We start from the raw sequence: 72,089 nt of genomic DNA, 5'->3' as shown, positions 1-72,089 counted from the left end.
TGTGGCAGCGGAACGATCGCAACGATATATCACATATTCATCAGTCAACTCTGTATCCAATATTAGTTCGTTAAGCCAAGTTTCGGTACACACTAAGATGTCGTAGTCGCAAATAGAGAGAGCCATGTGAAGTTCGCTGAGTTTGGTGCAAAGGCCACGCACATTTTGGTAATATAGCGTGAATGAAAATAGAGCGGGTCGATTCGGTGTGCGATTTGGAACGTAAACAGATAGATCGGTACGTGATGACGAATTTCTCATTACACTCTCGTCATCTTTCTTGTTACGTCCACCTTTGTTACGTCCACGATGCCGATGCCGTACAACCACACGGGTTTACGGTTTGGAAGAAAATAAGATATTTTTTGGGGTCCGCGTGTTTTATACTCTAGCGGTACACACTCACAGGATAGAGACAAATCGGCAGACTCAGCCAAAAAGGCGAGTCCAACGAGACGAACGAATGAGCGTTAAAAGGGAGCGATGGCAAAAAAATACATTCATTATGATTTGTTCGCTCGTTGGATTCACATGCAGGCTAAAAAGGGTCCTTTTCAGGATCACAAAATTATCTTCAATCTAAAGAGTTTATTGTTTTGTTATCACTCGATATCCCCATCTTGTTCGGCTAAACCTTCCTGTTTAGCGATTTGTTGCCATTCGCCACAGCTTTCACAGTTGGAAAATTTCTTCCCATCCAGCTTTGTGACATGTTGTACAGTAAATTACATTCAATGCGACGTGCCGAAGCGCCACTCAGTGTCGCATTGGAGGCGATTTTAACCTGTAATTGAACATTTGCGATGACAGTGGTACAGTGTCGACTTTCAATGTGGGGTCATAATTTGGATCTCTAGGTTTACAAAAATGTCCAACTAAATAAGTCGCATTACATGTCCGTCCAATTAGCTAAATGTCGAACTAATTGTAAATTACTGTACTTTCAATCTGGAAACAATTTAAGAATTGGTGAAAATTGAATAATCTGGAAAGTTCCCAACTATCAATAAGCTCAGAGCAACTGCCAAATTCACATACTCATCAGATCCTGGCAAACAAATTATGAAAAAATCAATTTGTGTTTTATTATTATTTTGGATAATGTTTTAGAAAGCATTGAACTGTATTTCCTAAACTCTTTTTTGGAAGGTTTAATGGCCCTGAAAAGCGCCTTGTTTTATGGAATGGTTCCAATTTAGAAAACTTTGTACTCGTGGTTTTGAAAAAAAAACCTATTCGAACGCCCTCGATGCCGCCTTGTTCTGGATTTGCCACCAAAGCAGTTTGTATAAAGAACAAACTTTTTTCTTCTGCTACCTGATGCCGTTTTGCGATTGCGTTTGCCACTCGCCACTCGCTGCAACTGCCTGTTGTCTTGATGTCCACCGAACCGAATGTGTTCTGTTCCGAATGCGGGTTTTCTTATCGTCGCGAGCAGCTTTGCCAGCTAACTCGATCACTTCGGCGGCCGAAACTATATAACGCCGGCTAGGTGGACTGGTGCACTGGTACTAACGCGCTCGGCCTAGCTACGCTTACGGGGAACTCCAGATCAACACGGTTCGAGCGGGATTTTGCCTTTCCCTTCACTTTTCCTCCTTTACCATGTCCAGACATGGCTGCTTGGGTTGGTTTGTTGATGTGTTGTGATGCGAACCGATGTGGTGTACGGTTTGAATGAGAATGATCCTTACGGCAGCGGAGCGGGGATTTTTAAGCTGACTGGCTGGCTCGAGAATTACGCATGTGTGAGACTGCGACCAATGTTTCGTTCATTTTTTTCTTTTTCCTTTCCAATCGTGCTTCATTCTATTTCGCTGCTGCTCTGGTTGCCCGTTTTGGTCGGTACGATTTGAGGAGCACAAAATGGACCAATAAAAAATGGGCACATAGTGCATTTTGACAATGCTTGATATTTCACAATTATTCAATTATTTATCTCAAGAAAAATGAAATGTTATTCGTTATGATAGATGCGTAGATATATTTCCTATCAATTGATGCAAAAACTTTTGCGATCTATTGAGAAATGCTCGAGTTATAAGCGTTCCAAATCTTGCATTTTTTCCTACTTGTTCAGTGCCTAGATTTCCATTTCACCCCCTATATCTTCCGGTTAGACGTAGTCCTACGTCAATATCCGCAAAAGTGCGTTTCGAGCGTTCCTTCAAAGAGCGCTTCTGTTTCTCCCAGCGACTCTTGTAAGTTTCACAAACTGAGAGCTCGTGTGGGGATCCCCCGCAATATGGACATTTATGCTCAGTCGCACTGCAGGATTTCCCCTCATGTTGCTCTCCGCAAGTGGCACAGCGCTCCTTGTTGGCACAATAATCTGAAGTGTGAAGAGTCGCACAAGCAATCTCAATTTGCCCACCATGACGTAGTCAGGTAGAGCGGAACCAGCAAAAGTTACTCGAAACGAGTCTGACGGCGTGAATTTAGTTTTTCCCTCTTCTTGGGATACTTTTCCTAGTTGGCGGCTGTCCAAAATTTTAACACCCACCAATGGGAGTCTTTTAAATTTACCAACTCCTTCTTTTATCATTTCGCACGTCAGACCAGTTTCAGTTACCACCCCCGAGATTTCTACGTCATGGGAGGGCACGTAGACGCGATACTCTAGGGAGAATCTCTCGTCGATCACAATTGCATTCGCGTGTTTCCGATCACTCACGACAACACGCAGTTTGTTCGGTCTAACCTTAGAGATTTCGACCACGGAGGAATATAATCTTGCCAGATCTTTCGGAACCTGAATGACATTAATTGACTTTCCTTTTGGTTTAGGCCGGAAAAAAACAACCCATGGACCAGCTCTAAGTGCATCGTCTGGATAGACCTTGACAAGAGGAGAGGAAACAACTGAGAGGGAGGACGAGGTCGATTGTTGAACGGGAGCGAGATCAGTAGGGCTGGGAGGCAAGTTCGGTAGTAGAGCGGAAGTGGGAGCGGGAGATTGAGGGGGCGAAGAGGAAAAGTTTGCCAATTTTCTTGAGGGGGGCTTGTTAAGGTAGATTACCTCTTTCTCTGAAGAGACATCTTCTGAGGGGGGAACGCGTTTAAGCGACTTCCCAGCCCCCGTTGTAGCTAGTGAGGAGGAAACAGTAGTTTCAATCTCCATGTCAACATGACCTTCTGCCATTACGGCAGATATAAAATAATATAATTTTTATTTTTTTTTGTATTTCTAAACCTAATATATATTATACCTAAATCGCACACCAATGCGAATGAAATGAAAACGGTGTCCCAATCGAACCGCGTGGCAATCGCTCGGCACAGATGCAACGGTATATCGCACCACAACACGATGATGGAATCGATGATGATGCTAAAGCACACACAGCGATGATACGCCACACGCACCGCGTCCGCCGTGGAGGACTTCTTCATCACGCTGGTAGTGATTGCTGCTCTCCTCACTCGCGCAATAAAGAGAACCCCGTTAGGGCGAAATAACTTCACCAGCCACGAACTGATAACGGTATAATCTCCACTCTATAATAGACGCGAACAAATTTGCGACCGATGTCTTCGGACTGCGCGAGCTGAATGTTTCGTTAAAATGAATCAGAAAAATAAAAGGGAGTCGGTAGTTAGACGCGAAAGAGGACGGTCGTTGTCCCTCGTAATAGAACGAAAAGAAATCCAGTTGCCTAGACCGCTAGGCAACGCCTCTCAGCCCTATGGTGATGGGACTGGAAAATTCTGGTATACAAATAACAGGAGATGTAATCAAAACCAAGTTGCTCCAGGAAACCAGTTTAGCAGAGCCTACTTGTACCGATTCGGCGTTCGTATTAAAGAAAAATTCGAAACACAAGCAAGAGAGGTTTGTCAAAGAAACACAATCGAAAGGTAAAGGTCCACAGTGTCGTCGGTGTGAAAAATATGGCTACTTAGCAAGAAACTGTACTGCAAAGGAACCAGTACAGCGATCAGGCAAAAAAGAGGATGCTTTCTGTACGATGCTGTCTATGCGAAACGGCGTAGAAGATAACGATTGGTATTTTGATTCCGGTTCGGTAAAGCATTTTACTAACAACGTAGCGATGCTAACGAACATGCGTGAGGCGACGGGAAACATTTATACGGCCAATAAGAGTGTCATGAAGATTGTTGCGGAAGGATCAACGGAACTTCAGCCTACGTGTAACCCGAATGTCATTGAAGTGAAGAATGTAGAGTTAATCTCGGAACTGGCAGTAAACTTACTAAAAACAGGACAGGTTGCAAAGTCGTCAATCCAATCGGTAAGGTCATCGCAACAGGAAGTCGTTCGGACGGTTTATTCAAGTTGAACCAAAACCACGTATGGCGCTTGCTTGTACACCTCATGCATCGGCAGAGTTGTGGCACAAGCGCATGGGTCATTTGGCATCACAAAATCTAATAAAACTACGAAATGGCATGGTAGAAGGAGTCAAGTTCAATGGAACTGACACTGGCCAATGCAAAACCTGTGCCATCGGGAAGCAAACACGACTTCCATTCAATCATATTGGGTTCCGCGCTAATGAAGTGCTCCAATTAGTTCATTCGGATATCGTCGGGCCAATGGAAGAAAACTCACTAGGAGGTTGTCGATATTGTTTGACATTTATCGATGACAAGACAAGAAAAAATTTTGTTTACTTTTTGCGCACCAAGTCACAAGAAGAAGTGCTGCAACGATTCAAAGACTTCCAAAACATGGCTGAACGTCAGAGTGGGAATACATTGAAGGTGCTTAGAACGGACAACGGCTGGGAGTTCAAAAATTTCAATTTTGAGAACTATCTCAAGCAACTGGGAATCCGTCATCAGACCACAGTGGAATACACTCCAGAACAGAACGGGCTTGCGGAACGTGTCAACCGTACGATGATAGAACAAGCGAGGTGCATGCTGTATGAAGCGAAACTGTCAAAACCTTTTTGGGCAGAAGCAGTAGCGGCAGCTGTTTACCTAATTAATCGATCACCAAGGAACGGTATCGACACTACGCCAGAGGGAGCATGGACTGGTCGGAAACCAAACCTATCGCACATTCGGATGTTTGGTACGACCGTGATGTCACATGTGCCAAAGCAAAAGCGACGGAAGTGGGATCCGAGAGCTGACGAATGCATACTAACCGGTTACGACGAGGAGACGAAAGCATACCGCTTATACAATTTGCGGACAGGGCGAGTGTTCAAGAGTCGTGACGTGACATTCATCCACGAAGGCCAAATCGACCGTGAAGCAGCAGTCGGAATCATCACATCAAATCAAGAGCGACAATTAGTCAGATTGGACTTCAACGAGAACGTGTTTGACGAGCCGATACCGGTCATCGAGAACAATTCAGATGAGGAAGAGCCAGTAGCAGATGATACCAACACGAGCGATCAATCGTTCGAAGATGCTGAGGATATCAATGCGGCACCTGCGCTCCTACCGCACCACTCTTCAAACCCGACAGAGGCGTTGAGGCGCAGCGGCCGGGAGCGCTTTCTCTCAGGCAAGTATAAAGATTTTAAAATTGTGAACAAAGGATTGCCGTCTCTAACATTTTCAGAAGACAAGCGAGCACAATCCGTACTACCAATTATCGATTCCGAAACCGATGCGTCCCCTTTGTGCTCATATCAAAGACCTGCTAGCGGCAATACGCAACAGTGGTTGATGCTCTGCGAAAGGGGGCGCTTACCCCAAGGCAAGTATACTAATAATCAAAATGAATGTTCCGATACTGGTGCGGACTTCCCACAGACGGTCCTGGATGATCCAATGACGCATCACGAGGCGTTATCACGAGACGATGCTGAGCATTGGAAACAGGCCATGGTGGACGAGTACGATGCCCTCATCTCTAATGGGACGTGGACACTTGCTGACTTGCCTAAGGGACGGAAGGCCATCAAATGTAAATGGGTATACAGGACCAAGCTGGACGAAAATGGCAACATCGACCGGTACAAAGCCAGGCTGGTCATAAAAGGATACTCGCAGAAAAAGGGGGTGGATTACGAGGAGACCTATTCTCCAGTCGTTCGATACAGTTCCCTGCGATACCTTTTCGCAATGGCTGCTCGTTGGAAACTACAGATCGACCAGATGGACGCCATAACAGCTTTCCTGCAAGGAGACCTCTCCGAGGAGATATACATGGAGCAACCTCCTTGCTTCATAGATGGAGGGAACAAAGTTTGTCACCTCAACAAAGCTTTGTATGGACTCAAGCAATCCAGTCGAGTCTGGAACACGAAACTGGATGTTGCTCTCCGGAAATTCGGTCTTCAGTGTACCACATACGATCCTTGTGTGTACTATAGGATCGAAGATAACAAAATACTGTTCGTTGCTGTCTACGTGGATGACGTACTAATCTTCAGTAACTGCAGGCGATGGACGAACGAAATCAAATCAAAGCTAAACCGGGAATTCAAGATGAAGGATATTGGACCTGCCAAATACGCTCTGGGCATCCGGATCACCAGAACCGAAGCAGCGATTACTTTGGACCAGGAGTCCTATATCACAACGATTCTACATCGATTTAAAATGTCCACCTGCAAACCCGTAACTTTTCCTATGAACGTAAGCGATAAATTGACGAACGAAATGTGTCCTTCAACAAAGGAAGAAGTGGAATGCATGAAAAATGTTCCGTACAAGGAAGCTGTTGGCTGCCTTATGTACCTGGCCCAAAGTACGCGACCAGACATTTGTTATGCGGTGAACGTTCTCAGCCGATTCAATGCCAACCCTGGTGAGCGACATTGGAATGCGGTGAAGCACTTGCTACGTTACCTAAATGGAACATCCAATTATCGCTTGGTATACCAGCAGAATAAGAAACCAATTATTGAAGGATTCTCCGATGCCGATTGTGCGTCTGACCACGACGACCGGAAATCAACTACCGGATACGTATTCACCGCTCAAGGAGGAGCTATATCATGGAGTTGCAAACGACAACAAACCGTTGCTCTGTCCACTTGTGAAGCCGAGTACATGGCTTTATCGGCAGCTGTGCAAAAAGCCATATGGTGGAAGCGTTTAAGAGCATTGTTCGAGGAGGATCAAGCCATTGTTATTCATTGTGATAATCAGAGTGCAATCTCCGTGGCGAATAATGGTGGCTATCAACCGAGGACCAAACATATTGATATACGTCATCATTTCATCCGTGATTGCTGCGACAAAGGTGACATCAGGGTGGAGTATATCAACACTGATAAGCAGACTGCAGACGGTTTAACCAAAGCATTAGCTCCTTCGAAGATAAAATTATGCCGCGAATCAATGGGTTTACGAAATTCAATGGGTTGAGGAGGAGTGTTGAAGACCTCCTAGATATAAGCAACCCATGATCTTCTGTCAAATAAATATTCACTTCTTGTTTGTCCGTTACTTACACTGCACGCGTTTTTCTTTCTCTCTGCTCCCATCAATTACTTGTTTCTCTAGGTTCAATCGTGTCTCTTAAAAATTTAAGAGGTTGAGAATACATGTAAGGGGATTTTGAATCGTTTGCTTCCTTGCAAGTACTTTGTGAATGAATCCCTTATATTCTTCCATTTTCTCTGCAGAAAGGTTTCTGAAAAAGAAATTCTTATATACATTATTGTATAAACATTGATGTTTATATATAAATAATGTAGTAATTTCTCAAATTCAATTTCTTTGTTACAGGTACCTCGCCTCAGGATGTTTTTTGGTTGATCTGCACAACAACTTTCGTGTAGGAAAATCTACTGCTAGTGTTATTGTGAGAGATGTATGCAACGCTATTTGGATGTGCCTTCGCGTAATCACTATGCCTCCTTTTTCAACTGAGAGATGGCTCGAAATTTCGAAAGGATTTGAAACATATGCAAGGTTTCCGAATTGTATCGGTGCCATAGATGGCAAGCATATCAGAATAAAACAGCCACCTAATAGCGGATCATTATTTTACAACTATAAAAATTATTTTTCAACTGTTCTATTCGCAATGTGTGATGCAAATTATTGCTTTACTTACATCGAAGTTGGATCTTATGGAAAGTCCAGTGATGCTGGAATATTCAGAAATTTGTTACTGTACAAAAAGATGTGTGACGGTAATTTACAAATACCCACCTCTCGCGCGCTTGAAAATTCAACTGAACAGTTCCCATATGTTATAGTCGGAGATGATGCTTTCCCTTTGTCTGAGAACTTGCTCAAACCTTATGGAGGCACATCATTGAATCTTATTAAACAAAATTTCAACAAACGATTATCCACGGCCAAAAGATATATCGAATGTACATTTGGGATACTGGCGAACAAATGGCGCATATTTCATCGACCCATCGATGTTGATATTAACTTAACTGAAAGTATTGTTAAAGCAGCGTGTATATTACATAATTTTGTACGAATAAGAGATGGAGTCCAATTGCACATTGGGGTTGAAAACGACTACCAATGGCAAACAATTTCTACCGACAGAACAAATCGAGGAAATCCTATGGCACATTCGACTAGAGTTAAATTCGCTAATTTTCTCTATAACAATACTTTGCATAGTATATAAATCAAGACCTTCGATGGCCTTTCGGGGTTTTTAAAAAAAACTACTCGACTACGTTCCTCGACGTTTACTACTATAATGCTCTTTATTCAAATTGTTGAAGCCTTTTTATAACTTCCCTAATCTTGTTTACTAAACTAAGCATACAACGGTCTCGCTGCGCATTCCATCGATAGTTGGGTAGCTGGCGGAATATGACGGAATATCTGATTGTGCGTTATTCGTTGATAGTTGAACGGCTGGCTGGCTGGCTGGCCGCGTTGCTGACGGGATGTTTATTCGTGGGAGGTTTGATGCTGCTGATGAAGCGAGATACACGTTTGGGGCGGTTGGCGTTTGTTTCCAAGTTGGGTTTGCAGTTTCGTCGTTAACTACTCCATCCCCAAGAGAAGCACGTCCCGTGCGTCTTATAAAAAATGTTGCTATCGCGTTGCGTCTTCTGTAGATTGTAACAAGGATGATTATCATGGTTAAGGCAAACATTGCTCCAATCGATGAAAAATTGTGTATTTTCAGCGAATCCAAATGCTTTCTGTTTTCAATGTGCATTTCATGTAAGTATGAAGTGTTGTAGTATTTTTCTAATGAGGTTTCTTCTATTTGATTTATTTCGAGAGGTGAAATAATCGGGTGGTTGAAGTGCAATTCTAGATTTTCGAATAGCCTGTCCTGAATAATTACAGAGCAATTTTGAAATATGATAAGGTAGTTGCCTTTGAGTTCTTTTCGGTTTATACCACAAGTACTGCTCATCACAACGTTTTCTAGCGTAGCTTTGACTACTAATGTTCCATAAGTCAGAAGTTTATATTCTGTTGTGGGTGGTGTTTCTTTGAAGGGGCATTTCCCACTTCGTCCTCGAACTAAAGGTGCAACACACAAGTCGTTGGTAATATTCAACAATTGGTTTCGTTTATAAATATGGATTTTGGCTATTTGTTCAAACTCTGCTAAGACTGCCATTGTTTCGTTGGAATGCACTAGAACTGTTTGGTGATCAATATTGACGGTTTTATTTAAGATTGGGAGTTCTTCGATAATCATTCTTTCGTAAATTATGGGTGATACCCTTGGGATGTCGATGCTAATGATGAGATGGCGTCCATGGTAAAGCACAGTTATCGAGAGGTAGTTGTATGCATCTTCTAAACTGTCTAATTTAACATTTGCTTGTTTTAATTGTTCGGCTACAATTTTAAGTTCATTGATTGTTAATAACTGTCTGGTTACAATATTTAATTTGGCAAGTGCTATCGTATTTTCTATTGTTCTTAGTGTTTGTAATACCATGTCTAACTGAAAAAGTATGGAAATTTTAGTGTTTTCTGTAATTACATATCCTTTTTGTGTATTCAATTTTAATATGACATTTTCATGCTGTTTTATTACATTTGTCAATGTTTGTATACGATTTTTGAATTCTTGGTTCATTACAATCTGTTTATTATTTTGTTCTATTAGTTTGTTTTCAGATCTTTTAATAGCATCTATGTTTGAATTAATGTGTCGTAAATCTTCAGCGTCTAAATTGCCTGTAACAAATTTTAAAACACTGCCTAATGTTTCGATTGATCTTTTGTTTCTTTGAATGTTTGGGAGAAGGGCTTTGTATGTATTATTAATTTCCTTAAACTTGATATAAATAAGCCTAGAAAAATCACCTGTTGAACTATTAACCTTCAGTATTAAATTTTCCAGTATTTCAATTGTGACTCCTAATTCTTGCAAATCTACTGTGTGAAGTAATCTATTGTATCCTTCTTGAATTCTGCCCTCTCCCGCGCTTAAAGTTAGCGCTCCAGGATTATTTGTGATATCGTGTAATTGGATAAATTTATTGTGGGAAAAGGGAAGGAACAGTAGGATAATGATTAATGAAACGTCCATCCTGAAAATAGAAAAAGATATTAGTTCATATTCTTTTAATATTCTCTTTATGAATTTCCCGTCCAGACCTATCGAGAATTACTCTTCCTTTGTCCTCAATAGCTTTGGTCAGGTGATATTTTTCTTTAGTTTTTCCTTTAATTCCTTGAATCAGTTTATAAACTGTTTTATTTTCTTCTATGGGAGGTTGTATTTCTCTACCTTTATTATGGTAGGTTAGATTTTTATTTTGCGTTCTTTCATTCGCCAAAATAACCTCATCATAGAATTTGTTCTTTTCTTCTAGCATTAAATCAATGTCGAGAGGCCGTTCGTGTCCATCTTTCAAACCGTAAAATATTTCTCTAGGTTTCAATCTTGTAGCTGAATGTATTGTATTGTTGTAAAGAGTACAAGCTATTAGGAAAATTTCTTTATTGTTTAGATTTGTGTATTGAGGTTTAATGCATCGAAAGATTTCAGCTATGGTTGAGTGAAACCTTTCGACCAGTCCGTTGCTTTCACTATGATTCGCGGGCACGAAATGCATCTGGACATTCAAATTACTAGCTAATCCTCTAATTTCTGCGGAACGTAAAGCCGGTTCATTATCACTTACTATCAATCCAGGTGTACCATATGTGGAGAATAATTTGAGCTTTCCTTATATCTGTAATTGTTCTTGATTTTATAGGAATTAATGTTCCAAACCTGGAAAATTTGTCAATTGCTGATAAGAATATAAAGGGTTGACTCAAAAAAATGTCAATATGCACTATTTCAAAGGGTTTTTTAGTGTGTGGTGTAGAACCAAGATGAATTTTATATGGATGTCTATCATATTTATTGACATTGCATACTTCACAAACTTTAATGAATTGTTGAATTTTGAATTTCATTTTTGGAAAGAAATAACGTTTCGAAATTTGTGTTTTATTTTCCCAAACACCTCTGTGAGCTGATTCGTGTGTTTGTTCAATCACTAGATTTTGTTCTTCCGGCGTTTTTAAATCGATTAAAAATTTTTGGGTAATAACTATTTTGAATGATTTGCATCTGCTGAAATAATTTTTATATACTATCTGTATACTGTTTATCAAATTTTCTGGACAAAGTATGCAATTAACGCGCCTTAGATCCATGTAATCTTTGAATATCCTAATTAGTATTGGGACTCCAAAACCAACCTTAGTTATTGTTCTTCGGAATACTTTTGGAAAAATTTGTTCATATTTGTCAGGTTCATCTGGACCAATTTTGAGAACAATCTGGTTACTAAATGTGTTCAGTGGTAGTTCTGTACATTTGATAAATTCAGAGTCGTCCGTATCAGCTGAGTGCATGCTTATGTCATCAGAGGAATCATTTTCGTTTACATTCAATTCGTTTCGTATTCGAGAAAGACTGTCAGCAACAGTGTTCTGTTTTCCTGGTCGATACTTAATTTCGTAATCAAATTCACTTAAAGAGAGACGCCAATGAACTAATCTGTTGTTGGTGTCCTTTAAATTCAAACCATAAGTAAGGGGTTTATGATCGGTGTACAAAATGAATTTGCGTCCATAAAGATATGGCCGGAAATATTTACATGCCCATACCACTGCTAGAAGCTCCTTTTCAATTGTGGAGTACTTTTCTTCAGACTTATTCAATGTTCTGGAAGCAAAGGCTACTGGTTTATCGCTTCCAATAGGACCTTGCGATAAAACGGCTCCAATGGCGAAATTAGAAGCGTCTGTTGTCAATATGAATGGTTTTGAAAAATCAGGATATTGTAAAATATCACTTCCAGAGAGAATTGTTTTACATTTCTCAAAAGTAGTAACAAATTCTTTTGAGTGTGTAATCGATTCTCCTTTTCTTAAAGCATTTGTGAGGGGTTTTGCTATTTTAGCGAAATCTCGAATAAATTTTCTGTAGTAACCTAGTATACCTAGGAAACCTCGAAGTTCCTTTTCATTTTTTGGGATAGGCCATTTCCGAATGATATCAATTTTATCCGGATTTGGTTTAACTCCATCGGACGTTACAATATGGCCCAAGAAAGCAACTTCCTTATGAAGGAACTCACTCTTGTCCAATTGTATTTTCAAATTATGTCTCTGAAGAGTTGCAAATATTTTCGCCAAATTGTCAAGATGCTCTGTGAGGCTAGTTGAAAAAACGATGATGTCATCCATGTATACGAGGCAGATGACACCAATATGTTCCCTTGGCACGTTGTCCATTACGCGCTGGAACGTGGAAGGTGCATTTTTCAACCCGAACGGCATTCTCAAAAACTCATAGTGCCCGTTTTCGACACTAAATGCAGTTTTAGGAATATCCTTTTTCTCTACTTCGACTTGATGAAAGCCGGAAGCAAGATCTAAAGTTGAGAAATACATACAACGTCCCAACTTGTCGAGAACATCTGTGATATTGGGTATCGGATAACGGTCATCAACCGTTTTTTCATTCAATTTTCTGTAATCTATTACTAGGCGCCACTTTTTGTGTCCGGAAGCATCCATTTTTTTCGGGACTATCCACACAGGTGACGTCCACGGACTACTGGAATGTTGGATGATGCCCTGCTCAAGCATTTTGCAAATCTGTCGCTGTACCTCTTCCCTATGACAAAATGGGTAACGGTATGATTTAGAATGTATAGGCAAATCATCCTTTGTTTTTATTTCATGCTTAATGGCACTAGTTAAAGTAAGATTCTCGCCTTCAATGAAAAATACATCCTCATTTTTATGAATTATTTTAAAAGTTTGTTTCGCTCCTCATCATTTAAGTGCGAAACTCTAAGTTGCTCAAAAAGGGATTTTTTCATGACTTCGCCTGATGGACATGCACTTCTGTGCCCTGTTTCAAAATTGTTGATCTCTGGTGTCAAAAATGTTTTGTCTAGATTAATCGAGCATGGCTCGTTTGAATAATTTGTAATCACAACACGAGCGTTTTTGTCTGATATACTGTATAATCCGGAATGAATTACTGCTTGTGGTTGAATGAAATAATCACTTTCGAGAAAAAAGTCTCCGTTCTCGGTATCTATTGTGAGATTAATTATTTTAGTTTCATTTGAATTTAGATGGACCTTCTTGATATCTGGATATTTTCGAAACATTTTAATTTTTCCATCGGGAAATTGTAGTTCGTTAGTTTCGGTCAGAATATTTGCTTTTACATTTTTCAAGGTTTCATATCCAATTAGTCCATCGAAAAATGAATGGAACCGAAATACGAAAAATGTTTGTTTTTCTATTCCCTTAATTTGTGGGAAAGGATTAAGTTTGGCATATCGATTTATTTTGTGCGTACCGCTTACATTTCGGATGCGCATTGGTGCTGTGATTTTGCATTTGTCAATATTAACGTACTTGGGATCGATGTAATTTTTGTTGGCTCCCGTATCGATAAGGAACCGTAGGGGACCTTTTGTTGTTTCAAGTACGATATATGGGATGAAATTATTTATGTTGGTGGCCGTGAATATTCGACCGTCTGAAAATTCAAATCATCAGTTTCGTTATCGTCTTGTTGTTCAGCTATCGGCTCGTTCGTCATTCCTGCAGTATCATCAGTTTGATTTTGTTGTGACCCTGGCATATTTTCTTCTTCTGTATGTTCGTAATAATATTGCTTCTGATCATATTCATGATCATTGAACTCGAGTGGATAATTTTTATTTTCAGCGTTTTCTTCTGGAATTTGGTAATTCGGCCTGTTTATATAATTTACTCGTCGCGATCTTATCGATGGATCAACTTCCATAGGTATTGGTCTTGGTTGTGGTATATGTCTTGGAGCAAATGCATTTTTGTTTACAAATTGATTTTGGGGAAATTGAAGTGTGTTCTGGGGTTTTTGAATGTTAAATGGATTGGGTTTGTATTGGAAATTTTGCTGCTGTGGTCGCGGTGTGTATTGTTGGAAGGGGTTATGGTTTTGTCTCGGGGGAAATTGTGGGAACGGTTTTCTGTATTGGATTGGATATGAAGGGAAAGATTTTGCATTATGGTTTGGTGGATATTGTGAATTAGGTTTCGAGGGAATTGGTGGAGGTTGAGGTTTAGGAGTATATTTCCCAAAATGATAATTCTTTTCTTCTAAGCATAGCCGTAAAGCTTCTTTCATATTTTGGGGAGCTTGCGCACGTATAATTGGACCTAATGGATCTTTCAAGCCTGACAAAAAGACTTTCAAACCCATTTGTTGGTAAAATAAATTTTTGGCAGTTTTTACTTGCACGTTCAGTTCGTTTATATTCAGCAAATTTACTAACAATGATACAATGTGAGATATTTTCCCATAAAAATCCTCAACTGATCCAATTTGACTGATTCCAAAGAGATCTCTAGTAAGAGAAATTTCATCTCTTCGGTCGCTGTAATGAGTAATTAAATTCGATTTAATTTCTCTCCATTCTAAATTTGTGCCGTATAGTTCTAAAACGTTATCGGCATCACCGACAATTTTTGATCTAATGGCTTGGGTCCAAATAGTGTGCATATTTGTTCCTCGCACAGAATCAATTATTGGGATGAGATTTTCGATTGATCGTATGAAGGAGTGAAGTTTTACGGGATTGCCGTCAAAAGACGGTAGGTCCCGGAGAATTTGCGGTGTTTGTAGGGATTTGAGGACACTTTCAATTTGTTGTCCTCTAATTACATTGTTTGCTGCTGCTGCCTGGGCGGCGGCGGCTTCGTTCGCGGCTTGCGCTGCTTGTTCAGCTTGTTCTGCTTGCGCTGCGTGTTCGGCTTGTGCTGCTCGAGCTGCGTTAACAGCTTCGGCAGCGCCTTGCGCTTCAACTCTTAATTGATGAATTAATTCATCTCGATTTGCCAACTCTTGTTGCAAATCGGCAACTTGTTGGTGAAGATGGCTCATTTTAATTATTTTTAATTTTTCCTTAGCACTAGAACACAATCAATAATTTTTTTTTTCTCGCTTTGTATAATTTGAATATATATTTTGACACTTGTTAACAACGCTTAATCACTTTTTTCGTTAATTTTTTTTTATTTTTAATATTTTCACAGTTGATTTTGTGTTAGTTTTCTAAAAAAATGGGAAAAGCTTACCTGATTTCCGATGTTCGCTCGGATCCAAGAGCTCCAGTACACTTATATTGCTGTTTCAATGTCCGTTTTGGAAATACACTTCACTTCGGAGTTCACTAAAGTTATCTTTCGGTTCGCGGATTTTTCTCGGTAACGAATTCAAGTCCACGATATTCACTCGCGGGCGCTCGATTGCGATTCGAAAACACGAGATTAATCCTACCGACTGCGCCAATCAAGACCTTCGATGGCCTTTCGGGGTTTTTAAAAAAAACTACTCGACTACGTTCCTCGACGTTTACTACTATAATGCTCTTTATTCAAATTGTTGAAGCCTTTTTATAACTTCCCTAATCTTGTTTACTAAACTAAGCATACAACGGTCTCGCTGCGCATTCCATCGATAGTTGGGTAGCTGGCGGAATATGACACCTTGTTGACGGAATATCTGATTGTGCGTTATTCGTTGATAGTTGAACGGCTGGCTGGCTGGCTGGCCGCGTTGCTGACGGGATGTTTATTCGTGGGAGGTTTGATGCTGCTGATGAAGCGAGATACACGCTTGGGGCGGTTGGCGTTTGTTTCCAAGTTGGGTTTGCAGTTTCGTCGTTAACTTATATACACTGTATTTACAACATTCTGTTAAAAGCCTGGCTGCAACTGTATCTAAATAAATGTTTCTTAATCTGAATAAGTCTGTATAAAGCCAAAACAAGAAACAATCATTAGCACTGTTAGAGCCCCCGCAAACTGCAGACTGATTTTGAGGTTGGTCGGCTTCTTAATCAGTACGGAGAGGTATGCATGTGCGCACATTACGTCGATTCAGTTGGGTCGGTTTTTGCACCGACCAAACTGTTGGTTGACAGAAAGTCTGTAGTATGCGGGAACTCTTATAGTTATAGTGCTCGTGATTTGACCTTATGCGTTTCCACAAATATGTTTCCTCTTTCGCCTCCTGAAAGATTCCGAGTCCGCTACCTAACCTTTCTTGTCGATTGGCATAATAACATTAGACGTCAATAAACCGTGTGTAGAATTTGGAAAGCCCTGGTGGTTTCATATGGTAACCTTCTTGTGCTCTTTCTAGAAAAGAAGAATACATCAGTTCTATATCAAAATAACTACCTACCCAATTCATTCAGATCTATTTATTTATTTATAATGATACTACATCCCATTGAGAGATTAGATCTTCTTCACAATTTTTCGCCAATAGTCCCGATCCATGGCTGCAGTTCTCCAACTCCCGGCTACACCGATTCTTGCCAAGTCCTGCTCCACCTGGTCCAACCACCTCGCTCGCTGGGCTCCTCTCCTTCTTGTTCCTACCGGATTCGATGCGAACACCATCTTTGCAGGGCTGTTGTCCGGCAATCTTGCAACATGCCCTGCCCATCGCACTCATCGCACCCAGCCTTGGCTACTTTCTGAATGCTGGGTTCGCCGTAGAGTTGCGCCAGTTCGTGGTTCATTCTCCTTCTCCATACTCCGCTTTCCTGTACACCACCGTATATTGTTCGTCCATGCTTCGTGCCCATAGAGAACAACCGGTCGAATTAGGGATTTGTACATGGTACACTTCGTACGGGGTCGGAGTTTGTTGGACCTCAAGGATTTGCGGAGCCCATAGTAGGCACGACTTCCATTGACAATGCGTCTTCGAATTTCACGGCTGTTGTTGTTGTCAGTTGTTATCAACGAGCCAAGGTAGACAAATTCCTCTACCACCTCGAGCTCGTCGCCGTCGATCACAACACTACTACCAAGAAAAACTCTGTTGCGATCAGTCCCTCCAGCTAGCATGTATTTAGACTTAGACGCATTGATCCCAAGCCCAATCAGCCCTGCTTCGTGTTTCAGTCGGGTATACAAGTCGGCTACCGTCGCATGTGTTCTTCCGATTATGTCCACGTCGTCGGCGAAGCAGATAAACTGACTAGACTTGTTGAAAATCGTGCCCCGCATGTTGAAGCCCGCTCTCCGCATAACACCTTCCAGCGCCACGTTGAAGAGCAGACAGGAGATTCCATCGCCTTGTCGAAGTCCCCTGTGAGTCTCAAATGATTCCGACAGCTCACCTGAGATCCGCACACTGCACCGCACACCGTTCATCGTTGCCTGAATCAGTCTTGTCAGCTTTCGGGGAAAGCCGTGTTCGTCCATGATCCTCCATAGCTGTCGTCGGTCGATTGTATCATATGCGGCCTTGAAGTCGACGAAGATGTGGTGTGTAGGGACCTGATACTCGCGGCACTTTTGGAGGATCTGCCGCAGTGTAAAAATCTGGTCCGTCGTCGAGCAACCGGGCATGAATCCGGCCTGATAACTTCCCACAAATCTACTTACTATTGGCGATAGGCGGCGGAAGAGGATCTGAGACAAAATTTTGTAGGCACCATTCAGGATTGTGATGGCACAATCCAACTTGTCGCCTTTTTTATAGATGGGGCAGATTACCCCGTCCTTCCACTCCTCCGGTAGCTGTTCTGTGTCCCAGATCCTGACTATCAACCGGTGCATACACTCTACAAGTTTTCTCGGACCTCCCTTGAAGAGCTCCGCTACGAGGCCATCCTTACCAGCTGCTTTGTGGTTCTTGAGCTGATTAATGGCCTCCTTAACTTCACCCATCGTCGGGGGTGGTACGTCGTCGTTGTTCATTGCACCGGTGTAGTCCTCCTCAACGCCGTCTAGGTCTCCTGTCTGCGCGCTGTTCAGGTGTTCATCGTAGTGCTGCCTCCACCTTTCGATCACCTCGCGTTCGTTCGTCAAGATGCCTCCTTCCTTGTTTCTGCACATTTCGGCCCGCGGCACAAATCCTTTGTGCGAGGCGTTTAGTTTCTTGAAGAACTTCCGCGATTCTCGAGAACGATAAAGCAGCTCCATCTCCTCACACTCTTTCTCTTCCAGGCGGCGCTTTTTTTCCCGAAAGAGATGTGTTTGCTGCCTTCGTTTCAGTCTGTATCGTTCCACGTTTTGTCGAGTCGCTCGTTGCAGCATGGCTGCGCGTGCTGCATCCTTCTCGTTCAGGAGCGCTCGGCACTCGTCGTCAAACCATTCGTTCCGTTGTCCTCGTTGTTCATACCCGATGACGGTCTCTGCTGTGCTGCTAATTGCTGATTTTAAGGAGTTCCAGCATTCATCGAGGGGAACAGCATCCAGTTCGTCTACCCCCGGTAACGCAGCTTCAAGACGCTGCGAATATGTTGCAGCAACGTTCGGCTCCTGTAGTCGCCGTAGGTGGTACCGTGGTGAGCGCTGGTGTCTTATGTTATTGACGACTGACAGTTTAGAACGCAGTTTGACCATCACCAGGTAGTGGTCTGAATCGATGTTAGCGCCACGATAGGTTCTGACGTCGATGATATCCGAGAAGTGCCGACCGTCGATCAAAACGTGGTCAATTTGTGTTTCTGTTTGCTGTGGTGATCTCCAGGTGTAACGGTATTGGAGGCTGTGCTGGAAGAAGGTGCTACGTATGGCCATGTTCTTGGAGGCAGCGAAGTCGATAAGTCTTAGGCCGTTTTCGTTGGTTCGCTGATGGGCGCTGAACCTACCAATTACCGGTCTGAATTCCTCCTCCTGGCCGACCTGAGCGTTCAAAACACCGATGACGATTTTGATGTCGTGTTTTGGGCAGCGATCGTATTCACGCTCTAGCTGCGCGTAGAATTCTTCTTTATCGTCATCGGTGCTAGCTAGATGGGGGCTGTGGACGTTGATAATGCTGATATTGAAGAAGTGGCATCTCATCCTCAATCTGCACATTCTTTCATTGATCGGCCACCAACCAATCACCCGTTTTTGCATCTCCCCCATCACGATGAAAGCTGTACCCAGCTCGTGTGTGTTGCCGAAGCTCTGATAGATGGTATATCCACCATGGAACGATCGCACCATCGAACCTTTCCAGCACACCTCCTGCAGCGCTACGATGTTGAAATTGCGGGCTCTCAATATTTCCGAAAGAATTCGGGTACTCGCAAGAAAATTTAGAGACTTGCAGTCCATGTTCCGAGTTTCCAATCTCTAGTCCGTGTTCTTTGCGTAGGTCTAGTCCGATTGTCCTGTCTCGAATTTCTTTGTGAATTTTCCTGTGCGTTTTATTTTTACGGATGGCTTGCAGGGCCTGCACCAACCCCCTGTCTCGCCGGAGGACCGTCGTGCACAGCTCTTTTTAGAGTCCCCGTTGGCACGAAGACAGTGATCAGCCGCCCCTAACATGGGGATCAGACGCTGTTTTGAGCCGCACCTCCATGGTGAACAGACGCTCGGATAGGCCCCCTTCCCTGTCAGCATACGACCAAGATCCCACCGGGGTTGGTTACCCGATCTTCACTATGGTTACTCGTACCCCAGCCGGTACTACGGGGAGGTAGGGATAGGAGTTACTGGACAGGAAGCTAAGGACCACGAATGGGGTCTATGCAGGTACGCGAAGTACCGATGGTACGCTTAGTCCAGTCATTTACCATTCAGATCTGTTGTTGTAATTTTGTCGCCTCCAAAAATAACACTCATTTCCTCCCAGCTCTGCTTCTTACGTATGCGGTTGCTGTAATCCGCAATTTTCGTATCCCACAGAGCGGGACGCTTCTCTATTTCGTAAATCAGTTTCTCAATTTCAATTTTTCCCGCCATTTTATTAAAAATCACAGCACTGCACTTTTGCATTATCCACTCTTGGTACTGTTTAAAAACAACAACAAAGCGTACGTGTGTTAGTTCTGATACAAAAATACACAAATACTCTCACAAAACCGTTGCGGTGCATCATCTCCATCGAGCCACCGCAGCGAATGAGGAACCTTACAACAGTGACTTTGGAACCGTATACACCCGCTCCGCCTAGTGTGTTTCATCTAATTCACATTCCATTATCGAGGCCTCGCGGCGGCCTGTCATTGCAAAATCCGCGCGGGAGAGCCGTCCAGTGTGTTCTTACGCTAACGATGTAATTCTTCAAACATATCAACAGATAGCCTAACGGAATCCTGCGTCAACTATGCGGTCGTGTCTCGGACACAACCTTCCTAACTTTTGACGTAGGACTACGTCTAACCGGAAGATATAGGGGGTGAAATGGAAATCTAGGCACTGAACAAGTAGGAAAAAATGCAAGATTTGGAACGCTTATAACTCGAGCATTTCTCAATAGATCGCGAAGGTTTTTGCATCAATTGATAGAAAATATATCTACGCATCAATCATAACGAATAACATTTCATTTTTCTTGAGATAAATAATTGAATAATTGTGAAATATCAAGCATTGTCAAAATGCACTATGTGCCCATTTTTGATTGGTCCATTTTGTGCTCCTCAAATCGTACCGACCAAAACGGGCAACCAGCGGCAGCAGCGAAATAGAATGAAGCACGATTGGAAAGGAAAAAGAAAAAAATGAACGAAACATTGGTCGCAGTCTCACACATACGTAATTCTCGAGCCAGCCAGTCAGCTTAAAAATCCCTGCTCCGCTGCCGTAACGATCATTCTCCTTCAAACCGTACACCACATCGGTTCGCATCACAACACATCAACAAACCAACCCAAGCAGCCATGTCTGGACATGGTAAAGGAGGAAAAGTGAAGGGAAAGGCAAAATCCCGCTCGAACCGTGTTGATCTGGAGTTCCCCGCAAGGGTAGCTAGGCCGAGCGCGTTAGTACCAGTGCACCAGTCCACCTAGCCGGCGTTATATAGTTTCGGCCGCCGAAGTGATCGAGTTAGCAAAGCTGCTCGTGACGATAAGAAAACCCGCATTCGGAACAGAACACATTCGGTTCGGTGGACATCAAGACAACAGGCAGTTGCAGCGAGTGGCGAGTGGCAAACGCAATCGCAAAACGGCATCAAGTAGCAGAAGAAAAAAGTTTGTTCTTTATACAAACTTATCGAAATGGTTTTTTTCAAAACCACGAGTACTAAGTTTTCTAAATTGGAATCATTCCATAAAACAAGGCGCTTTTCAGGACCTTCCAAAAAAGTGTTTAGGAAATACAGTTCAATGTTTTCTAAAACATTATCCAAAATAATAATTAAACACAAATTGATTTTTTCATAATTTATTTGCCAGGATCTGATGAGTATGTGAATTTGGCAGTTGTTCTGAGCTTATTGATAGTTGGGGACTTTCCTGATTATTCAATTTTCACCAATTCTTAAATTGTTTCCAGATTGAAAGTACAGTAATTTACAATTAGTTCGACATTTAGCTAATTGGACGGACATGTAATGCGACTTATTTAGATGGACATTTTTGTAAACATAGAGTTCGGGGTCCAAATTATGACCTCACATTGAAAGTCGACACTGTTCCACTGTCATCGCAAATGTTCAATTACAGGTTAAAATCGGCTCCAATGCGACACTGAGCGGCGCTTCGGCACGTCGCATTGAATGTAATTTACTGTCACAAAGCTGGATGGGAAGAAATTTTCCAACTGTGAAAGCTGTGGCGAGTGGCAACAAATCGCTAAACAGGAAGGTTCAGCCGAACAAGATGGGGATATCGAGTGAAAACATAACAATAAACTCTTTAGATTGAATATAATTTTGTGATCCTGAAAAGGACCCTTTTTAGCCTGCATGTGAATCCAACGAGCGAACAAATCGTAATGAATGTATTTCTTTGCCATCGCTCCCTTTTAACGCTCATTCGTTCGTCTCGCTGAGTCTGCTGAGTCTGGCTCTATCCTGTGAGTGTGTACCGCTAGAGTATAAAACACGCGGACCCCAAAAATATATCATATTTTCTTTCAAACCGTAAACCCGTGTGGTTGTACGGCATCGGCATCGTGGCTTAACAAAGGAGGACAAGTTGAGGGAAAGGAAAAGTCCCACTCGAACCGTGCAGGTGTGCAGTTCCCCGTAGGTGTATCCGCCAATTTTTCAGCAAGGGTAGCTAGGCCGAGCGCGTTAGTACCAGTGCACCAGTCCACCTAGCCTTCGTTATATAGTTTCGGCCGCCGAAGTGATCGAGTTGGCTGGTAAAGCTGCTCGCGACGATAAGAAAAACCGCATTCAGAACAGAACACATCAAGACAACAACAGGCGGTTGCAGCAAGTGGCGAGTGGCAAACGCAATCGCAAAACGGCATCAGATAGCAGAAGAAAAAAGTTTATTCTTTATACAAACTGCTTTGGTGGCAAATCCAGAACAAGGCGGCATCGAGGGCGTTCGAAATGGCTTTTTTCAAAACCACGAGTACTAAGTTTTCTAAATTGGAATCATTCCATAAAACAAGGCGCTTTTCAGGGCCATTAAACCTTCCAAAAAAGAGTTTAGGAAATACAGTTCAATGCTTTCTAAAACATTATCCAAAATAATAATAAAACACATATTGATTTTTTCATAATTTTTTTGCCAGGATATGATGAGTATGTGAATTTGGCAGTTGTTCTGAGCTTATTGATTTTCACCAATTCTTAAATTGCTTCTAGATTGAAAGTACATTAATTTACAATTATTTCGACATTTAGCTAATTGGACGGACCTGTAATGCGACATATTTAGTTGGACATGTTTGTAAACATAGAGTTCGGGGTCCAAATTATGACCCCACATTGAAAGTCGACACTGTTCCACTGTCATCGCAAATGTTCAATTACAGGTTAAAATCGCCTCCAATGCGACACTGAGTGGCGCTTCGGCACGTCGCATTGAATGTAATTTACTGTACAACATGTCACAAAGCTGCAAAGCAAAGCAAAGAAATTTTCCAACTGTGAAAGCTGTGGCGAGTGGCAAACGCAATAGCAAAACAGGAAGGTTTAACCGAACAAGATAGGAATATCGAGTGATAACAAAATACAACACCAAAGGTTCTTTTCAGAACCATCAACATATTCATAAAGAGTAAACAGTAAACTGATCCGTTTTTTTGACGTAGGACTACGTCTTCCATTTCTATACCGGGGTGTAAAATCAAAGTTTCGAAAACGAAAGCGTTACGCCGGAGACCGAGATTTTGAGCGTTAATAGCTCCTAAACAACTGAATGAAATGGTATGATAAACACTTCATTCGAAAGATAAAATGTCTACGCGTTATATACTTGTTACTTTTTCATCCAAAAACTTGTTTCAATAGCCCTAAAATTGCTTTCAAAATAGGCTATTGAAATCACCAATCGGTATACAGGTCGGACTCGATTATCCGGAGTATTGATTTATTTTTTCACTCCGGATAATCGAATCCTCCGGATAATCGAGTCAAAACAATTTTTTTCTTTATTTGTTTTTTTTTGCATGTATTTTTCATTTTTTGAAAATAAAAGAGGAATTTGATTTTTGATTCATCCCCTTAAAGTCAGAAAACACCTTTCTCACATGACAAAAAATAATTTATCCAGATTCTCTCAGGAGATGATAGACGATCATTTTTGATGAAAAAAATGTTCCTACGCATATGTACGAATTACAACAATGACAGAGTTATAGAACTTTTTTTTTGTTTCAGACTCTGTTGCTTCAAACTGGCTCTACATTAAAAAGTACGGAAGACAATTCTGATGCTTTCATTTGAAAGATGAGAAAATTTAGTACAGGACATAATAGTGGAACTCTAAATTAGTGAATTTTAATAATATTTTGGAAGTGAAACACTTAAAAGTTAATAATTTTCAATGTGTTATTATTAATTTTATCCTAAAAATTTATATTAAACCAGATTGTTTCTATCAATTAAAATGAAGTTCTTTAACCGTTCCACAATTTGTTCGTTGACGCACAACTTCTATCTTTCTTAATTTGGCTGCAATATCGATATAAACAATTCCTGGTGAAAATTCAAGCAAAATCTTCAAAAATCACGGTTTTTATCCCACTGTACGTGTAATAGCCACTTAAACATCACCTTAACGTTGACAGGTTACATTTCTTCATGAAACAAGCCGTTTTTTATGTAATAACAAAATGATAATTGCACTTAAGCCGGGTTCAGACGGTGCGAGTAAGCATACGAGTCGATCTAGTCAGTTACTGCAGTGCAGCTACTCACACCGTGTGAACACATCATGCCAGTTAGTGTCATGTGTGATTCGGCGTGCGAGCTACTTCAAAGTTTTTTGAATTTACTCGCACTCGCATCCCTCAAAACGTCAAAAAACAGAATTTAGCGTTCGAATCAGGGATGCCAAATGTAAACAAATGTCTCTATTTTTAAGATATTTGAAAATATGCGAAGATATTTATAGACTTGAAAAATATTGGAAAAACAAATAAAACCCTAATAGTTTCTAAACGGAATCGTTGTTATTTTGTTTGGCACACTGGCGGGGCACGTTTTCTTATTGAGACAGTTTTATTGGGAATCTAAATATAAAATCATCATCGGGCACAATTTTCATTCAAAATTCACTCACAACTTGCAAAAAAAAGTATTGTTCTAAGAAACAGAATACATATTCGATTTGAAAAAAGTATATTTTCATTCATTATTTTAGTTTTTGAGACGTATTTATTCCTCCGGCGAATCTACTATCATTTTCATTTCACAAATTGGTACACGAAGCTGCTGTCAACGCGAAGTAAATCAAATTTTGAAAAATCTTTTAGACTGCCATTTGTAGCACCACATACTTTCGGAATTAATTAAGCTATGGATGCTTTCGAGGTTCTAAAAAATAGCGACAATAATCTGATATATATTCCATATTCCAGAAGAAAGGCACATCATTTCTAGTTTCACTCATGAGTGTATATTGGCGTTGTATTTGTGGAGCAATTAAATCCAACAGTTTTTTCACTTTTTCAGGTGTTATTTCCAACACTGCTCTGTACTCTCGGGGATCATCATCGTGGAGTTACTCCAGTATTGTATTTGTTACTCCTTTTCTTTGCATCCAATTCCTGGCCCGAATCCTTTTTTCTTTCTGCTTTTTTCGGATAGTACCCTCAGTTCAAAGAAATTCAGCACAAAGTATTTGTAAACACGGCCAGCGTGTGTCTCGCGATAAAATTTAAAATTGTGTAATGATAAATTCAACTGAAAACCTAAGCCGAAAACAGCCAATAAATAAGTTGATTTCGGATCAATCATCTGTCAAATTAGGACCTGATTGCTGTTTCTGACTATTTGATGGACATTTGAAAAATCGTCTGGCATCTCTGGTAAACCCGTACTTAGTATCTAGTTTCTTGTCAGCAGCTCACATTGTGTGAACGGACAAGGCGAGTCAACCATTTGTCAAGCGAGTTCACCGGGTCAGTAGCTGCTCGTTGTGAAGTCAGCTACTAGCAACGTATAAATGGGCCTTTACACATACCATAGAATACCTCCACTAAGTATAACAATTCTCAGAAAAATAAGAAAGTTTAGGATTCTGATCAAAAATAAGTTGCTGTGAACATTTTTCCGGAACAACTCATGGTCACCTATCACCGTATTATGTCACCATTCATTTAGAGTTTTCATCCTAGTTCCATTAGAAAAGATAAAATCATCGAATGAAGTGTAATATCATGGTTTATATTCAGTCGTATAGTTTATTTGTGAAAGAAATAAAGGTCATACAAAAAGGAGTATCAAATTCAATTCTGTTAAAATTCATTGTGGAATATTTTCTCAATACGAAAACCATTCAATTTTGTTGAGTCAGGAATTGCTTATGCACTTTCTGGGACCTAGTTTCTGGGACTAGTCAAGCCATTTCTTTTGATACCCATACATATTAGCTATGCAATATAGAATTAAAGGGTGTGTCACATCAAATTGCATCACGGAAAAAACGCTGTAGAAATTCGCCCAGTAGACCGATCCTTTTGAAAATTTTAGACAGTAAAATAAAAACTATTAAACAACTTTTGGCATTTTCTTTTTATTCATACTTCGAGCCCAAGCTCGTATGCTCGCACCTTCCTCTTTACCCCGTCCATAAGGTTCTGTACAACGTCAGGTTGTAGTTTTTTTTGAACAGAAATCCATTTTCTCTTGAAGTCCGCCTCCGATTTGACAACTTTTGGGTTCTTCCGGAGGGCCTGCTTCATAATCGCCCAATATTTCTCTATTGGGCGAAGCACCGACGCGTTGGGCGGGTTCATTTCCTTTGGCACGAAGGTGACCCCGTTGGCTTCGTACCACTCCAACACGTCCTTTGAATAGTAGCACGAAGCGAGATCCGGCCAGAAGATGGTCGGGCCCTCGTGTTGCTTCAATGGTGGTAGTAAGCGCTTCTGTAGGCACTCCTTAAGGTAAACCTGTCCGTTTACCGTGCCGGTCAACACGAAGGGGGCGCTCCGCTTTCCGCAACAGCAGATCGCTTGCCACATCATGTACTTTTTGGCAAACTTGGATAGTTTCTGCTTGCGAATCTCCTCCGGAACGCTGAATTTGTCCTCTGCGGAGAAGAACAACAGGCCCGGCAGCTGACGAAAGTCCACTTTGACGTAGGTTTCGTCGTCCATTACCAGGCAATGCGGCTTCGTCAGCATTTCGGTGTACAGCTTCCGGGCTCGCGTCTTCCCCACCATGTTTTGCCTTTCGTCGCGGTTAGGAGCCTTCTGAACCTTGTATGTACGCAGGCCCTCCCGCTGCTTGGTCCGCTGGACGAATGAACTTGACAAATTCAGCTTATTGGCGACATCCCGGACCGAACTTCTCGGATCACGTCTAAACTGCTTAACTACGCGCTTGTGATCTTTTTCACTGACGGAGCATCCATTTTTGCCGTTCTTCACCTTCCGGTCGATGGTTAGGTTCTCGAAGTATCGTTTTAGTACTCTGCTAACCGTGGATTGGACGATTCCCAGCATCTTACCGATGTCCCGATGTGACAACTCCGGATTCTCGAAATGAGTGCACAGGATTAATTCACGACGCTTTTTTTCGTTCGACGACATTTTTCCAAATTTACGAAAAATTTACAGTGAAGCATGGCCAACGTGATCTATACACTCTTATCTGATTATAAGCGAAAGCTGAAGATATAATTCCTAAAAATTAAATTTCTACAGCGTTTTTTCCGTGATGCAATTTGATGTGACACACCCTTTATTATACAAATTATTCAAAATTTCCGAAAATCAAAAATAAAATACTCCGGATAATCGAGCCTAAAATTCCGGATAATCGAATCCCGGATAATCGAGTCTCCGGATAATCTAGTCCGACCTGTATAAGCGAGCGCCGCTCGGAAATCCACTCAGTTATAATTGAACAGCGATTGGAGCATGTTGTCGCTGTAGTGGTGAAGCTAACTTCGTTCATCATGAAAGCGCTGATAAACGATGTCACCAAGAGCCTGTTTGTGCACCGTAGGCCAGAAAGGAATCCATCAGGAGGAGAGTGATGCCACAAAAGTTTCCGCTTGAGACATCGGAGCAGCCGCTACACACACATATTCGCGCGGAACTCTTTTCATTCAGTTGCCATCCAGCATCGAGAAGATTCTGGAAAGATGTCATCGTTGCTGAAAAATAATCTGCTAGTTCCCCTTGGAATTGAAAAATACATTCATGCGAAAGAGTTTATTTTAATTTCTATCCATATAAAACTGCAACTAAATACATTTGGTTTTGTGATTTTTCAATCCATTGCAATTAGCAGGAAAGGTTCTGAAGATTATTCTTCTTATTTTCGTATCCAATATTGGATGCGCGCGCAACTGAAAATGTTTCGCATCGAGAAAATCATATAATTTTCAATCGATTATTGCTCAGTCGCTAAAAGTTTCAAACTCAGAAAGTTCATTCGCCTCTAGTTTGCCTTCCAAATTGCCATCGTAAACCACACCTTCTCTCGATTCAATCACGAACAAAAAGCACATTAAGCGATATTCTGGTGGCTAAACGCATTAATTTTTCGTGCGGACATCGACAAGACAACATCGTTACTGAACGAGCTGGACGAGCTGGACGGCGAGGGATCGAGGGATTCATTACCTGGCCTGACCTGACCTGGAACCCATTCAGTTTGTTTGGAACTGTGAGGGAGCGCAGAAAAGCCGATCCATCAGAAGGAGAAGAGTAGGCGACCAAGAGAGTATCAGCATCGAAAAACATCGGAGACATCGGAGCAGCCGCCACACACACACACACATACACGCGCGGAATTCTTCGTTTGATTCCTCATCGAGAAGATTCCGGAAAGATGTTATCTGAAAAATAATCTGCCAAGTTCCCTGGAAATTAAAAAATACATTCAAGCGAAAGATTTTTTTTGAATGTTTTTTATTCATATAACACTGCGATCAATTGCATTTCGTTTTGTGATTTTTCAATCAAGTGCAATTAACAGGAAAGTTTCTGAAGATTATTCTTTCCCATCAGTAGATTGTTATCGTATCCAATATTATATGCATAAAACCTTGTGCCTCTAACGTAACGTTCTCGTTTTCCCCAAAGTCTCCCGAATATTCATTTATTCATTCATTCAGAATGGATTAAGATTAAACTTCATACAAATGATCACTAAATAAACTATAGTCCTACGTCAACCTTGCGGTTATACCACAGATATAACCCACTTCCTGTTTTTCAGGTAGATTTTCAGGTTCACGCAGGAGAAGAAAATAAAACAACATATTTAAAATATATCTTTAACAAAAGCTGTCCCCTTTGTATAGTCCTACGTCACTCCGGTTATGTCCCCGACATTACCCACCCGTCTTTTTTTTTCAAAAATGATCTATGAAATAAACAAGAAATAATGCACTATCCCTCACGTTTATAATTTTTTTTTAGAAATTTTATTTCCCTAAGATAATCATTGCCACACCCCTGCGGAAATAAGGCACTTGTTATATATATATTTTTTCTGTACCCAACCTAATAATTTTGAAATACAATAAATTACTTGTTCATTTATTTGAAATAAAAACAATACACAAAACATAGAGATATTACAGCTTGTATAACGTTCAAGGGAAGTTGAAACGTCTTTTTCCATCGAAACGGTATCCATATGCAGCAGCGTTGCGAACATCTACTAATGCAGGATTCCTGTTTTTGAAGAAGCTACCATGAGAAAAAGGAGCTCTCACATTTCCGTTGGATATTCCATTTAATACACGAGGGTAAAATGCTACAAAGGTACCATTGGGTGGAATAACGCTCTTCAGTTCAATGTCATCTGGATCATATGTGACTATGCCTTTCATGAGCACTAACGCACCAAACATAACTATCAATGAAATTGGTTTGCACTGCAAAGAGAATGTTATAAGTTGAATTTTAACTCAGTATGGTTTACTTACCATATTATGAATTGTTAAAACATGTACCCAATGGTTCTGTTGTGAGTATTGTACTTTACAGTATATATCAGCTTATATTTTAATAATAGCTGTGCTTATTACTTATTACAAAACAAGTTCAGATATGGTATGTTTACATATACATGGCATTTCAAACAATCGTCAAGTAATATTTCATGGATGCATACCAGATTACTAATTATGTGATAATAATTATTATTGAAGGTGAACTCGTAAAATCCGAATTACAAGTTGATGTAAACATTAGCTTCAATTATTTCGTTGCCAATTCCAAGATAGATCTCTGGTTAAAGGTGCGACCATTTGGTCACAAAGGGTGCTCATGCACTGTTTGACCGAAACAAATTATTTGACAGATAAAATTGGACCAACGTGTCATCATTTGCGGTCATTTTTGTAGCCAGCATAGAAATCATAACCTAAAATTAAAAATGGAGTGCCCCGTGCGATTCTGCAGCATCGCCAAATAAAGCGTCCGGATGGATATCCAAACATCGTTTGCCAAAGAAACTATCCAACGTAATCAAATGTTGAACATATATGACTCCAAAAAGTAAACAATACGTGAGCCCCTGCTGCTCAATTTGTGCTGGTTGGGATAGGGTTACCAGAGCCCCGAACGTGTACTGATCAAATATATTCGATACAAAACATGACAAGTAAATAATCAGTTATTGGGTGCCTAGAATATTTTTGCGGTCTGTTCTTCAAACATGTCGGTACATGGTTAGGTTTGCCAGGAGGCTGAAAACCTCTCAAATAAAGAATTAAAAAAAAATGGTTAGGTTACTTTGAATATTATAGTCATTTCATTCCCATTTTCGATGTTTGACATTGTTTGCCATGATAATTGAGGAATGGCAAACAAAATAGTGTTTGTGTAAACTTCAAACCAAACTTTATTTGACAAAAAGTGTCAAATATTTAACCTCCGCACAAACAGTGTACGGTCACCTTATACTTATGACAGACATACAGCTGTACTTGCGTTGTACTTCGAAAATTGTATGTCTGTCACCATGTACAGCGCTAGAACCATGCAAGCAACTCGGTACAATCGCTGTACCTGTACCGACCTGTTTTACCGCTGTACATGGCTACAGTTGTACTTGCGCAGCGCCATAGACGGTTAGTGGTGGGTAGCATGAACAAAACGAATTAAAACATTTGGTATCATTCTTTTCATTGACTTTCTCTTGAGTTAATAACTTAGATTGGAAACATATTTGTTGTGTTCGATAGTTTAGACGCTAAATAAAAACCTTTTTCATTGAAATATTGGTGAAAATACAATGCAATAAATTCAAACTTCTGATTGTCAGTCTGACATGCGGTACAATGTACAACCAAAGTATGTGTGTCATGCTATCGTGGTACCTGTACAACGCTGTACACGTACAGCGCTAGTACAGTTGTATGTCTGCCCATGGTATTAAGAAAAACGATTTCAAGGCCTCCAATTAAAGGTTAACACTGTTGACATTTGTTAAAGTGTTAGAGAACAATGATTGTACAGCGCTAGCATTTGAATATAGTTAAATTATCGATTTTATTACTATATTAACATAAAAAAAATATTATACTTCTTAACCTACACTTTACATTAGTGTCGCTTATGCGATCTGAACTAGAACTAAGCGTAAAGCGGACCTTATGGGCACCTTACACGATCAAAATGATTGACAATAAGTGTCTTCAATATCGTGACAGCTAGGCTTTCAACATCCTCAATCAATATTTCGCCACCTTACACGGTCAATATCGCCCTCAACCCGAGACAACGAAAGTATCCGCGATGGATAGTGGCGACATTCAAGTTTGGGATCCAAACTATTCTCCATCAGATTAAGAGGCTAAAAGGCAATTTTAAATTGGTAAAATTTGAATGAAAATATCTACTTGGTATTATTTAATAAGTTGAAGCGCGTAGTCCTAACTCTAACTTATCCTATTTCCTCTGAATTTTCAGATATTCCTACTAAAATTTATTATTATAATATAACGTCAATTTCTGTATGGGATTTTCTCACCACTTGCAGAAAAAAAGTGATTTGCATTCACATAGAATACTTATTTGATTCGGAAAAGTTAATTTTCATTCATAATTTACACTTTAAAACTCGTTTTTCCTTCTCAAAAACACATCATAATACTCGCTTCACAATTACAGACTGTTCCTTTCAGTTTCAGAGATGCCAGATTATTTTAGTTTGCGAAAATATATGCAAGTTATATTATTGCAAATGTTTTTATTCCATAAATAAGACTATGACAGTAGAACCCCAATTATCTGCGAGCGGGTGATCCGCCGTGCGGATTATTCGCGACTGCGAGTTCCATAGTAAATCAATAGGCCTTTCCGGAATTTGATAGTGAGTGGTAGCCCCATGATTTTTTGTTGTGGTCATGGCTTTTACATTATTTAGCCACGACCTTATAGATGGATAGTTTAATGATTTCTGTATGGATAAAACATAGTTTTTATGTTGAAACATCTTTTTTCGTGTTTGTTATTCTTTTTTGGTCCTTCAATGGTTCATCCGCGATTTTCGTTATTCGCGATGAGTTTACCCGACTATTCCGCGGATAATCGGGATTCTACTGTAACTTGAATTAACACGTGATGTTTTTTCATCTGTGATTTTCCCAGATCTCCTCATTCTCCACATTTTTATAGCGGAGTGTGAATGAACACACAACTTAGACTAAAGTGGCTGCCCCGTTCGCTAGCGCAAAGAATGACCGAGTTCAACGTTAAAACATTTCTAAGACGTTGTTAATTTTCATTCACATTGTCAGTTTTGATTTGATTTGTAAGTCCTGTATTTTTCTATTTAAAGTACCGTAATTAACATTTAATGCGACATTTTTCTAATTGGATAGATCTGTAATGCGACACGTTTAATTGTACATTTTTACCTCTAATTGGACGTTTTTTGTAAACATCGAGTTCGGGGCCCAAATTATGACTCCACATTAAAATTCACCACCAGACGTCAACATTGTACCACTCTCATCGTCAATGTCCAATTACAGGTCAAAATCGCCTCCAATGCGACACTGAGTGGTTCCTTGGCATGTCGCATTAAATGTAAATTATTGTATGAGTTTTCTAAACCAAAAGATTTCCATTATGATTCCTACAATTTCAGAAGTTAATAAATTTTAATTGCAATCGCAAAAAAGACTAACAAAAATTTAATCTCCGCTTGCAAATCTGGAAATCCGGATTTTCTGATTTTCGGGCATCAATATCGTGACATTTCATATGGATGCATGATGATGACGTTTTACCTCACGGACTTCCAGACTGAGTTGCCAGATTTGCAAGCGGACATTTAATGTTTGTTAGTCTTTTGTGCGATTGCAATTAAAATGTATAAACTTCTGAAATTGTAGGCATCATAAATGAAAGCTTTTGGTTTGGAAAACTGATACAGTAATTTACATTCAAAGCGACTAATGTCTAACCAAACGTGTCGCATACAGGTCTGTCCAATTAGAAAAATGTCGCATTAAATGTAAATTACTGTACCTAAAATACCAAAATACAGTACTTTTCGCGATACAAATCAAAACCTCAAAGTAAACTGACAATGTGATGGTGAGAGAGTGAATGAAAATTAACAACGTCTTAGGATTTTTTTAACATTGAGCTCGGTCATTCTTTGCACTAGGGAGCGGGGCAGCCACTTTAGTCTAAGTTGTGTGTTTCTTCACACTCCGCTATAAAATTTGGAGAATGAGAAGATCTGGGAAAATCACAGGTGAAAAAACATCACGTGTTAATTCAAGTTACAGTAGAATCCCGATTATCCGCAAATAGTCGGGATGATGTTTAAACATAGAAACTATGTTTTATCAATACAGAAATAGATACAGATACAGATACATATACAGATAATCGGGGTTCTACTGTCATAGTCTTATTTATTGAATAAAAACATTTACTTGCAGATAATATAATTTGCATATATTTTCGCAATCTAAAATAATCTGGCATCCCTGAAACGGACACTTATTGTCAATCAGTCTGATCGTGTAAGGTGGCCATAAGAACACACTGGACGGCGAAGGGCGCGCCCTCCTGATTCAATACCAAGCAGCGATTCGAAAATATAATTTCATTACACAAAAAACATCTAAAATACCATGAATATTGACAAATATTCGTTCATTATATTTCAATTTTGAAACTACTAACAAAAATACGCAAAATAGTTTAATTACCATTCATAGTATTTAAATTATTGTCAATATTGACAAAATTATTTAAATTACCTTCATTACCAACAAAATGAACAAATAATTACACAAAATATTGCAAAATTTACACACTTATTTAGGGTTAATACGAGGGTAAAAAATATTTACATTGAGTTGAAGTCTGTGAGCGTGTTTAATGTCAAAAACCAAGCCCCGGGCAAGGGGATATGATCCGCGAGTCAAGATGTGCTACAAATTTAGCTGTCATTGCCAAACCTATCAAATTACTCGGCGAACTCAAGGCAAATCTATGGAACAAGGTGCGCCCATTCGCTAACTAAAAAAAGAATTGTTTTTCGTAAAAAAAATTTATGTGAAATGTAATGATCATGATGATCACAAGGGTCTGAATGATAATATAAAACGTAGAACCCTAGGTTGATCACTTGAAATGTAGTATTATGTAAACCAACTTAAGAAATTGAAAGAATTTAAGTGAAATAAAAGGGTTTGAATGAATTCTGCATTATTTCAATAATTTGAATTTTTTCCTGACGCTTACTTAGCCATTTGGTTGTATATTTCCAAATATTTTACAACACAATAATCACAAAAACTCACCATTATAATATAAAATCAGCATCAAACACAATTTCAGTTTCATATTATTTCACAATTTTCGAGGAAACGTATTACTCTATTACATAGAATACATATTGAATACAGAAAAGTAAATTTTCATTCATTATTTTTTGTTCTAGAAGTGTGTTAATTTCGTCCTTAATTTCGTTTTCCAAATGGCGCAAATCATTATGGTGCCTTCAACGCAAAGACAATAAATGAAACGCTTGCAGCGTAAAACGTAATGAATATAATGAATATAGCAATGAGTATTTAATAAAGTATCAGTATATTCCACAAATTGTGCTCAATCGTCTTAATTTACTTTTGTGTATTTTTTAAATGGCTGCAGAAAACCACTTCACGTTTTGACCCACCTGGTAGTATGTTAAGTGCCTTGTTTTACACCAGCTTGAGAGTTTGGCAGTTCTCGCGAGTGACAGTGGTCGCAAATTGCATTTGCGACCCGGACATGTTTGACGCTGTCAAATCCTATGTGCTAGTATACGGATGCCCTCAGGCTGTCAAAAACCATGTTAGGTGATTTTTTCGAGGTTATTTTTTTGTTTTGAAACGATTCTTGAAAAGTGGGTCGAAATCTTGTCAAAAACATTTACTATCGTTGTTTGTTGTTGAAATAATTGGTCCGAATCGGAAAGCCATTGAACATGGTACAATAATTCAGCACTTATTCACGAAGGATGAGGACACCGTTCACCGGGAGGCGTTGTGGAAAACAATAGCGCATCATATTGAAGCTGTGCCGGTTGAACTAAGGAAAGCCTTGGAGGAAAGAAAATTCGATCGGCTCATAATTCTGGGAAATCTGGATGAGTATGCCATCGGAAGTCTCCCATTGGAAGTAGGTCCGAAGATTTTCCTTGGCTACATGGTAAAACGCATCCGAGAATTAACCATCCCGTTTTTGAATGCGGATTTAAACAGTCGCGTTGGTTCCCATCGTTCGATGGATATAACACCGAACCAGAAAACCATGAAGAAGCGAAAGCATACGCCCACTACTTCTGCGGGAAGCTCGATGCTCGGCTCGATGGAAAGTGAAGCCGATTTTAACGCCAGCGTGTATCAGAACCGGATTGCAGTTCTCGTCGCAAATTTCTTGAACACAAAATCGCTGCCAGGTCAGGTGAAACCCGGAGATGTTCAAGTAATTGTGTCCAAAAATGAAGCAGAGCCTCCGGTAGCAAAAGTCGTTTGCGTCAGCTGTAAATTGCCGTGCAATGTTGCCTTGACCGAAGCACGACCTGGCGTGTTCCACCCAACACTATCTAATTTCTTCAAACACTACACCAAGTCACATCCAAAGTATACTCTTCCGGTCATGAACAAGGACATCCGGACAGCTTTTACTCGAACCAAGAAGGAAAATGTAAGAAATCAGGATCAGCAGACAACAGTAACTGAAAGCAGTGCATCTCACTATGACCTCTTGGAGTCAGACGTTCCCGGCGAAGGCGTTTTGGAGGTAGACGTTCCCGGCGAAGGCGTTTTGGAGGAGTATCTAGCCGAGTAAATCGAACCAGGAAACGAAGCAGTCACTATCGAGATTCTGGATGCTAGCAAAGCTGTCGTTGACTCACAGGTTGGTTAGAGTTCCTTGAAACCCTAGAATGCTCAATGTTTTACGTTTCACCCTTCTTTTTTATTAATAAATAGCTTGCTAAATGGTTGGTTTTAAGTTTTATTTATTCACATGACACTAATGTATATTCACAGTTCATTCCCAACATTTTGTCCGTGTTTGCGTTACGTGTTGCTGATTCAACGTTCAACTGATGCTAAAGATTTGTGTTATTTTTACTTCGTTTTAGTTAAAAGTCGCAAGTCGGTCTCGATCAGAGAATCGGAATTGGATGCTCGTTCGTGAAATCGATTCTAATCAGCCATTAATCACAAGCTATTTTGAGTGCACTCAACGAATCGTTAATATAGCTGAACAACTTCAAACCGATTCGAGTTCGGGACGGTCGTCTAATTCTACACCATGTATCCTGGATATTGAAACGACTTCTAATACGGCTTCACATAGTATGACATCTAAACTCCTTCTGGAGCTCGTAAATCTCTTCAATGTCAGCGGGAAAAGGATCAAATTTGCAGATGAGTTTAAGACGTATTGCACCTACATGTATATTTTAGCAGGACCGAAGGCTTATAATACGCTTAAATCAACATTGCCGTTAATTTCGTTGAGAACTGCACAAAAACATCTACACAAAACTATTGATCGAGTTAAAGAAGGGGAATTGCGAGTTGAGCAGCTGAAGAAATTTTTGGAACTCACGGATTCTCCACCTGTTGTTTGGCTATCCGAGGATGCAACGAGGATAGTTTCTAAATTACAAATCGATCCTGCTTCTGGAAATATAATTGGAACTCTTCTGCCGAAAGATGATGAGACAGGAATGCCTGTATTATTACAGAGAGACCTTGAAAGTGTTTCACAGATGAAAAAAGAATTGAACTCCTCCACACTGATCATCAACGCCGTAGTCACTATAGCTAGATATGCCGTGGAGCTGCAAATATTCGTTCATAGAATAGTAAGAATAGCACTGCCGTAATAGCCGTGGCAATAGCCGTGGAGCTGCAAATATTCGTTCAAAGAATAGCACTTCGGGTCTACGTCCCTGTCCCTGTCGTAGAAGGCGACTAATCGGGTGACAACGCGAGTAAGGGCGCGGTAAAGCCTATGGAGAATGCACGGGGGAAATACCGTGTACAGGAGCAACGAGAGGAGTGTTGAGCACATCAGGATCGACGCCAGTAAGATCCTGATTACGACATACTGGTATGACATGGAAAACGGACAAGACACGAAAACGGATAACATGCGATGCTAAAAGCCGACAGTCGTGCTATTCTGCTCCCTGAGTAAGGAAGGGTGACACCTACCTGAAATAGTACGGTTGCCCCCGTCCCGGTAACAACTTGGCAAGTCTTCGGGTACGTTCGATGCTCGTCTAGGCCTTGGCACTAGGTACTAGGCATCAGATGTCACATTCCTGACTTGCGCTGATCCGGCTCTGAACACGGTCCCCATTAAGGACCGTGTCAACTCCTGCATGGCCTCACTGCTTGCATAGATAACCATGGGATCACAAAAAGGCGACTATGTACAACGAGCGGAGATAGCGGCCCGAAGTTGGGACCCAACCAAAATGGAGACAACCTACAAAACCAACGAAGAACGAAGAGAGAGTATGATGGATACAGGTGACCAAGCCAACGCGTTCATTCGTAGTAAAAAGCTTCTGCGATCGCCAATACTCAAACAAGTCGAAACACCAGGCTCTAGCGGCAGTAATGGAGGAATACCTGAGACCCAGCAAAGTCGGGGGATCAATCCCCTGTTCCTGCCAAAGTCCAGCGGTAGTTTAACCCAGGAAGGAGGGCTGACTGGAGATAGCATCCTGAGCACGATCATGTTGAGGGTCAAAGAACTCGACACCTTCGTGCAGGACAAACCCAACGTGCATAAGGAGATCAAGACCAGGATGTCGGATATAAGATCTCTCTTGGGACGAGCTTTGAAGGAGCACGATGGACTCGTCGAAAGGACGAAAACCGCCGAGAAGGCACTCGCAGAAGCGTTGCAAAGAGCTGCAGCTGGACAGGTGACGCCAAAGATTCGTCGAAACCGTTCGGAAAAAAGAAAAAAGGATTCACCAGCAGAAGAAGAAATGCTCAAAAAACGCAAGGACGATCACGACAACGATGATCAAGACGATAGTGCCGCCCAGGGCGACAGCGAAGAGCTGGGTGACAGCGATGACCAGATCAGCACCGATAGCAAGAGAAACGACTGGAGCACGGTTACGAAAAGAAACAAGAAAAAACAAAGGAACGAAGAAAAAGAGAGGGAGAGAAAAGCGAAAATAGTGGAAAAACATAAGAAAGAGAATGAAAAGTGGCAGGGGCCGGGGCGGGCGAGAGACAAAGGCGATGCACTCCTCGTCGAAGCGAAGGGCAACGTATCATACGCTGATCTCTTTAAAAAAATGCGAGAGGACCCTGGCCTCAAGAAACTGGAGGAGAGCGTGGTGAAGTCCAGGCGCACTCAGAACGGCGAAATGCTGTTCGAGCTGAAGAGAGACCCAGAAATCAGGAGCTCAGCATTCAAGGATCTTGTAGAAAGGGTTCTCGGCGATGGAGCGAACGTAAGGGCCTTATCCTCCGAGGCATCGATAGAATGCAGGAACCTCAGTCTGTTCACCACCGAGACCTACGTCAGAAGTTGGAGGAGGAAAACATCCTGGGCAAAGTTCCGATGAAAATCCGACTACGAAAGGCGTATCGCGGGACGCAGACCGCAACGATTCGTCTCTCAACGGACGCAGCGAACAAGTTGCTGAAGTTAGAGAGTATAAACGTCTGCTGGGCTGTGGGTCGTTTTAGAATCATTCCGCCTGTTCCCAAGCAACTGGAGCGATGTTTCAAGTGTTTAAACTTCGGCCACCTGGCGAAAGGCTGCTTGGGGCCAGATAGATCCAAACTGTGCAGGAAATGCGGAATAAAGGGACACTTTGCCAGCGACTGCAAGGGAAAACCAAGGTGTATGCTCTGCGAAAAAGAGGACAGTAATGACCATATGACGGGAGGCTTTAATTGCCCTGTGTACAAACAGGCGAGGGCAAGCCAACAGTGATGGAGATAACCCAAATTAATCTCAACCATTGTGACATCGCACAGCAACTGTTGTGGCAGTCAACAACAGAAACAAAATGTGATGTCGCAATTATCGCGGAGCCGTATCGCGTTCCCCCCGGTAACGGCAATTGGGTGACGGATAAAGTGCGAATGGCCGCCATCCAGGTCATAGGCCGATATCCCATTCAGGAGGTAGTCTCGAGATCTCGCGAAGGTTTCGTGATCACAAAGATCAACGGAATTTATATCTGCAGTTGCTACGCACCTCCCAGATGGACGTTGAACCAGTTCCATTATATGCTAGATGTCCTCATTATATGCTCGCCGAACGAAAACCAGTCGTTATAGGAGGGGATTTCAATGCTTGGGCAGTAGAGTGGGGAAGCAGATGCACCAACGCGAGAGGGACTAGTTTACTAGAAGCTCTAGCCAAGTTGGATGTTACCCTGTGCAACGAGGGCACCACTAGTACCTTTCGCCGAGAGGGTCGAGAGTCCATCATCGACTTGACTTTCTGCAGTCCGTCGTTAATGACGAAAATGAGGTGGAGGGTATGTGAAGGATACACCCACAGTGATCATCAAGCCATCCGTTATACCATTGGCCAACGAAACTCCGTGGCAGTACGGATAAATAGGACATGCCCGCGCAGGTGGAAGACAAAAACCTTTGACAAGGACCTTTTCATCGAAGCACTACGCGTGGAAAGCGACGTCTTGAACATGAACGCGGATGAACTGACGGAAACGCTAGCAACAGCATGTGATATAACAATGCCAAGAAAAAGGGAACCCAGGTATAAGCGACCTCCAGCCTATTGGTGGAGCGAGGCACTTGGCGTGCTTCGGGCCAACTGCCTTAGCGCCAGAATACGTTTCCAACGGTCAAGTATAAACACCAGAGAAGAGCGGAGAGTGGAATTCAGAGAGGCTAGATCCACTCTTAAACGGGCGATTAAGCGGAGCAAATCTAATTGCTTCAGGGAGTTATGTCGGGGCGTGGACGTCAATCCATGGGGCAATGCTTACCGAATGGTGATGGCGAAGCTCAGGGGCCCAACGACACCTTCCGAAATGTGTCCCGAAAAATTAAAAATTATCGTGGAAGGGTTATTTCCGCAGCATGACCCAACGACCTGGCCACCCACGCCATATGGAGAGGATGAGGATAGCATCGAACGCAGAGATGTGACGAACGATGAGCTAGTTGCAGCTATCAAACGCCTAAAAACGAAGAAAGCGCCTGGCCCAGATGGAATCCCCAACGTAGCCTTGAAAGCGGCAGTCCTAGCATTCCCTGATATGTTCAGGACAGCCATGCAGAAGTGTCTAGACGAATGCTACTTTCCGGATCGATGGAAGGTACAACAGCTAGTACTACTGCCCAAGCCAGGAAAGACGCCGGGTGGTCCAGCATCGTATAGACCCATATGCCTGTTGGACACTCTTGGGAAACTTTTGGAGAGAATCATCCTTAATAGGCTGACGGAATGCACGGAGGGAGTTCGTGGACTGTCCGATAATCAATTCGGATTTCGGAAAGGGAGATCCACGGTAGATGCCATTCGCATAGTGGTCGAAAGAGCCAACAGAGCATCCAAACAGAAGCTCAGAGGAAATCGATACTGCGCAGTGATAACGATCGACGTTAAGAACGCGTTCAATAGTACCAGCTGGGAGGCAATCGCGACTGCGCTCCACACGATGAAAGTCCCAGACTACCTGTGTAGAATACTGAGAAGCTACTTCGAGAACCGTGTGCTGGTGTACGAGACAAACACGGGCCAGGCGCAGATTAAAACTACGGCGGGAGTTCCGCAGGGCTCTATCCTGGGCCCATCGCTCTGGAACAGTATGTATGATGGTGTACTAAAACTGAATCTGCCCAGAGGTGTGGAGATCATTGGCTTCGCGGATGACATCGTTATTCTCGCGACAGGGGAATCTTTGGAACGGGTCGAAATGCTCGCGACCGAGTCGATAGACATGATCGGAAGGTGGATGCAAAGTGTGAAACTGCAGATAGCCCACCACAAGACGGAAATGCTGATTGTCAGCAACCGCAGGGCGGTGCAACGTGCAGAAATCACAATTGGAGAGCACTCGATAACCTCGAAGCGAGACCTAAAATACCTGGGGGTGCAGATCGACGATCGACTGAACTTCAACAGTCACGTCGACTACGCTTGTAAAAAATCAATGCACTGACACGAATCATGCCCAACAACTTTGGCCCAAGCAGCAGCAAGAGGCACCTCTTGGCTAGTGTCTCCTCATCGACACTACGTTACGGTGGTCCAGCCTGGATCGCGGCGTTAGAAACTCAGCGGAACACGAAGAGGCTGAATAGTACGTACCGGCTCATGGCGATGCGAGTCGCGAGTGCGTACAGAACCGTGTCAACAGAAGCGGTCTACGTCATAGCCAGGTTGGTCCCCATAGACATCATCTTGGCGGAGGACAGCGAGTGCTATAGGAGGAGGGGAACCAGAGGAATCCGGAAGCTAATGAGGGCGGAGTTGATGGCTAGGTGGCAGCAAGAGTGGAGTGCGGCGCAAAACGGCAGGTGGACGCACAGGCTCATACCGACACTAATGGGATGGGTGAACAGGAAACACGGAGAGGTAAATTTCCATCTAACGCAGTTTTTGTCTGGTCATGGCTGCTTCAGGCAGTATCTGCACCGGTTCGGACACGCAAGATCGCCTCTTTGTTCGGAGTGTGGAAATGTGGAGGAAACACCGGAACACATCGTATTAGAATGTCCCAGATTCACCACAGTGCGCGACGGGCTGCCTACCCTTCATGCTGGGAACATCGTGGAGGAAATGTGTCGTGACGAGGGCACCTGGAACGCAGTAAACAGTGCAATCGTACATATCATGTCCGAGCTACAGCGGAAGTGGAGGACCGACCAGCATGCGGATAACGCCTGACCATAAGAGATGAACAATCAAGACGGCTGTAGTACCGGACCGAGAGCCGCCGTGACGGAGTGCGCGTCATGTTGGAGGGCACTACCTAATCGGCGCTCCGCTGGGAAGAGAAATCCTGCGAGGGTGACTGTGACGGGACGCGCGTCAAGTTGGAGGGCGCTTCCTAATCGGTGCACGTCTCGACAGGTAATCGGATACTGCCGCGAATGACTGAAAAATGCCTGCCTGACAACGCCTGATCGTGGCCTGGATGGAAGAACACCGCGAACGCTCGAAGGAGCGAGCATCAAGGATGAAACCATGATCAAAATGGTGCATACTCCACGAGAGTAGCTGTGACGGAGTGCGCGTCATGTTGGAGGGCACTACCTAATCGGCGCTCCGCTGGGAGAGAAATCCTGCAAGGGTGACTGTGACGGGGCGCACGTCAAGTTGGAGGGCGCTTCCTAATCGGTGCACGTCTCGACAGGTAACCGGATACTGCCGCGGAGAACAGCAAAAATGCCTGCCTGGCAACGCCTGATCGTGGCCTGGATGGAGAAACACCGCGAAGAATGAAGCCATGATCAAAATGGTGTATACCCCACGAGAGTAGCTGTGACGGAGTGCGCGGCATGTAGGAGGGCACTACCTAATCGGCACTCCGCTGGGAAGAGAAATCCTGCGAGGGTGATTGTGACGGGGCGCGCGTCAAGTTGGAGGGCGCTTACTAATCGGTGCACGTCTCGACAGGTGAGAAATCCCGCGAGGGTGACTGTGACGGGTTGCGCGTCAAGTTGGAGGGCAATTCCTAATCGGTACACATCTCGACGGGTAAATGGATGCCTGCGAAGAGGACATAAGCGCAGTGGAATGAAAAGCGAATAGAGAGAAAAAATGTTGAGAAAAAGGGAAGGACAACGTTCGTCAGCGTTGAAAACTCGAAGAGTGCATGAGCACAGCCGCCCCCTGAAGTAGTCGCCTAGATGTGGTCCCAGGGGGAATAAGGCAACGAGTAGAGGGCTTGGTTTTTGTGGGTGCCATCCCCACTCGACGTCTGGGTTAACCCTTCCCAGATAAGGCTGGTAGAGCGTTCCTCACCTCTATAAAAAAAAACCGATTCTTTTGGTTCTCAAATGGGGATCAACACTAGGGTAGGAGCCTACCTGTTGGTCTCAAATGTTCCTATCTCACGCCTCCACGAAGATCATATGACGACATTTTTAGATCGGGCGTGAACTGGAAACACACACCTGGTCTTGGCTCCGAGAACGGGTGTCGAAAGTGGCTAAATGAGGGGGTGCGAGCGAGTCAGAGCGCTATATCTCTCCCGGGGAAGGCCTCCCGGGTCATGGAGGCCTTGCCAACCCGCTGTCTCCCGGGCAAAGGAGATACACCCAGACAATGGAGCTAAGGTCAAGACGAATACTACGAATGCGATCACCCGAGGAGGGTCCCCGAACTGGAGCTGGTCCTGGAACGGGCGTAAGAGCGAGCGGCCAGCGGCTGGAGGGCGATGTGCAAGAGCGGGCCACCAGCCGGGTTCAACCCGAAGAGCTACCGCCACACGGAAACAGCAGCCATCGACATCACCAACGAAACGCTGCGCCTACGAGGCGTGTTGCGACTGTCAGACGACAGTCGTCCACACTTGTGGGTACTACTAGGCGACGGATCATGTGGACACACGAAATGAACGAATTCGTGATCCGCGCCTATTACATCTGCACTGCTTTGGAGACGGACATGAGCGGTCACCCTCGAATACTCGCAATGTTCGAGGAAGCGTATCCAGAGTTCGTCGGGAGGCTTGACCAAAACGCGATGAACGCGAGGCGTAGAGCGATTGTACGCAACAATATGCTCTCCCAAACGCAAGTCGACGAGATCAAGCAGCAGGTGCAGAGAGAACTAAGCTCCAGAACAAGCAGAGCAAGCGATGTGTCGAGACGAAGTTCAGTACGGCTGAGCAATTCATTCGCGAGTGGGGCACGCGAATCAGCACCAGTGGAGGCCACAGTACAACAACCCTCTGAGCCGGAAGATCCACAGCCAGATCAACAACTACTACGCGATCTGGTCTTCCATTACGACGAGGCGATCTCACAGTTCCGCGACACGGACCCTTTGTCGCGCCCCAGGATCCCGAAGTTGCAGCATTCCCGCAGGCTGACAAGTGCAGTAAAGCTCATGAACGAGCACGTTCTTCCGCTGCACTTGGTTGATGCTGAGAACATGGAGGAGCTGCAACTGAAAGTTTACTGTGCTGCTGTGGCGACCGCCAAAAGTTTAGGATACCGTATTAGGCCAAGAGGCGGACTGCTCCAACATCTCCGTGAAAGGCGTGAGCCTCCATGGCGAAGGAGATTGGAGCAACGGATCCTAAACAAGCGCGCCGCAATTGGAAGACTGATGGCGTACAAAAGAGGCAGCAGATCGGTGAAATTATGTCGCCAAGTTGCTGTGATCGTGCGGCCTACTGAACTTCGCCAGCTGGGAGCTCACCAGCTGACGGAAAAACTCGACACACTGGTACAGCAATTGAGCGTCCTTACAAAACGGCTGAAACGTTACTCTGACTCTGCAAAGCGCCAGGAACAAAATCGGATGTTCAGAGATAACGAGAAAGCGTTCTACGACCACATTAGCGACGAGAAGCCCGACTACCGCGAAGGTTTGCCAGATATTAGCGATGTGACGAACTTCTGGGCTGGTATTTGGGAGACCCCAGTAGAACATCGCGACGGGCAAATGTGGTTAAGACGGGAGGAGGAGAGTTGTGGTGAAATTGGAGAGATTCCAGCTATCATCGTCGGAGAGAACGATGTCCGCGAAGCCTCGCAGTACCTGAGGAACTGGGCAGCACCGGGCCCCGATGGTGTCCAGAACTTTTGGCACAAGAAGCTGACCGTCGCACATCCAAAGATAGCTGAGTGCTTCAACAAGGTGCTACGTGACCCACACAACCTTCCTGAATTCGCCACCCGTGGCGTCACCTTCCTCCTCCCGAAAGACAGCAACACATTGAACCCATCAAAGTACAGACCGATAACGTGCCTATCGAGTCTGTACAAAATACTGAGCAGCATAATTACCGCCAAAGTTTCTGCTCACTGCGAACAGCATCACATCATCGCAGAAGAGCAGAAAGGATGGAGGAAAAATACGCATGACTGCAAAGACCAGGCCATCATCGACGCAGCCATAGTCAGCCAGGCGGTATATAACCAGCGGAACCTAAGTATGGCCTACATCGATTACAGGAAGGCTTATGACTCCATACCTCACTCGTTTCTCGTCCGGGTATTGGAGCTCTACAAAATTGATCCCGTCGTCGTTAGGTTCCTGCAGCATGCGATGAGGCAGTGGAGTACGTCTCTGCACCTCAGTGATGGGGAAAATGTGTTGCAGTCTAGAACGCTGCAGATAAAGAGGGGGATATTCCAAGGCGACTCTTTCAGCCCGCTTTGGTTTTGTCTGGCACTGAACCCCCTCAGTAGGACGCTCAATAGAAACGGTCATGGCTATAAAATAAGGTATGGCGACGGCGCCCACGAAGAAGTGACCCATACCTTCTACATGGATGATCTCAAGGTCTACGCTGATTCACGTCAGCGTCTAGGTGTAGCTATCCGGGTTGTCGAAGACATAAGCAGGGACATCTGCATGGAGTTCGGCCTTGACAAGTGCCGCTGTGTCCATCTGCTGAAAGGGCAGCTTACCGAATCCGGAGGTTACGAGGTCTATGACGGCGAGTTCATAAGAGACATGGTTCGTGGCGAATCCTATAAATATCTTGGATTCCGACAGCTCACCGGGATTCGCCACTCCGACATCAAGACGGAGCTGCGAGACAAGTTCTTGAGTCGAGTGAACTGTGTCCTGAGGACTTTCCTCAACGCGGGGAACAAGGTACGCGCGATCAACACATTCGCGGTTCCCCTGCTGACCTTCAGTTTTGGTGTAGTCAAATGGAGCAAAACTGACCTAGAGGACCTTGAGAGGAGGATGAGGAAAGCATTTAAAGAGGCCGGAATGCACCATCCTCAATCGGCACTGGAGAGAGTTTCACTGCCACGCAAAGAAGGGGGACTTGGAATAGTCGACATATCTGCACTGTGTGTTGCCCAGGTACGACAACTGCGCGAGTACTTCGCAGAACGCGCCAACCAAAACGCGCTATACCGGGCTGTCTGCGCCGCCGACAGAGGATACAGCGCTCTGCACTTGGCGCAAGCGGAGTACCAACTCAACTGCAATCTGCAGACAGTGGAGGAGAAGATTGCAGCTTGGAAGCAGAAGGCAGTGCATGGTGCCCACCCCCATCAACTGGATCGGCCACACGTCGACAAGGCCGCATCTAATCTGTGGCTAACGCGTGGTGAACTCTCTTCAGTAGTAGAAGCCGACATGATAGCCATCCAGGACAGGATAATGCCGACGAGAAACTGCAGGCGGTATGTCTGGCATCAAGACGTTGATGACATTTGCCGGATGTGCCATCAACCAGGTGAAAACATAGAGCACATTATGGGAGGCTGTCCCGTTTTGGCCAAGGGCCAAAACGTAGGCTGCACACCGAGCGCCACAACAACGTGGCCCGTATTGTGCGCGTGGCGCTCCAATGTGCTCTACTGGAAGACAACGTACCAAACTACCGGTACCTGCCTGCACCTGTCCTGGAAAATGACCGTTTCAAGCTGTACTGGGATCGCACTGTTCTGACCGACCTCTCGATCCACCACAACCGGCCAGATATAATGGTTTACGAAAAGAGCGACCGCAAAGTCACCATCATCGATGTCGCTATTCCACTGAACCAGAATCTGGAGGAGACCCACGGTCGCAAAATCTGCAAGTACCGACCATTGGCCGTGGAGCTCAAGGAACTGTGGGGGCTAAGGGAGGTCCCAAGAATTGTTCCAGTCGTTCTCTCTGGAACTGGAATTGTCCCGAAGACACTTCTGGAAGCGCTAAAGGTGTTGAATATGGAGAAGGAATTGGCCGGCATCCAAAAGTCGGACATCCTTAGCACCTGCGCGATTGTCCGACAATTTCTCGGTCAGGACTGAAACAGCACGAGCATGCAGATACGTGCATTCCGCAGAGCCTAGTCCCCCTTTGGCATTCAGAAGCCCGGGGGCAGGTGAAAATTCTGGCTAGGTTCGCCTAGTTAAGAAGTAAGATAAGTCTGCCCAAAAAAAAAACTATATTGAAAAAAGGTGCCCCACCTTTCTGTTTGATGGTTGTGAGATGTGATAATAAGTTTACTGCAGCACCAGTAATCAAACGACGCATATTCGTAATAGAGATACTAAATTCTGTTGGTATATTAGTTCCAGGAAGCTCTTCAGATGGCGATTCACGATATACATGTTCTCAAAAACAATTCTGTGGAATGTACAAAAATGTGCAACGAATGTACCAGCAGACTGGATCCATTGGTTCAATACTCCATTTGAGAATGATTACGGTCACCACTGCATTCAAGACACTGTGCATATCATGGGCAAGATGCGAAACAATTTGTTCAACTCAGGAAGTGGTATAAGAATAGGTAAGAATATATCTAAAAATTATTAATTTATTGACATTAGTTGTCATTCATAACATTTCTACGAGCATTTCTATCAATATCATGTCGACAAATTTTTGTATAAACTTTTTTCAGGAAATTTCATCGCATCTAAAGCACACCTAAGGATCGTTGTTCAGAATATGCCACGCACAATACATAAATTGAATGTAGGAGACATTTTGTCGAATGACAAAATTAATTATTCTTCTATTACAAAGCTACTAAACCCAAAAATTGAGGAATGGGTTCTAACAAATATGCCTGGAGGTAGTGGAACTGTGATGTATCTTAAAATAATGCGATATGTGAATGAAGCTTTCATAGACTCATCGCTCAGTCCTCTATGTCGTATTTATAGGATGACGTTTGCTGTAATGGCTCTCCGTATCTGGAAGACTTGTTGTAGGAAAAACAGGAGCTGCTTTATGATAACGGCAAATATCTACGCGTGCATTGAAATGAATTTCCATGAATTGATGAAACTCATCAATTTCTTCAGAGAAAAATCAATGGATGAATACTTTTTGCCAACATTATTCGGCAGTCAAGATTGTGAAGAATTTTTTCGCCATTTGAGATCATTGACTACTTTGTGTTCAACAATTGTTAATTTTTCAATGCTGGACTTATTGCATAGAGTTCATAGAGTAGACTTTATGAACTATGCAGAAAATATACTGCAATGTTATGGAGTCAATTCGAAGAAGAGTTCCAAAACCTGCCAGACATTTCAACTTCCGGGCCTAGAGGAAATCGAACAAACTGTTCTGAATGCCCAAGTTGACGCTGAAAATGAAATGTTGCACCTGGGTCTTCAGGCTGTGCATCCTATCTCAGCCTCGATCTCAGCATTATTTCCTGAAATAAGGTCTGAAATTCCTTTTGAAACACCCATCACGAACGAAGAACGGAATGATGATGAAGTCAATACATATGCTGATGCAGATGTTGACTTGGATGATGAGCACAACTATTTGGATCTCGATTTGGATCATTTGGATATAACTGTGGCTTCAAACGGTGATTCCAACATGCATGCCGAGATGTATGTACCTTTGGATGTTGAAGATGAATTGCGGCTTATGCTAGGAGAAAGCGCTAACAACATTGAAATTAAACATCTCATCAAGGAAAATGGTATGTATGGACATAATACAAGTTTGGGTATTTAGCATAAACTATAACACGCTTCGAATTTCAGTATCAATAAAATCATCACGACTGTACTTCAAAATGCAGAATTCAGATGGAAAAGAAGTTTTTGTGAAAAAGTCAACTGTCGTTTGGTTGTTTAACAATGTTAAGGATACCGTTAGTTCAGATCGCCTATACCGTTTTGTTAGGAATAATGATAGGAGAGTTGATCCTATTTTAGCCCAGTCTGCAGGAACGCATGATGAAATTCATATTGGAGATTGGTGTGAGTTTAAATATAGGGCACATGGAAGAACACGAGTCGTGTATGGTAATGTGGTAGGATTTGAATACATAAACGGTAGATCGAAGAACTACACGCTGCACTGCGCTCCAGTAAAACCACCCAGTGGCATTGTGCCAAGAGGAATTTTTGTGTATGCTAACTGGTTTGAACGATGTGGCAATGTAGCGAACAAAATTCAACTTACTAACATTGTAAATGATGGTCGGATTGATATAGATTTGTACAAAACACATATCCAATCTCCAACATTTATAAACAATGTTATGACACTAGCTTGAACGCAGTTGTTTGTATGATTTGAAGTTTGACTATTCTAAATATATAATAAATACGAAAGGTTCACGACTTGAGGTTAATAAAAAGAGATCGAAAGAAATAAAAAAAATAGTTGATAATCAAATATTAAAACTCGGATTTAATTAAATTCACACAAATTAAAAAAATAACCCTGGGAATATAAACTTTATAGAATATTCGGTAATTGCTACACTAAGACTTGTGTAATAATTTCGGTAATACATATTTAAAAATTGTTTATTAATTAATAAATTGTACCCAAGATTACTGCCGTTCTACCGATGGTTGTCCCATGTTCTACACAAACCTTGTGCACGCTGGGATAACCATGCATAGAACGGCAGATTAAAGTGTACTCAAATATTCTTTAGTCAACCATATCCAACCTACCATATTTTTAACAGTGCATTATTCTCATACTTCGTTGGTTTACCGAAAACGAATCTTGATAAACAAAATTATTTCAAGGTTTAACCTTCTAACGCCCATGGTGTGTTATGTTATGTGTTCATTTCTTCAAGGTTCCCTCGGAGGTTCCAACTCTCACTAAATTGCGAAATATTGTAAAATTGTAATTTGAAGTACTAACTGTAAAACTATTGATTTACAACATTAAGTAAAAATGAGCGCTCACTCTTTAGTTTTAGTTTTACCTCGAGCCTTACTCTATGTTTACAGTCAAACACAATTTAAAACAATAAAAAAATTAAACGGCTACGATGTTGTTATTGAAGCATTTTTCATACACAAGCTATTTTGCCATCCAAATCATCATAAAAAGTCGTGAGCGTTAGAGGGTTAATTTACCAGCATCCTTCTCTAGTTGAAATCAGAGAGTATTTTGAATATTTCTCAGAATACTTTAATTATTGATAACTACTCCATTCAATTCCATAAATACCACAATAAAATATTAATTATTGTAATTATCATATTGATTCAATTATATATTATCATTATTGGTTGGTTCCTCTTTCTGTACTGGAATTACCTATTAAATACTAAAACTATTTCAAATATTCACAATCTACTCAATAATTATAAAATTACTATAAATAATAACCTATAATGTCATTACTAGGCAGCAAGCATATGGTAGTGCGTGCCCCTCGCTGGACGGTTCTCCCGCGAGAATTTTGCAATAACAGACCGCCGCGGAAACTCGATAATGGAATGTGTATGATATAAAACCAGCTTGAGGGCATCCGTATACTAGCACATAGGATTTGACAGCGTCAAACATGTCCGGGTCGCAAATGCAATTTGCGACCACTGTCACTCGCGAGAACTGCCAAACTCTCAAGCTGGTGTAAAACAAGGCACTTAACATACTACCAGGTGGGTCAAAACGTGAAGTGGTTTTCTGCAGCCATTTAAAAAATACACAAAAGTAAATTAAGACGATTGAGCACAATTTGTGGAATATACTGATACTTTATGAAATACTCATTGCTATATTCATTATATTCATTACGTTTTACGCTGCAAGCGTTTCATTTATTGTCTTTGCGTTGAAGGCACCATAATGATTTGCGCCATTTGGAAAACGAAATTAAGGACGAAATTAACACACTTCTAGAACAAAAAATAATGAATGAAAATTTACTTTTCTGTATTCAATATGTATTCTATGTAATAGAGTAATACGTTTTCTCGAAAATTGTGAAATAATATGAAACTGAAATTGTGTTTGATGCTGATTTTATATTATAATGGTGAGTTTTTGTGATTATTGTGTTGTAAAATATTTGGAAATATACAACCAAATGGCTACGTTTTATATTATCATTCAGACCCTTGTGATCATCATGATCATTACATTTCACATAAATTTTTTTTCAAAAAACAATTCTTTTTTTAGTTAGCGAATGGGCGCACCTTGTTCCATAGATTTGCCTTGAGTTCGCCGAGTAATTTGATAGGTTTGGCAATGACAGCTAAATTTGTAGCACATCTTGACTCGCGGATCATATCCCCTTGCCCGGGGCTTGTATAAAACACACAAGGCGGGACGGGTGTGTACGGTTCCAAAATCACTGTTGTACGGTTCCATATTCGCTGCGGTGGCTCGATGGAGATGATGCGCCGCAACGGTTTTGTGAAAGTGTTAGTGTCTATGCGTTTTTGAAAGGTGAAAATAAAGCAAGGCAATGACAAATGTACTCTCAGGTGAGCCAATACGTGAAAACCACTATGCGGTCATGTAGCTGCGGATGATCGTATTTTCATTTGTGATCAAGTTCTCTCACCCTCTCGCTGAGGTAAACATCCCCTTTTCCGTTTCCCATCATTCTGTCTTTATATACCGCCCCTCTAATCCGCTTACTGTCCAAACAATTGTACCTTGTACCATAGACTCGTCTATGGTCTATAAAAATATAGTAATGGCAGATAGCGAAACCGACGAAAGCCGCTGAATGTGTTTTACATCAAGCTCCTGCTGAGACTTGTCATTGTGAAAATCACGCGGTAGAGCCGTCTAGTGTGTTTCCACGCTAACGTAATTAGCTTATCCTCCTAGCTTTTATATCAAGTAATTGTTTATTGATCACCATATGGTGTTTAGGTTATGGACCCTGTGATACTTCGAATAAATAACGCCGTTTTATTATTTAATTAAATGTATTTTTATTCAACACTCCAGAACAACATCCGATCTCTAATGAAATTCCAACTAATAATGACATCTCGGTACAGGCCCGCATCTAGGAACACTGACGATAGTAGCGTATGAAAGTCAGGTCCACACTCAGGTACCACATCTCCCCTTTTTTTATAAATGTATATTACGGTACGTAATCTGCAAATCTAGAAGGCTTCTTCGTAGCACGTCGCTGTTGTTTTTTAGGAAGTGAATTAGACTCATCATATTGATTCAACCCGATGTTAAACCCATTGAATTCACCTTCTGAATTGGAAGATTCTGGCAAAAACTCGGGTGATGGATCATTGTGATTCTCGTTGACTTCCTCAGATGTTGGATTCGTTTCCGTTAATCCTTCCGCATTCTCAGACACCTTTTTCAGATGAGCAATATTGCGATCGTACGACTTGCCAGTCGCTGGATCTTCAATGGTAACACGCGGTCCAGAGCGATGCATCACAACGTACTCCTTTGGATTGAACGTCGTTGATAACTTATTACCAGGCAAAAGGTTCTGCATAAGCACAGTATCGCCTGTTGCGAGTGAATATTTCCTAGCATGGCGCCGCATGTCTTCTGATTGTTTTCCTATATCCTTCAAAACCAGATCCCTGTCACGAGCTTCACTGCTGATGGGCATTGTCTCGATATCATCCAGCGTGGGTATTTTGGATCTAATGGTTCTACCATATAGCAGTTCCGTCGGAGTTTTTCCCGTGATCGAATGCGGCGTGGTGTAGTACATCAGCAAATATTCACGGAGATCCCGCCGCCAATCCCTGCTGGGAGCATGACAGATCTGAAGGCGTTTCAATAGGGAGCGATTTTGACGCTCAACCAATCCATTTTCTTGTGGCCAATATGGAGTTGAGTGTCTGAGGGTAATTCCTTTAATTTTGGTGTACTCATCTAATTCAGTTCCAACAAATTGCTTCGCGTTATCTAAAGTGATTGTTTGTGGATAACCGAGTCGACTAAATATTCGGTCAAGTCTTTCGACGGTTTCTTTCGCAGTTAGTCCACCTCCTTGGAGACGTAGACGTAGACGTAGACTGTAGTAATCTATAATCACAAGTAAATAGGTTCCACAAGGTAATGGGCCGAGAAAATCTACGGCCACCTCAATCCATGGCTTCGAAGGCATCTCACGACGACTCTGGTTTATTAGGCAAACTCACCAGTCTGCATCCGTCACATGCTTTAACCTGTTTCTCTGCATCCCGGTCCATTCCAGGCCACCAAACACGGTCACGCAGGCGTCGTTTCATCACTGATTCACCTGGGTGGCCCTCATGAGCCAAATCTAGCATGCGTTGTCTTAAACAATCTGGTACTACTAATTTATTTCCTCTGACTACTAGATCTCCGATGAATCCTAATTCGTTCTTGAAAGGAGTGAAAGGTTTATATCCCAATTTTTTTTTGTATATCCCAATTTCCGGTACGTAGGCATTGCTTAACGGCTCCCAAAGTAGCGTCAGCGCTAGACATCTCCTCAAGCAACTGAACATCGATCGCCGCTGATTCCAGAACTGCTAGCACCATAAACTTGCTTTCAGCGTCAAACTCTTTTGGCGGTTGTTCCTCGACCAATCTTGAAAACGGATCCGCCACATTATTGATGCCTTTACGATATTTAACTACAAATGAAAACGACTGGAGCCTAAGCACCCATCGTTCAATCCGCGAGCATGGCCTGGACGTCGGTTTGAAAATTGCTTCTAATGGTTTGTGATCGGTTTCCAATTCAAACTTTCGCCCCAAAAGATATACGGAAAAACGCTCCACTGCCCAGACCAGCGCGAGAGCTACTTTTTCGGTCTGACAATAACGTTTCTCTGTCGTTGTGTGACTTTTACTGGCGTAGGCAATTGGTCGTGGATCATCATCGGTAGGTCCTTTGAACTGTAAAAGAACAGCTCCGAGCGCCACCGGCGAATCATCAGCGATAACCCTGGTCCGCAAAGTGTTGTCGAAGAATCGCAAGTGTTGCACATTGCCTATCAGCTCCTTAAGCTTTTCGAAAGATGTTTGTTATTCTTCACCCCAAATAAATTTGACTCCAGAATGAGTCAGTTCACGGAGTGGAGCAGTTATTGTCGCCAAATTCGGTAGGAACCGACCAATGTATGTCACTAACCCCAGGAAGCTCCGAACTTCTTCCGAGGTGCTGGGAGCACGAAACTTTTGAAGACATTCAACCTTACTGTTCGAAGGGCAGATTCCGTCAGGAGATATAACATGTCCTAAGAATTCTAATTCCGAAACTTTGAACACGCATTTACCCTGATTTAACAGATTTAACTGATTTCCATATCTGTTCAGCGTTGACAACACTGCGTCGAGTACTCTATCGTGTTCCTGTTCTGTGCTAGCAAATATCAGAATATCGTCTATAAAATTAACCACATTTTTGCTAAAAGTGCTCAAAATTTGTTCAAGGATTTTTTGAAATAGCTCTGGTGCACAAGCTATACCGTACATCAGACGCTTATATCGAAAAAGTCCCATGTGGGTTATAAAAGTTGTTATGTAACGACTTCCGTTTTCAAGCTCCACTTGATGAAATGCTTCTTTCACATCAAGCCGGCTAAACCACTTTGCAGATGTGAATCTTGGTAGGAAATCTTCGATTGTTGGCATTATGTGTCGTTCCCGCACAATGGCCATATTTGCTCTGCGCATGTCAACGCATTTTTTTGTGCTCCCGTGGCCGAGTGGTTAGTGTCATAACTAACATGCCGGGTGTTCGGGTTCGATTCCCGTTCTGGTCGGTGGAATTTTTCGTCAAAGAAATTTCCTCCGACTTGCACTGTGATCACGCGTATTCTAGAGCTTGTCACTCAGAATGCATTCAAGGCGTGTTATTTGGCATAGAAATCTCAACTAAGTACTAATAAAAATGACGCAAGTAATACTACGTTGAGACGGCGAAGTTCCTCTAGGAACGTTAGTGCCATTGAAGAAGAAGAAGAATGTCAACGCATAATCGAAGATCCCCGTTATCTTTAACCACTGTTACCAATGGAGATACCCACGGACTGCTACCTTCAACGCGCTCTATGATATCACTAGCCAACAGCGAAATCAATTTATCTTCAATTTTCGTCATGAGGGCGATGGGAGGCCGCCTTGGTGGTTGGCATACTGGTTGTACAAAGTCATCGATCGGTACTTTAACCTGGATACCCTTAATTTTGGGAAATGGCTGAACTCCCGTGGTTTTTATTGCGTTAACTCCATGAGTACTCGGTAAACCGATAAAAAGGACGCCCAAGTCAGTGGCAGTGACTCGGCCTAATAAGCACTGTTGACCACCACATAAAATGTAGCTATGGTTTCATGGATCTTGCCAATGTCATTTATGGATACATTTCCCCAAAAGTGTCAACGGCTTCGCATTTTCACCATATGGTAGAAATACCTCGTCACAGTTCTTTGTTTGGTTCCATATCTTTGCCCAATTCGCTTTGATGTAGTTCCAAGATTGTTCATCCACTATGTTTTTCTTGCACCCAGAGTCCACGAGCACCTGCAGTACTACTCCACCCAGCTTGATTCTAATTAGCTCGCCTCCATCGCTGATACTGAACAGAAAGTTTTTACTTTCATTGTCATCTGATGTTCCTATCTCGTTCACTTGGTGTGACTTGAATCGTTTACTTTGCCATTTTGACTCTTGCTTTGGAAACTGTTTATGCTTCAGTGCAGGTAGAGATCGGCATTGCGCGGCAAAATGTCCAATTCGCTTACATTTTATACATTCCTTCAATCTTGCTGGGCAAGCAGAGTCATTTGCGAAGTGGCCGCTTCGACCGCATCGTGTGCACCCTCTATTCGTCATGTGTTTAATCTTATTCACACTGGATAACGGTATGCAATCGGTATCACTAGAAAAACTTGTTCCTGGAAGACTAAACGATTTCGCTTGCTGTTTCACCGATTCATACGAGCTGACAATTTTGGTAACGTCGTCCAGTTTCAAAACATCTTTTTGCAGCAGCTGTTCCTTGAGATCGCTCGGAGCGTATAGAATCACCTTGTCAACCACGCTGATAGCCCGACTCTCTTCTGCATTACTACCAAAGTTGCACTTCGCAGCTTGGGTTTGACATCGAAGCATAAACTTTCCTAGTGTTTCCTCTGTTTCTGGTTTCAGTGTCCAAAACATGTTTCTTTCAAAAGTTTCATGCTGTTTCGGCGAAAAATACTCGTCTAGCTTGTTTATTGCCACTGCAAATGGATCGATTGATTTATCGGGGTCTTCCTGTACATCTGCTCCAGGAATGGAAGTAAAGATTTCTTGCAATTCTGGTCCAGCTTTTGCCAAAAAGATGTTCTTAATCCGTGTGCGATCAGTTTCTCCTGTCGCCGCGATTATGTAGTCAATATTTCTTTTATACTTGACCCATTCGTTCCGGACTAAATTTTGGGGAAACAATTTCAACTTAAATTGGGGAATATCCCACTTCTCCATCATAAAAAGTTTTGTACTAAAATAAATATACGTCCATGAAATTATACATTCAGATTCTGAGTGTATTTTACATACCAGCACAGTTAAACTTGCTTAAATTTTCCCTTTGGAAGTTACAGATGACCTTTGTCTTTCTTTATAGACTTTCCGTCTATACATGCTCTAAAGTGACGTGCGCCTCTGCGGTTTTGTTTTTGTTTTTTTGTCCGCCTCTGCGGTTTCCTCAACCTGCCTTTGCTGATTTCAGCATCCGCCTTTGCGGTTTATTTGTCCGCCTCTGCGGTTTTCTCAATCTGCCTTTGCAGATTTCATCGTCCGCCTCTGCGGGATTTCCTCGCTATTCAAACTATCGCGATGGTAACGATGCGTCAATAGCAAAGTTTTCTCTTTTTTTTACGCTGCTACACAAAGAAAAAAAAAATCTTTTGTCACATTACCTTACTCATTTTCATCTTTCCGAGTTATTGTAGAACCCGAAGAAAATCATAATAGTACGAATATTTATTACCTGTTGTTACTCCTCGTCGCCACTGTGACACTTCGAATAAATAACGCCGTTTTATTATTTAATTAAATGTATTTTTATTCAACACTGCAGAACAACATCCGATCTCTAATGAAATTCCAACTAATAATGACATCTCGGTACAGGCCCGCATCTAGGAACACTGACGATAGTAGCGTATGAAAGTCAGGGCCACACTCAGGTACCACAGACCCTATTCCAGATAACGAGACGAGCAATTCTCGTCTCGGCTTCAGTCACTGTCGAGACGAGCAAAATATCCTATTCCAGTACACGAGTTTCAATGGAATGTTTTATTTGGCATCACATTCCGCGCGTGTATGTGTCTCCTCCAGCACGTTAAGCAACGATGTTGTCTTGTCGATGTCCTCACGAAAAATGAATGCGTCTCACCACCAGAATATCGCTTAAGTAAACTTTTTGTGTGTGATTGAATCGAGAGAATGTGTAGTTTACGATGGCAATTTGGAAGGCAAACTAGAGGGGAATGAACTCTCTGAGCTCGAAATTTTCGGCGACTGAGCAATAATCGATTGCGTGCGCATAGAATATTGGATATGGGAATATCCTACTGATGGGGAAGAATAATCTTCAGAAGCTATCCTGTTAATTGCGATTGATTGAAAAATCACAAAATCAAATGTATTTGATCGCTGTGTTATATGGTTAGAACAAATTAAAATAAACTCTTTCACATGAATGTATTTTTAAATTCCCAGAGGAACTGGCAGATTATTTTCCAGAAATGATTAGATCTTTCCGGAACTTTCTCGATGCTTAATGGCATCCAAACGGAAAGAATTCTGCGCGTGTATGTGTCTCCTCCAGCACGTTAGGCAACGATGTTGTCTTGTCGATGTCCTCACGAAAAACGAATGCGTCTCACCACCAGAATAGATCTTTCCGGAACATTCTCGATGCTGAATGGCATCCAAACGGAAAGAATTCCGCGCGTGTATGTGTCTCCTCAGCACGTTAGGCAACGATGTTGTCTTGTCGATGTCCTCACGAAAAATGAATGTGTCTCACCACCAGAATATCGCTTAAGTATGCTTTTTGTGTGTGATTGAATCGAGAGAAGGTGTGGTTTACGATGGCAATTTGGAAGGCAAACTAGAGGGGAATGAACTCTCTGAGCTCGAAACTTTCGGCGACTGAGAATAGGATATAATCGATTGCGTGCGCATACAATATTGGATACGAAAATATCCTACTCATACTGATTTTAACCTCCGACCGAGAAGGTCGATTTTGACGTAGGACTACGTCTAACCGGAAGATATAGGGGGTGAAATGGAAATCTAGGCACTGAACAAGTAGGAAAAAATGCAAGATTTGGAACGCTTATATCGAGCATTTCTCAATAGATCGCAAAGGTTTTTGCATCAATTGATAAGAAATATATCTACGCATCTATCATAACGAATAACATTTCATTTTTCTTTAGATAAATAATTGAATAATTGTGAAATATCAAGCATTGTCAAAATGCACTATGTGCCCATTTTTGATTAGTCCATTTTGTGCTCCTCAAATCGTACCGACCAAAACGGGCAACCAGAGCAGCAGCGAAATAGAATGAAGCACGATTGGAAAGGAAAAAGAAAAAAATGAACGAAACATTGGTCGCAGTCTCACACATGCGTAATTCTCGAGCCAGCCAGTCAGCTTAAAAATCCCCGCTCCGCTGCCGTAACGATCATTCTCATTCAAACCGTACACCACATCGGTTCGCATCACAACACATCAACAAACCAACCCAAGCAGCCATGTCTGGACATGGTAAAGGAGGAAAAGTGAAGGAAAAGGCAAAATCCCACTCGAACCGTGTTGATCTGGAGTTCCCCGCAAGGGCAGCTAGGCCGAGCGCGTTAGTACCAGTGCATCAGTCCACCTAGCCGGCGTTATATAGTTTCGGCCGCCGAAGTGATCGAGTTAGCTGGCAAAGCTGCTCGCGATAAGAAAACCCGCATTCGGAACAGAACACATTCGGTTCGGTGGACATCAAGACAACAGGCAGTTGCAGCGAGTGGCGAGTGGCAAACGCAATCGCAAAACGGCATCAGGTAGCAGAAGAAAAATGTTTGTTCTTTATACAAACTGCTTTGTTGGCATATCCAGAACAAGGCGTCATCGAGGGCGTTCGAAATGGTTTTTTTCAAAACCACGAGTACTAAGTTTTCTAAATTGGAACCATTCAATAAAACAATGCGCTTTTCAGGGCCATTAAACCTTCCAAAAAAGAGTTTAGGAAATACAGTTCAATGCTTTCTAAAACATTATCCAAAATAATAATAAAACATAAATTGATTTTTTCATAATTTGTTTGCCAGGATCTGATGAGTATGTGAATTTGGCAGTTGGTGAAATGGAATGAAATACAGTTTGAATAGATGATAAAATATAGTGGTTTTGAATTTAATGGTATATAGTAGAGCTGAAAAATGGAGAGGTTTATTTAATGAATTTGTCCTCCTTGGTGAGTTTGGCTGTAGGAATAGGAAGTTGATTAAATTATAATTTAATGGATAGAAGATAGATGTGAGTATGGAAGTATATATTTGTGCAGTCCCGAACTAACGTTGGGGAAAAGGGGTAGTGAAATCAGGTTTCCGCACGTCTTACCTGCTTGACGGTTGAAGAGTAAAAGAGGACGAAATTCGCGTTGACGGCGGAATGGTGTCGACATCTGGATACGATATTAGTTTGTATGAGGTCAACTATTCTCTATCAGATTAGTCGACCCTAAGGCAGTTTTAAATTGCTAAAATTTGAATGAAATTTTTTTCTTTGCGTTATTTGCCTTCTATAAGTACGCTGTTCTGACCCCAATTTAAACTATTTTCTATCAATTTTCAGATATTCTGACCAAAACTTGCCATTATAATACAAAATTATCTTTAAACACAATTTGTGTATGATATTTTTTTACTACTTGCAAGCAAAAGTGATTTTAGTTTACCTAGAGTACTAATTTGGTTTGGTAAAAATAATTTTCATTCATAATTTTTATTTTAAAAGCACGTTTATGTCTTTTGCAAACCCATATTGTCATGCCTGCTCCCCCATTTCGTAATACGAAGCTCAATGCCGTCAACGCGGATGGCGTGGGTCGCTGCGATCAGCAGAAGTGGGCATTGATGTTTACAGCCAACGCGCAGGGTTGCCGTTTATGGTCAGCACATGACACACTGCCTCATGTACTTCAGTCCGTGCCACACAATATTATATTATTTGTTATTTATTATTATTGAATGCGTGTATACACATGTATGATTTCCTTCCTTCCGACCCGTACATACATGTGTATACACACATAAACACGCATACATGACTGTGAAGTGGCGAACTTTACTAAGCAATTTCCAAGGTATTTAGTATTTCGATTTAGATTTCACCAAAGAAGTCGGTTTCTTTCAGAAACGAAATTAAATTGGTTTCTTGGGTCTCGTCTCTACTGAGGATATCTCGGAGACTCTGACCTATGTTGTGTCGGACTCGAGCATCTTTGGTATGTTGACATTCAAGTAAAAGATGGCTAACGGAAACCGGAGCTTCGTTGCAAGCACATTGGGGTTTTTCGGCTCTGCAGAACAAGTGTGAGTGGGTGAAGTTAGTGTGCCCAATTCGAAGACGGGTAAGGACTTGCCTTTCCTTACTATTGAGACGGTCCTCCCAAGGAAGAGTGGAATTTTTAATTTGAAGAAGATGGGTGGGACGGCTGTTTATCCAACCTATGTCCCAGCTTTCACGGACTTGCTGTTTTACCCAGCGGACAATGTCAGATGGAGGACAGGGCATGTCTGGGGGTTCTATTTTGCTGCCCTTGCCGGCCAGTATGTCGGCGGCTGTGTTTCCGCGGATTCCTGAGTGACCAGGAACCCAGCAGAAGGAGATGTTTTTATTTGAAGCAGCCTCTTCTGTTTGCTTAATCCATGGGTGTTTGCTGTTTCCACTCAGAAGATCGTGGAGACAGCTAGCTGAGTCGGAGAATATTGTGGTAGGAAGGAAATCATGGGTGCATTCTTGGGTAGCTATTAAAAGGGCGAAAGCTTCCGCACTGAAGATGGAGCATTGCGGTGGAAGAGAAAAGCTACCAGTGTATCTACTCTCAAAGATTCCACATCCAACTCCATCGGCACTGACTGAACCATCTGTGTATACCTGGTGATTAATTTTAAAATTGGATGCAACGAGGTTATTGAAGCAGGCTTTGACTTTTGGAGAAGGGTCTCCCGCCCGAACTGCCTTGAGAAGTTCAAGGTTAATGTTCGGCGGTTTGACGTTCCAATTTCTTCCCGTCGCAGATGAACGTTCACATATATCGGGAAGATCTTTGTTCGTGAGATTTTTGAACCATGTTTTAGCCCTATTATTAATGGGACATTGTGGTCGCTTTCGGGGAGTGACAAGTGACGGATGGCTTTATTAGTGATGGCTTTTGTTACCAGGTGGGTGAAGGGAAGTTGCCCACTTTCTGCCATTACAGCAAGAGTAGGACTGGTGGGAAAAGCGCCAATTGCGAGCCTAATTGCTTTATTGTAAATTGGTTGATTGGTGTTTAACACCCTGTCCCCTCCACGGCTGAAGGTGCCTATTCCGTAAAGGATTTGTGGGACCAACCAAACATTTACAACATTTAGCAGCGTCTTTCTATGACCAGAGGCTAGGTTGCCTGCGATAGCCTTGATGATGTTCAGTTTCTTTCTGGTGGCTAATTTGGTCTTTTGAGAATGTGATAGGAAGTTGAGTTTCTTGTCGAAAGTAACCCCTAGTATTTTCAATGTCCTCATTGTAGGGATCGAGATTTTGTTGAGCTGAAGATATGTTCTCCTTCTGAGAGCTTTTCCGATATGTATGTGTTTGGATTTCTCCGGGGAAAATTTGAAACCTGTTTTTAGAGCCCAGTTTTGGATGGAGTCTAAGGTTTTTTGAAGCCTCTTTCTCTGAATTAAGCCGAAGCAGCTCGTAGAGATAAGAGTGATGTCATCTGCATAGACTATGATCTTTATATGGTCCGGGATAATCTCGAATAGAGATTGCATGGCAATGTTGAAGAGGGTTGGTGAAAGTGCTGAGCCTTGTGAGAAGCCGTTTTCAGGGATTTTTAGAGAAGATTGGTGGTTGTTAATAACGGTTTTGAAAGACCGGTTTTCTAGAAAACTTTTAATGAAAAGACCTAATCTCCCACGAATCCCCCAGTCGAAAAGGCTTTTCAGCACTGGGTACCTCCATGCCCGATCGAAGGCCTTGGATAAATCTAGGGAAACATTATCAATGTGGTGTAATTTTTCAGTTGCGTCGTCTAGGATTTTTTCGATTGCTACAAGGCAATCTTCTGTACCTTTTCCCGCACGGAATGCGAATTGTCTGGGATCAATCAGCTTATTTGACTCTAGAAAAGTCGTTAAGCGTCGATTGATCATTTTTTCCATGACTTTCCCAACACAACTTAGAAGAGTGATGGGGCGGAAATTGTCAAGAAGATGGTTGTTCATGTCTGGTTTCGGGATACAGATCATTAAACCCTGTGAAGTGAAGATTGGAAAATGATCGCTTCCGCAAGTATCATCGTGGATGTTCCAAGAAAGCTATGAAGAGAGTTTGTCTGATACTATAGTGAGATCGATGGCTGAAGTAGTACCAGAATAATGGATTCTGGTGTGTTGGCCGTTGTTAAGAAGGAGAAGAGAATGGTCGGATATGAAATCCTCAATGATGGATTCTTTTCGATCGAGGTATGCACCTTCCCAGGCGTATGAGTGGGCGTTGAAATCACCCATAAGCATGATTGGGGCGGGAAGTTGGGCGAACAGATGGTCCAGTTGGCCGCGTAGAGTGTTCGGATCGGAATCATTAGTGATGTAGATGCTAACGACGGTGATTGGAGAGGGGTGTTTAATGCGCGCTACCACTGCCTGAAGGTCGGTGGTAATGGGGAGAAGATCATGTGGAGTGCTATCCTTGATTGCGATTGCGACTCCGAGCTTTGAGGGGTTGAGACCCTCTTTAAAGTATGTGATGTACTTTGAAATAAAATTTTTATCGAAGTTGTTTGGAGTCATAGTTTCTTGAAGGGCTATGACTGTGGGATTAGAGTTTGAAATAAGCATTTTCAATTCTAGAATATTTCGTCGGATACTTCTGATGTTCCATTGTATCCCGAATTTCTGTGTTGGAGTGAATGTGTTGGTGTTTTTAACTCTAATTCCTAAGTCTTAATTGTGTGTATGTTTGAACTATTCAAAGAGAATTAGTTCGATGGTCCTTTACCCTTGGAAAGAGAAGCTTTCTTTGAGGTATTGGTGTTGTTTTTGTTTGGTGTAGAAGTCTTTGGAGTGTTTGTTGTGTTTGTGTTGTTTTTTGTTGAATGTTGCTGTTGTTGTTATTGTTGTTTTTTGTTTGATGTGTGTTGTTGTTGTTGTTGTTTTCTGTTGGGGTTGTATTGTTATTTGTTGTTGGTGTCTGTCTTTGTTCATTCTTAGTTCTTTTCTTGTCCTTGTTTGTTTGGGTCTCATCTTTAGATTTTTGATCTGACTCTGAGGATGATCCTTTAGTTATTTTTCTTTTGTTTTTGTTTTTGTTTGGAACATCAGACGTATCCTTAGAAATGACTGATTCGCTTTCGGATTCAGTTGATGAACTACCAGTTGTTGAATCTGTCATGGTTGTATCGAATGTAGTGTCAATTGGGGGGGTGCTTTCGCGGCTAGAAGTGGCCGAAGCGGCCGAGGCGCAGTTACATTTGCAGTTGCAGCTGGGTGCTGGCTTTTGCAAGTTGGATAGTCTGTCTTGCAGAACACTTGCGAATGTTGGAGCATTGTTTTGAAGTTGCAGCTGTTTCTTTGCCTCTTTGTATGAGATTCCATTGTCGATTCTTATTCTGGTGATTTTATTTTCGGTTTGCCATACGGAACAATTCCTACTAGAAGAGGAGTGGTTCCCTTGGCAGTTGACACAAAAAGCTGAAGCATTGCATACTTTGTTTGCGTCTGTTTGTTGTTCCGGATGTTCTTGGCTGCAGTTTCTGCAAAGCGGATTTTCGCGTTTGCATCGCTTGTTCGTATGCCCAAATTTGTAGCACTTGTAGCATTGCATGGGATTGGGATAAAAATTTCTAGTCCCGGCTCGAATGAACCCAAAATAAATGAAATTGGGAACAACAGTTCCGCGAATGGTCAATATTAAAGTGGCCGTTGGCACAACAATGTTGTTGTCCTTTCTGGTGATGCGTTTAACGCCGATCACACCTTGAGGGGTGAGTTCTTTCACCAGTTCGGATTCAGGAAGGTCGATAACTTCACGGCAAGTCACAACGCATTTGCGTTGGTTTAAAGTTGGGTAGAAGATCCCTTCTACAGGGGTATCGTCAATCAGTTTGGTAATAGAAAGTAACTTACCGACTGTATCCTCGTCCCTGGTTGTCAAGATGTACTGGAGTTTCTTTTTATCATCTCGCTGTGGTTTGGCGCTGTTGAATTTTTTTACAACTGCCTTGATGGTATTGCTAACTGTGAAGGGGTTTGTTAGAAGCACCTTGTCTCCTGTAGCTCTCAGAAGCAGTATCTGGAGATTACCGTTCGAGGGGTCCGCCCATAGTGGAGCGGTGGCTTCGGTGGGCCTGCCCTCATAGAAATTTGTAGCCCGGCCTCCCGGAGGCCCGGAGCTACTTGAAGCCATGCTTCTGCTTGACTATACCTAGGTTATAGTCAGCAGGTACGGATATAAAAGACGGGTGGGTAATGTCGGGGATATAACCGAGGTGACGTAGGACTATACACAGGGGACAGCTTTTGTTAAATATATATTTTAAATATATTGTTTTATTTTCTTCTCCTACGTGAATACCTACCTATCTACCTGAAAAATTGATTAGATTACTGTTTACTCTTTATGAATATGTTGATGGTTCTGAAAAGAACCTTTGGTGTTGTGTTTTTGTTATCACTCGATATTCCCATCTTGTTCGGTTAAACCTTCCTGTTTAGCTATTGCGTTTGCCACTCGCCACAGCTTTCACAGTTGGAAAATTTCTTCCCATCCAGCTTGTGACATGTTGTTCAGTAAATTACATTTAATGCGACGTGCCGGAGAAACACTTTGCTACTCACTGAAACTAATTGTTGCCTTGATGAGCGCCGAACCGAAGCTGCTCTGTTCTTGATGCGGGTTTTCTGATTGTCGTGAGCAGCTTTGCAAGCCAACTCGAGCACTCCGACGGCCGAAACTCTATAATCGCTGTTAGGTATACTGGTGCTCCGGCACCAATCCGTTCGGCTTAGTTACCCTTGCGGAGCAATCAGTGAATGCGACCAACAGGGAACTGGAGACCTGCACGGTTCGAGTGAGACTTTGCCTTTCCCTTAACTTGTCCTCCTTTGTTACGTCCACGATGCCGATGCCGTACAACCACACGGGTTTACGGTTTGAAAGAAAATAAGATATTGTTTGGGGTCCGCGTGTTTTATTCTCTAGCGGTACACACTCACAGGATAGAGACAAATCGGTAGACTTAGCCAGAGGGACGAGTCCAACGAGGCGAACGAATGAGCGTTAAAAGGGAGCGATGGCAAAAAAATACATTCATTACGATTTGTTCGCTCGTTGGATTCACATGCAGGCTAAAAAGGGTCCTTTTCAGGATCACAAAATTATATTCAATCTAAAGAGTTTATTGTTTTGTTATCACTCGATATCCTCATCTTGTTCGGCTAAACCTTCCTGTTTAGAGATTTGTTGCCACTCGCCACTGCTTTCACAGTTGGAAAATTTCTTCCCATCCAGCTTTGTCACATGTTGTACAGTAAATTACATTCAATGCGACGTGCCGAAGCGCCACTCAGTATCGCATTGGAGGCGATTTTAACCTGTAATTGAACATTTGCGATGACAGTGGTACAGTGTCGACTTTCAATGTGGGGTCATAATTTGGATCTCTATGTTTACAAAAATTTCCAACTAAATAAGTCGCATTACATGTCCGTCCAATTAGCTTAATGTCGAACTAATTGTAAATTACTGTACTTTCAATTTGGAAACAATTTAAGAATTGGTGAAAATTGAATAATCAGGAAAGTCCCCAACTATCAATAAGCTCATAACAACTGTCAAATTCACATACTCATCAGATCCTGGCAAACAAATTATGAAAAAATCAATTTGTGTTTTATTATTATTTTGGATAATGTTTTAGAAAGCATTGAACTGTATTTCCTGAACTCTTTTGACGTAGGACTACGTCTTTCATTTCTATACCGGGGTGTAAAACCAAAGTTTCGAGAACGAAAGCGTTACGCTGGAGACCGAGATTTTGAGCGTTAATAGCTCTTAAACAACTGAACGAAATGGTATGATTAACACTTCATTTGAAAGATAAAATGTCTACGCGTCATATACTTGTTACTTTTTCATCCAAAAACTTGTTTCAATAGTCTTAAAATTGCTTTCAAAACATGCTATTGAAATCACCAATCGGTATATAAGCGAGCGCCGCTCGTAAACCCACTCAGTTATGATTGAACAGCGATTGGAGCATGTTGTCGCTGTTGTTGTGAAGCTAATTTCGTTTATCATGAAAACGCTGATGAACGGTGTCACCAAGAGCCTGTTTGTGCACCTAAGGCCAAAAGGGAATCCATCAGGAGGAGAGTGATGCCACGGTTCCGCTTGAAACATCGGAGCATCCGCCACACACACACACACACACACACACACACACACACACACATACACGCGCGGAATTCTCGTTGCTATCATCGTTGCTGAAAAATAATCTGCCAGTTCCCCTGGGAATTGAAAAAGACATTCATGCGAAAGAGTTTATTTTAATGTTTTCTATCCATATAACACTGCAACCAAATACATTTGGTTTTGTTATTTTTCAATCAATCGCAATTAACAGGAAAGCTTCTGAATATTTTTTTCCCCATCAGTGGAAATTTTCGTATCCAATATTGGATGCATAACATGAAAAACGGAAAATGTTTCACATCGCGAAAATCAAGTCATTTTCGAGCGATTATTTGCTTTCTACTCATATAAATCTGCGACCAAATACATTTCGTTTTGGATTTTTTCAATCAAGTGCGATCAACGTAAGACCACGTCTTTCGGCAACGCGAAAACGACAAACGGGAGAAAGATACGTTTGGAGGTTGAAGGAAATTGGCAGAAAACTTCTTCATTCTATCATTCAAATAATGTGATTCATACCACATCGTTTTGCCAGAAAGAGATTATTAATGTTCAAAGGAGGAATCGAGTCCTCCGAGGAAATTACTCAGCGCAAATTAGAGTCGACTATCGATTGCGGCATTCGTACACAAATAATTTTATAATGCAGTTTCACCAAAGTGATTTCTTCGATATGGGGATATATTCACTACATCATGTCATGTATTTCATATTCTTCATTAAGAAATCCATATCCATGGCACCTATCGGTAACGAATTATTATCGAAACCACGATTTTCGCTAAATGCTCCTTTCAGTTCGACCTGTAAAAAACTTTTCTGTACTCTAATCCATCAAATTTGGAGCCCTGAAAAGGGCCGTTGATTATATGCTAAGCTAATATAGCACGCTCTCCTCGGATACGAGGGGCCAGCTGGATGTCCTTGGGAATGACGCGTTTTGCATGGATAGCACACAAATTGGTATCTTCGAATAAGCCACCTGCAGCGTCATAGCCGTGGAACTTTGAAAGCGCGAGTCGGTGTTGAAGTCCTAAGCAATTCCACGATCCAAATGCTGCAAAGGTAGCTGCGGATCAGCAATTCGGTCGACTTCTGATAGCGATGAATTTCACGCAAAGTTCCCGGTCGATAGCGATGTGGCTTCTCCACCTATCCTGCTACTGGTGCGCTTATCCGAGCTGACTTCGTGTGCCTTACCACCGAATGACTAACGAGCTGTCTGCGAAAGACTAACGAGCTCGAGTCCTCACGGTGCGAGAGTAGAGTAAGAAATGAACGAAAGCAGGAAGGAAGGTATTGAATTAGAGAAACTTTAAACTCTGAGAGTTCATTCGTCTCTTGCCCTTGAGGGCGGGAAATTTAACTAAAGGAAAACTAAGAAAAACTATTGCAAAATTCGTTATTCTCGCTCGACTCAGTCCTAGTAACCGCTATGGATGTATGTCGTAACGCCGCACCCTACACGGCTCTGGGGCCAAAAACACAACCAAACAAATGGAGCAGGGAAAAAGCCCCTTTTAGTGTGCTTGACGAGCTTGCTTCTAAAAAGGGCGTAAAAAAACCTGCTCATCTTTTGCTGAAATTAGAAGAGAAAACAAACGTAGTTTTATCAGTATAGGTAGATTTAGTAATTTGACATTAGATCTGATCGAATAAACCTGTATCCTTTAGGAACTCGATGGTCCTTTTTTGCTCGACGGCGTCGTCCGATAGTGCTGTCCTTATGGTGTCTGCAACCTGAAACTTTATTCTTGAAGCATTAAATTTAGGGCATGTGATTAATATGTGTTCCATCGTGAGTCTTCGCCATCAATCCCACTGAGTGAAATGGAGGACAACTCCCGGCCTTTAGAGAAAATATAATATTAGACTAGGAACCGCTCACCCTACCATCTCAAAAATAAGGTGAGAGTCGGTTTCCGGTCCTACGATTATGAAAGTTATTTAAAGAAATAATCCGATTAAATATAATGTGAATAAGTGAAAGCCTGAAGACCGCCCTCCGTCCCATCCCTCTTGAATAAGGCGGAAGGTGACTCCAGGTCTTTCGATTTATGAATTATTTTATGAAAAGTATGGTAAATAGTATCAAGAGATCGAGGGCTGGAACCGCCGTCCATCCTATCTCCCTCAGAAATAAGGTGGACGGCAACTCCGGGCCGTTCGGTTTAACTAAAATAATGTTGATTGATATAAAAATGCTGCAGATTAAAGGTTAAAATTATGTAATAGAAGTAATAATTTATTTGTTTTTATTATTACCCTTTGGAGGGCTGGAAACTTTCCTGGTGTGTGTGTTATTTGTGTTAGTGTTATTTTTATTTGGAGTGGAGTGGTTTAGAGTGTTAGCATGTGATTGTTGATTGTTGTTATGTGGGTGTTTATTGTTGGTGTGTGTGTGTGTGTGTTGTTTCTTCCATTTATTTGATTTGTTTGTTCGTTCCTTGTCCGTTTCCGTTGGACTTCTTTGGTTTGCTTGTTTTCCTCATCAGAAGACTTATGTTCTTCAGAAGATATTCCTTTGTTCGAGATTTTCCTTTTATTTTTATTCCTAATTTCAATGTATTCCATTGGATTATCTGATTCCTCTTCGGTTTGCATGTCCTGTCTATCCTCTGCAGATTCTATATTCTTTGGTTCCTCCATTTCTTCTTCTTCTGATTCTTCGGAATCTTCTTCAGATTCATCTATCGAGCTTTCCGTTTCATTGCCTGAAGTAATGGATTGGCTATTATCCTGATTGGGTCTAGCGGAATTACATTGGCATTTGCATTGAGTGCAGCCATCTACTGTTGTTTGAATGGTATTAAGTCTGTCCTGCAGCACACTGGAATAGGTTATTCCATTGTTCTGGAGGTCATACTTTTTCCTAGCTTCGTTGTGAGATATTCCCTCATCTACTCTTATTCTGGTTATGTTGTTTTCTCTTACCCATATTGGGCACGTCCTGTTGGATGAGGTATGATCACCCTTACAGTTGACGCAAAATTCAGGGGATTTACAAATTTTGTTTCCGGAAATATTTATTTTGTGTTCTTTTCCACAGTTCCACTAACCAAAGTAGACTATACGACGTGTGACGGGGGACGAAAACGGCGGAGGACAGTAACGGCGGGGGACAATGCCAACGCAGTTACAAGAACAAACACCGAAATCACTTGGCGGAAAAACACTGTTTTTTTTTAAAAACACTTGGAAAAAATCACTTTTAAATGTCTGTTAAATTAAAATAATTTGGGATATGTAGTAAAAAATTTTTTTTTTTTTTAACCTATACCCTTTGGGCGTCCTATCACTCACTAACTCCTGGTATTAAGAAAGGTTTGGTCACTCACCGATCGCGTTGAAGAACCACTCCTAGTACACCACTAAATGGTAGTGGGGTAGCGGGGAAGGGACCGGATACCGCCGACGGCAGGGCAATCGCCGCAGCGGTTCGAAGCGACGAAGCGAAGAAAACCTCTTTTCACACCTCCTGAGCTGCTGATGATTGATGAGTAGAAATTGCGCCAAAATCGCGCGTCACTGGCAGGAAAAACGTAGCTGATGAGACGGGCACAAACAGCGGGACACGCAGGGGGCAGTGAAAACTGCCGGTCAAAGTGGCCAATCCGACCGAACCAACTTCCTGAATGGCCGTTGGGGGCTTCTCGGCTGCTTCCTCCTTTCCTGGTATCCGGACAACTGTTGCTGAAAAAAACGCTATATTTAGGACCGAAATCAGCTTTGAAAAAAGCTATACATTCGGTTGTAGGAGAAAACTTCTATAGTTATTATTCTCTTTTAGAATGGCGCTTAAAACATAACCGTTGCGGTCGAGTGTCAGTAGCACCATTGAACGAAAGCAAAGGAAGCGTCATTTTATTAACCATAAAAGTATAGAATCTAAATCCCACCCTTATTATATTCGTGAGTATACAGTAAGCTTATACAATAAAGAGGGTGGGGTTTACATTCGATTCTTTTATGTTTTATAAAATGACACTTCCCTTGCTTTCGTTCATTTCTTACTCTACTCTCGCACCGTGAGGACTCGTTTCATCGGGACTAAGCAGACAGCTCGTTAGTCCTTCGGTGGTAAGGCACCACGAAAGCAGCTCGGATAAGCGCACCAGCCGCAGGAAGCGTGAAGAAGCCACATCGCTATCGACCGGGAACTTCGCATGAAATTCGTCGCTATCAGAAGTCGACCGAATTGCTGATCCGCAAGCTACCTTTGCAGCATTTGGTTCGTGGAATTGCTCAGGACTTCAAAACCGACTTGCGCTTCCAAAGTTCCGCGGTTATGACGCTGCAGGAGGCTTATTCGAAGGTACCAATTTGTGTGCTATCCATGCAAAACGCGTCATGCCCAAGGACATCCAGCTGGCCCCTCGTATCCGAGGAGAGCGTGCTATATTAGCTTAGCATATAATCAACGGCCCTTTTCAGGGCTCCAAATTTGATGGATTAGAGTTCAGAAAAGTTTTTTACAGGCCGAACTGAAAGGAGCATTTAGTGAAAATCGTGGTGTCGATGATAATTCGATACCGATAGGTGCCATGGATATGGATTTCATAATGAAGAATATGAAATACATGACATGATGTAGTGAATATATCCCCATATCGAAGAAATCACTTTGATGAAACTGTTTACCGTTTGTCGTTTTTAAGTGTTGGGAAAGGGCATTATTTTTGCTGAGTAAATTCCAAGAAAAAATCCATTCCTTCTTTAAGCGTGATTCATTCTACTTCGGATAAACGGAACAGTGGTAATCATTTCATACAAAAGATAAAATGTCCAAGACGATATGATTGCTATTTATTGAGTCGGAAAATTGTTTGAATAGCTTAATGATAGCTTCGAAAACAGGTTATAAAATGACGCTTCCTTTGCTTTCGTTTATTTCTTACTCTACTCTCGCACCGTGACGACTCGTTTGTTTGGGACCAAGCAGATAGCAGGTTAGTCTTTCAGTGGTAAGGCACACGAAAGCAGCTCGGATAAGCACACCAGCCGCAGGATAGGTGAAGAAGCCACATCGCTATCGACCGGGAACTTTGCGTGAAATTCATCGCTATCGGAAGTCGACCGAATTGCTGATCCGCAAGCTACCTTTGCAGCTTTTGGATCGTGCTCAGGACTTCAAAACCGACTTGCGCTTCCAAAGTTCCGCGGTTATGACGCTGCAGGAGGCTTATTCGAAGATACAAATTTGTGTGCTATCCACGTAAAACGCGTCACATCATGCCCAAGGACATTCAGCTGGCCCGTCGAATCCAAGGAGAGGGTGCTATATTAGCTTAGCATATAATCAACGGCCCTTTTCAGGGCTCTAAATTTGATGGATTAGAGTTCAGAAAAGTT

General features: G+C 42.2%; 4 protein-coding genes across 6 annotated transcripts; 2 read left to right on the top strand and 2 right to left on the bottom strand.

Annotated features, from left to right (window-relative positions):
- Nucleotides 1-29,240: 29,240 nt before the first annotated feature.
- LOC129778618 (uncharacterized) lies at nt 29,241-29,965 on the bottom strand. The gene is made up of 2 exons (XM_055785634.1): nt 29,649-29,965; nt 29,241-29,597 (listed from the first exon to the last, which is right to left on the bottom strand). The coding sequence occupies exons 1-2, from the start codon at nt 29,649-29,651 to the stop codon at nt 29,313-29,315; spliced, it is 288 nt and encodes a 95-aa protein (XP_055641609.1). The 5' UTR covers nt 29,652-29,965; the 3' UTR covers nt 29,241-29,312.
- A 4,125-nt stretch (nt 29,966-34,090) lies between these two features.
- Nucleotides 34,091-36,466, top strand: LOC129779110 (uncharacterized). 2 transcript variants are annotated; one of them, XM_055786382.1, is made up of 3 exons: nt 34,091-34,195; nt 34,849-36,099; nt 36,329-36,466. In XM_055786382.1, exon 2 carries the CDS (start codon nt 35,386-35,388, stop codon nt 36,028-36,030), a length of 645 nt encoding a protein of 214 aa, XP_055642357.1. In that variant the 5' UTR covers nt 34,091-34,195; nt 34,849-35,385; the 3' UTR covers nt 36,031-36,099; nt 36,329-36,466. The 2 variants fall into 2 exon arrangements, with proteins under 2 accessions (XP_055642357.1, XP_055642356.1); XM_055786381.1 differs by lacking the exon at nt 34,091-34,195 and having other exon boundaries at nt 34,640-36,099.
- Nucleotides 36,467-37,678: 1,212 nt separating this feature from the next.
- Nucleotides 37,679-49,378, top strand: LOC129773778 (uncharacterized). The gene is made up of 3 exons (XM_055777424.1): nt 37,679-38,016; nt 48,159-48,796; nt 48,861-49,378. Exons 1-3 carry the CDS (start codon nt 37,679-37,681, stop codon nt 49,376-49,378), a joined length of 1,494 nt encoding a protein of 497 aa, XP_055633399.1.
- A 2,773-nt stretch (nt 49,379-52,151) lies between these two features.
- Nucleotides 52,152-57,114, bottom strand: LOC129778582 (uncharacterized protein K02A2.6-like). 2 transcript variants are annotated; one of them, XM_055785554.1, is made up of 3 exons: nt 57,027-57,114; nt 56,594-56,919; nt 52,152-56,534 (listed from the first exon to the last, which is right to left on the bottom strand). In XM_055785554.1, exon 3 carries the CDS (start codon nt 56,519-56,521, stop codon nt 55,400-55,402), a length of 1,122 nt encoding a protein of 373 aa, XP_055641529.1. In that variant the 5' UTR covers nt 56,522-56,534; nt 56,594-56,919; nt 57,027-57,114; the 3' UTR covers nt 52,152-55,399. Both variants share the same exon structure in this region, with proteins under 2 accessions (XP_055641529.1, XP_055641530.1).
- Nucleotides 57,115-72,089: the final 14,975 nt, after the last annotated feature.

This window comes from Toxorhynchites rutilus, chromosome 3 (assembly GCF_029784135.1).
Source record: "Toxorhynchites rutilus septentrionalis strain SRP chromosome 3, ASM2978413v1, whole genome shotgun sequence".
In the NCBI taxonomy this organism is placed as follows: Eukaryota; Metazoa; Arthropoda; class Insecta; order Diptera; family Culicidae; genus Toxorhynchites; species Toxorhynchites rutilus.
The sequence above is the reverse complement of the archived record's forward strand: the minus strand, read 5'-3'. Positions and strand labels throughout refer to the sequence as shown.

Coding starts and splice junctions, on each gene's coding strand:
- LOC129779110 (XM_055786382.1), top strand. CDS start 35,386: ATGGTAAAACGCATCCGAGAATTAACCATCCCGTTTTTGAATGCGGAT.
- LOC129773778 (XM_055777424.1), top strand. CDS start 37,679: ATGGAGACAACCTACAAAACCAACGAAGAACGAAGAGAGAGTATGATG. Junction 38,017..48,158: donor AAGGAGATCAAGACCAGGAT/GTCGGATATAAG, acceptor CAATTTCTTCAG/AGAAAAATCAATGGATGAAT. Junction 48,797..48,860: donor ACATCTCATCAAGGAAAATG/GTATGTATGGAC, acceptor TTCGAATTTCAG/TATCAATAAAATCATCACGA.
- LOC129778582 (XM_055785554.1), bottom strand. CDS start 56,521: ATGATGGAGAAGTGGGATATTCCCCAATTTAAGTTGAAATTGTTTCCC.